The following is a 72,089-nucleotide window of genomic DNA, read 5'->3' as shown; positions in this document are numbered from 1 at the left end:
TTTGCCTGTTTAAAAGTCCTCTGTTTTACCAAAGACTATTGACCAATTTTCAACACACACGTTCGAAATGGCCTCCATAGCGCTGCAGCTTTTAGCGACCTTGAGTTCTCTTTCTGAAAACCTTGAAGTGTGAAAAGAACCCCCAACACTACAGGCACAAAAGCTACTGTATCAGTGCCCTCCCTTGCTGTGTGTCTGCAGAGCAGTGATGGTGGGTTGTGGGGATGGGCTACATGTGAGATGAAACAGTGTGCGTCATGGTCCTCACAATGGTTAGAGAGACAAATGGTCATGGTTGTCTGAAGCCGCTCTGTTTTAGTCATCCACCAGCAGCAGGTGAAAAACAGCTATTACTCACTCTGCGAAGCAGGTTGCAGATTCTTTCAATGTTGAGAATCCTTTCCCTCTGTGGAGTGGATATAAAGAAAGTCTGATCAACAGTCTGCCCATTTTTTCATCCTTTTTTCCTGCTATTTCTAACAATAAAAAAATAAATCTCAAGGCAGAAACAAAACATGCTTTTATGTTTTAGGAAATTCGGTGTTGAAGGATTTCAGCTGGATTCATTTTTCATTCAGCTAAGCATGAAAAATAAATGTTGTGTTGTTGAGAAACCCAAACAAAAATACAGCAGCCACATTTGAAGAAATGGCAGCGATGTCTGGTGCAGCCCCTTTCTCATTTTGGCTTGTAAAACTAACGGCTTTGAGTCTCCTGAAAGTCATCCATCTTCTGCATTTAACCTTCAGCCGCAAGGGGCCTCTTATGGTGGTCTTACCAGGCTGGCAACAGAGCAAGTAAACGAAAGTACCAATAGTCAGATACTTGCTTTCCTCATTTGTTTGTGCTGTATGTCTAGGTCTGTATAAACCACACTGCTTTTTGTCCCCTGTGTATTTAATGACGCCTCAGCAAAAAAGACTTTCATACCCATTTTATGACATATTGAGGCATCCGTCTCGATTACTGGATCATAGTTTCCAGTATTAAGGCCTCTGTGATGTCCATTCCCTTCAGCCAGAGCCACAGGCTGCAGCCTTTTTTAAGAATCGGTGGCCCTAAATTCAAACTCCTATGGTGACCTGATAGTGGATTTTGCCCTGAATCTACAGCCAAACTCTGGCTCTCCAGCCTAAATGTTTATTTGCAGTTCTCAATTTGGTTTATGAAGTTTTCTACTTCCTTGTTCGTTTCATCCCTCCACAACACTGAACTTTAAAATCTAAACAGCGCAGTACTGGACCTGTCAGCTAAGCTACTCTTCTGTACACTGTATGGTTTGTTATTGCACATATAAATTGTTGTCTTGCAGTAAATCTGCTTGGATTTTACAGCCTGGAGTCTCTCTGAGCTGCCAGCAAGGGAAACATAACTGAAGACATTAATCAAAGACAGAAGACACATTTCACAATATGCAGAACAAATACAAGACCAACAAATGCAGGGCAAAAAATTTCGTTAAGAATGTAGTTTGATTAGTAATCTAATCTAAAGAAATATCGCGAGCATGACTTTTGTAATGTGTTATTTCATGGTGAGAGGTATAATACTGAGTCCTCTCGACATGACACTGCTCTTAATGGGGTGAGTCACCTTTTAAGGCATTTCAAGAGGAAATTATTCTGCATATCAGTCACTTTTTGTCAACCAGCCAAACACAGTGTTTCATACAATGACGATATGTCAACCTTTGAGACTGTAACTAATTCATGGCTGCACACATTAACCTGATTTGGAAACACATGTTTAGTCTCTTTCATTATGTCCCTCTGTAATATTTACTGCTTTGGTCCTTTTTTTTTGTGGACAATAGCAGTTGAGTGAGAGTGTGTCTCTCTCCGCTAACATCAGAAATAATTGCTGTTTATTTTCCAGGGCTGTTGCCATGCAAGTCTCCCTTCCACGTATGCAGCCTATTGATTTGGGGAGAGACTGGTAGAATCACATCCTGGCAGGTCATGTTATCTCTAAGCCCGTCTGAGATGTTGACATGAGTTAGGAGGACAAGTTTCGGTTGTCTGTTATAGATTGAAAACACCTGCACAATTTAAAGCAAGCCTACACATTAGCCTCAATACAAAAAGTGCTGTCACGAAGCTTGTCATTTTCAATACCTGACGATGCTTTGTGAGGGACACCACCTCTCCATCTTCATCTGAGGAGGGGGGAAAATGACCCATCCACTTTGAATTGAACATTGACAGCAGTATTCACACCAGACCTTCTGTATTTGACTGCATTATATTTTAAAGGTGTTGCAGTTATTGTGTCCACCCCCCGTAGCTAGTGTGCCTCCACACTCCTCCAGCCTGTTCTCGCAGTTTCCTCTCCCACTCCTCATCACTCTCGATTTGCAGTTCAGATTCGGGTTCACATGATTGCTAGAACATTAGCTAACTTGTGAAAAAGACACTCACAGCTACTGTTCAGTTGCTAAATGAATTATGGCAATCCTTACTGACTCGTGGTAGTGTTATTTTATGTTTTTAAAAGACTAAGAGAAAAGTATACGTACTAAACATAAGCAGCACTGCAGGTCAGGATATCTTTTCACTTTGGAGCATGAGTTAAATGTTCCACTGTGACTCAAGTGAATATGTCTGTTCTTGTTACGGGGTTAAACCTTGTACCTTTTATTGTGGTGACAGTGCAGTATCTCATTGAATAAACAGAGGCTTCATTTGCATCAGTCTCTTTAATTGATTAAGCCAATGAGCTGAGGTCTTTGTAGAAGGCTGATTGCTTCAATCAGCGTGCAAATGAGTGTTCAAGGCAAACGCTGCCTGGGTGCTACTGTTGCAAATACCTGGAAGCCTGAACTAGTAGGTATTGTTTTCAAAGTACTACAAATATTTGATGTTGAAAAAATGAATGGATAGGCTAAATGTAGGTGAATAAATCATTTTGAAAGGTCTCAACTCAAGTTCAATCTGGTCCTTTTATGAGGAGTTTATGAACTGTGGTTTGAAAATGCCTGTCTGCTAAATTTGAGGCCATATGCAACATTGTTGAAGTGACACCCTCAACTTGGTCTCTCTGTATAAATCACTGAAATGTTCCTCTTGAAATTGAAAAAAAAAAAGGGATTTCTCTGTGTGTGCACAAGGGTTTGATCGCTCTTGAAAGAAGTTGAAACAGCAGGGTTCTTACCGCTCTGGTGGGATTGCTCTGATCAATGGGGTTTTTGAAGTCTGTGCGAAGCTCATCAAACGCGATGATCTGAAAATGACAGATGTGTGTGAGTTTGTTTTCATGTAGGTACCTTTAGCACACCAAAGAATGCACATACTGTATATGTAATGTATATACAATATAATTAAAAGGGGATAGCTGGATTCTCTTCAACACTGTACTCCTGCAGAATTTGTCTTGTGCTAACTCTCAGCCTGTTTGTGCAATTGTGTTGTATTGGCTTAGGAACAGTTTATTCTACTGTACACTCACTACATCCTGTACAGCTGCAGCCACATTGTTCACTTTGCCTGAACACACATGGTGATTAAATGGTTAATGTGTGCATGTATAATTACTTACAGCCTTGTTCTTCCCCCTTTGCACTGTACATGAGCTCCTATTGTTTTTAGACCAAATTCTGATTTAAATTCTCCCCCTGGTTCGGCACAGTATTCTCTTCAATGTGAGCCTCATTTCTGGATTTTCATCTCCTCTAAACTTGTGACACCAGTCTCTATTTAATGAGCCTGATAATAAAGTTCACACTAGAAACTGAAGATCCACGGAGACACGGATGGCTGTCAAAGGAGCTCTTTTTTAATAATTAGCATTTTCCTGGCAGGATAAAACAATCAGTGCACATCAAAAGTTATGTTTGGGGAAATCTATTAAATTTAATAACATGCATGACTTAAAATGTATGCTTTTTCGAGTTTATAAGAGGATTATGATGTACTTGAAGTCTCTATAAAATCTTGCATAATTTAATTCCTTTTGCCATTTTAGAAAACAATGTCACTGTTCAGATACGCTACACTGATGGCACTCTAACTGCTCCCTGTGAGGTGAGAATGAATGATCATTTTTCTCTCCAGCACCCTGCTTAATAGCGCTATAAAAATACTTGGCGTAAAGGACACCTGCTGTGAACAGTAAGCTTCACTTTAATGGCTCATTGAAAAGCAATAAAAAAAAAACAAAAAAAAAACAGGTATTACTGGCAGGTAAGTGAGCATCAGCATCTGACTTGCCTCAACAATGACTGGTAATCTGAAAAGAGAACGCTTTCATCTGTTTGAAATAGAAACAGCCCTAGTGGTAATTCCCCCCATATAAGTCTCTACGGCTCTCCCTCGTCTTCCTTCACACTTAGCTCTGTTGTAAACAGATGCAGTTTCCATGGCGACATGGTGAGCCCCTTCATGGGCACCATGGTTACTACAGCAGTGCACAACCGCTCTGATTGGTGGAGAGCCGCATAGAACTGGGGTGCTGTACCCTCCTGGTGGAGGCAGACTGGGGGAAGGGGTGAACAAAATCATAGTTTGATAAGCGTTTCAATCACACGCTTGAGTGCTGAGCCAGACAAATGCTTCTCCCGTCTCTTTCACACACAGACACACTGACTGACTCATAGTCTCACCCACTTAGTCAATTGGTACGTTAGTCATTTCAAGTCGTATATTCATAATGATGTGTTTTGTATTCCACTTTATTCCTGCTTCCATGGATCGCAAGTTAAGGGTGACAGATCAAATCTTTAGTGTTTGTGGAGTCTGTGTTTGTGTAACCAGCAAGCCGAGTGCACTGGTCTCCAGCGATATCTGTGCAAATTCCACTCAAAATGCCGCAGGCATACACATTCACAACAGTGTGGTGGCGAGATTTATGATCTTTGTGTTTCGTCGCCTCCCTGTACTCATTACGTGTAGTTTGCTGGAGCCTGAACACCTTGTTTGAGGAACTGTTTATTGTCAGGACTCTGGGATCATACGTGTCTTCAATGTGGAGGGATGGAGCTGGCTGGAATCTGTCTTTTTGTTGAGTATACAAGGGTCAGACGGGCTCCCTTTAGTTATACTAGTGATGAACCACCAAAAAAACGGGTCACTTAAAGCCACTGTGTGGAAAGAGATGAAGAATGCAAAATTTAAGAATTAGCATCCTGTGTTTTTCAGACGCATCTCCTTCAATTCTGTGGTGTTTCATCCACCTCAAAAATGATCATTATCCAACTAATTATGTCGTCAAAGCTTGGTGTTTGAAATTAAAGGGGCATTTGATGGCTTTCAAGAGGCCAGGTAGTCATATATCAGCTGCCACATTTAAGCGTGTCATTAACTCTAGAGGACCTGAGCGAGGTATGTGTATGCTGTGTTCCTGTCATTGTTGTACAAATGTGTGTAGGTGGATGTGTTTGTCTGCCTGTGTGGGATGGAGCGTGGACGTTTGCAGGCTCTACATGTGCCCATACTAGTTGCAGTGTGTGCCGTGGTTCCAGTGTGCGCAGCGCTACTCACCTGCCATATGACAAAGAAGATGAGAGCAGCGCACAACACCAAGGTGAGCATGTAGCAGAAGGCCGCAAAGGTGAACGCCATGGCTGTGCCAGCCAGCCTGACGACGAGACGGGTCGAGAGAGAGAAAGGGAAACCCCCCCCCTCCTCTCTGCCTCTCTCTGGCTATTGCTCGCTCTCCCTCTTTATTTTAGTGGAGGTTATTGTCTGTTTTCCCCTCTGACGCAAGCTGAGTCTGTATTGTCCGGGTAGGTAAAGCACTCAGTTTTAGTAACAATCAATAATCAGCTTGAGCTGAGGCTTCACTTCCCCTCATGCTGTGTCTTTGCCTCTTTTTCTATATCTGACAGCAGGATGACCCCTTTCTCGCTTTGATTTAGGAAGCACTTATATGTCTGTTCACAGACACAGTTGTCTGTTGTTGGCCTGATGCTGCTCTTTTCAGTCTCTGACAGGCAAAATGTCTGTCTCCTCTTCCTCCCTGTAGTTCCTCTTTAGACAAAATCTACACATTTTTTTTCCCTCACAGTAACGCAAACCACAAACTGACACGCCGAACACAGAAGCACAGGATTCTTGTCGATAGTAAGCACAGCACTGCGTTTCAAAAGGTTTATTGTCTAAGACGGTTATGGCTTGTCATAGCTCAGTAGTTTATCATATGGCTTTCAGTTCATCTGTTGCTCTAAATCTAGAACAGTGTTAATGACGCATATTTTTATATCATATTTAACACGTGTGTAAACAACCCTAGTTTGCAGATTAGCTGTGAGTTATTACTTACAGAGACAGTCTCTTATTTTATTACTAAATTTTTTAGAGTTTATTTACCTCCACATGAATCTGATAATGTGCTGAAGATACAAGATATTGCTCTGCACATTAGACAATTTTCCTGACAAAGCAAATTACTGGTTGCCAATGTTGATTTTGCAATAAAATAAGAAGTCCAAATCCGTGAGGCAGCAAATATCAGAATTAGGTTACAAATCAAATGACTATTTAACATTACAATGCCAATATCACACATCCAAGAGGACATAGAAATACAAGATCAGACTACTATATTGATGATAGTTTCAGTTAGCATGGATCGATATCTGGACTGATCTTAATATCAAGTAGAGAATACCTGTGTCTGGTTGGAGACGTGTCTGCCACTGAACAGTCCACTCTTTCCTCGTCTCTGTCAATTTGGGTCGGCACCATGTCAGAATTCTCTGCTCTGCATCTTTCTCTCAGACGCATCCCTCAGATTTCTGCAAGAACATTTAGATTTGTCTTTGCTGACGTGCAGCGTGAACAATGAAATTCTGGGCATAAAAAAAAAAAGGGGGAAAATTTAACCAGAAACCTGCAGAACATCTACATTTTGAGAAGCGTTAATTCTGATTTTGAAATCTCTCCTGTTTTCAAGCAAAAATCTCCGCAGCACTCATGAGTCATAAGTTAATTAGTCCACCTTTCTATTGTCTCCCCTCCTTATTTGCCCTTCTCGCTCTTTCTAATGTCTTCTTCCTTTTTTCTCTTCCAGAGTTTTCGAAAACAGACCTGAATGTGTTACCTGAGTCTACTGTCTCTCTTCCTCTATTTCTTAGACTGCGAGAGAAATATTTCTATCACGCTTGATGTTATAACGGTCAACCAATAGCATTGCTCCATCTCCCTCCCTCTCTTATTTGCTCTCTCCTTCCTCTCTCTCTTCGTCTCTCCCCCCTCTCTGTCTGTCAGTCCACCCCATTCTCTCGCATTTATACATTTCCATAATCCCTTGTTCCCCAGAGACTGATGAGGGGGCAGGGCAGGCTTCAGATGTTTTCCCTTTTGTCTGTAGCTCTCTCTTTCTCCATCTCCATCGCTCTCCCTCCCTCCATCAGTGCCTCTCACCAAAGCCTTTAGTCATCCGTCAAATCATGAAATTCATGCCTGTTTCTTAGAGGGTGTTGCTCTCAGTCACCTGTCATTTCTTTCATTCCTCTGCTCTATTAGCTTACTCAAAATCCACCCAATTCACTTTATGTTCATTCCCTTATTTTTTTTTTCTAACCTCGGCTGATTTTAGAAAAATGCATGCATGAGCATGAGAAAAATGCCAAATAGACAAACAGTATTTGTGAAAGTAATTCGCCACAATTCATGATCGTTGTAGTTCTCTGCTGTTAGATGGCACAGCATTTTTGTGTCAGGATAGGCTTGGTGTGATGATGTAATGCAGTTCCCAACCTTTTTTGTCTGACATACTCAGAGTCTTATGAGACCAGCTTGAATACCCCTTCATCAACACCATCCATTGTTCCAAACTTGTTCCAAATATGTTCATATGAATGGATATAAACAGGTTATTTTACACTAATAGTGTAGGAGTGGCAGAAGCTGGACATTTCAACTGTTTATCCATTACTTTTAAACTAACTATTTCAACTACCTGTCCCTTGACTTACTTAAACTATTTATCTACAAGCTATTTCAACTCATCTGCTCACTTGCAAACTGGTTTTCACACACTCACACCCATTTGGCTGTTTATGTGCCACACACGCCCCTGGCAAGTTCAGAAGTAACACCTGGGCAAAGTGCACCTGTTTGGGAATCGCTATGGATCCAGATGGGGAGAAGCACTGATCAGTCACTGGATCAGAGAGACAGAAGTCCGACCGTCTCTCGAGTCTATCAGCTCCTGCAGAAGGCTGGCTAGGTTACAGCAGATCTTCAATCACTGATAGTGACCCCATTGAGTAACAACATCTGCTTTAAACCGGCAATAACTGATTTCTTTTGGGGTTTTTTGGCCACTTGGGGGCATTGGAAACAAAGCTGCAAACATAAGGCTGTTATCAACTTTTTTTTTTTTTTTTTTTTTTTGACATGGCACGTGTAAGCAGACAGTGGTGTGTCTTCATCCATCCAGTAGATATAGAGCGATACGATTCGGTTGAAGTCGTGTTTGTGTGGATCTGATGGATCTAAGTCCATTATTCACTCTGCTCTAAGCTCTGTTTTACTGTCTACTAATTCCTGAGGGAAATATCTGACTCTTCAGCTGCAAAATGCTCCACTATGTTCAGTTACTCGTCGCTAACTGCCATTTGCTGCTGGGCAGGTAGAGTGTTGGGTTTATCGGAGCTTTTTCAGTGAAAACAGCTGCCTACTGCAGTCAAAACAATACTGATGAGAGCAGCAGTAAAGTTGCAGGCCGTAAAACCAAAACAATGGCCTGAGAGACACTTAGCACAGTATATGGGAACTGCAGAGTCTGGTGAAAATTCTCTGGGATCATCACTATGAGTGACCCTTTTCACATTCAAGCATTAATGGGATCTGTTAATAATAGATATATTGCATATAGCCACTTTAGGAATAATTTCCTTCCTTCTTTTCCTGACTGAAACAAACTCATGAGTGCTTTTTTTTTTTTCTTTTGTCTTCTGGGGATTGACAGAGTGGCAGCAGTTCCCTCAAAGTTGGGGAATACAACCACCGAGCACTTCATTAGGAACACCATACTAATACTGGCTAGTTCCCCCCTTTGCTCTGAAAACAGCCTCAGTTCTTTGCGGCATGGATTCCACAAGATGTTGGAAACATTCCTTTGAGATTCTGCTCCATGTTGACATGATTGCATCACATAAATCTGCAGAATTGTCAGCTGCACATTTATGCTGCCAATCAAGGTATTTGTTTGTTAGGCTGTCCATTTGACCACGAACAAAAAAGTATGATTATACAGTATAAACTTCACTTTTAAATATTTAGGAATCTGCTGCTTGCCACTTAAACATTTGTCCTGGCTGTTAAAAATTCACAAACTCATCATGTCAGATTTGATAAGGCCTATTAGATAGCTCCTGTAAGAACAATGTATTAGTGTACACTACTTATCAGTAATTATTTTTGGTCTTTCAGGATTTTGGGGCATTGACCAATAGAACAGGCTGGTTCCAGGCCTCTGAATTACAGACCACATCTTAAAGTTATCATGCTAGTATATCCAGTACGTAGCATTTGGCTGATGGCTGATTGCTTGTCATGAAAATATGGTGTGAAAAATCCAATCTGGGTTGCAGCACATATGAATGGGTGGCTTTCAGCAATCTGGGTTACTGTTGTATGTTTTGGTTTACTGTGTTGTCAGTGGTTGGGGATTCCCTGCAGTCTGGTCAAACAGATGTTACTTTTAATGTAAATTACTGTCAGCACTACTGTCTCCAGTGGTTTGGTGTCTGACAACTGAGGGAGGGACCTCATTCTTTATATAAGCTGCAGTTAGATGCCATAGTTGCTGAAGGCTGCCAGACAGCCCTGGGCTGAGAGGTTTTGGCTCCATCTTGAGCCAGTTGCTCAGAAATCAAAAAGGCTGCAGGAGTGTATCCGGACCAAAACCATCAGAACAAGTCCAGGAAGATTAGTCCTCTGGCCTACAGAGTGGACACTTTAATTTTCTGAGTTTGCTCTCATTAAAAGCAAACTCAATATTTCTATACTCACGCAGCTCCTGTTTAACTACACTAAATCATCTTAAATGTATTCTGCTGTGTGCTGCTTTCTAAGAGGAGAAATTATTGCCAATTTTGACCCTGGCTTTGATTTGCCTGAGCCACCTATCAAAGGCTGCTATTATCACCATGAAACAAATTGTGGTGTGTAGAAAAGCTGGGCCTTTTCAAATCCACATTATTTACAGTGTCTTTAAAAAGTTTTCAGCCCCACCTGGACTTTTACATGTTTTATCATTAGAAACTTTGTTAAAAGATCGATGTGTCGAGGTCAAACTCAGACCGACTTTTAAATTTTATCCATAACTATTTACGGATTAAAGAAATGTGAGGATACTACGTTTTGAAACATGAGATTGAAAGAATAAAGAATCAGCTGCTTTAGGTTGAAAAATTGAAATTCAACATTCTTACTCACTGAAGGTTTAAGATGAAAGATTGTATTTTTGTTTTCTTGGTGATCTTCTGGTCACATAATTGATCAATGGACTGTGTATGAGGGAGAGTGTAAACTACCTCAGACACCACCCTGGTGAAGGAAAGATAGCTGGAAGATGTACATTGACCAACATCAGATATTATTTGATCGTATGGATGGAAAACCCTGAGCGCGGTGCATCATTTGCTACATGCAATAACTGCTGCACAAGACTTCCCACCAGTGGTGACAATAAGTAACTGCAAGTCCTGCTGTAATTTCACGTTCCTGTCTGTCACACTGCAGAGGCATGAGGCCTTGTGTGGAAGCCAGAAATACTTCAGCTAAAGGCCAGTACAACGTACAACACAGCTAAAAACACATGTTGCAATGTGGGCTGATGATAATTCTAGCTTGTTTATTTATAGTTCAATTAACATTTCAAAGTATTTGTACACTTTCATAATAAGGCTTTAATTTTTCATATTTCAGTAACAGAACATACTCTTTACAATGCTACTAATTCTATGAATGTTACCCTTGTTTAAATTTTATTCTAAGCAGCTGATGACTCCAGGTGATGGATACATGAAGAGAAATTAAAATCTTTTGAAATATACAGCATGCCTACCAAATACTGTGTACTAACTACTAAATAAAATGTTCTTGTCCTTCTCTATGATAATGTAAATGTGATGACCGTCACTGACCACAGCCTCTCAGCCTTTAAGCCAGTTGTGCAGACCTCAAAATCATGATAATGAGTAGTCCATTGTTCTAATGATAGAGAGATCATTTATGTTAATGTCATTAGTCTCACATTAGTCTGGGGTTTTTTGTCTGTGTCACTAAAAAACTAGTTTAACAAAGTTAGAAATAAAAAAAAAAAGCTCTAATGTATATCTATATATGTATCACTGCAGAGTAAAATTATCATTATTAAAACAACCTACGTCCAGCTGGTGTCTCGTCATATCTTCAAGGATCAGTTGTGTGAACTGTGAAAGCTGCTACAGCGATGAAGACCGACACTGTCATCTATTTACCTCATCTGGTTCAAATCGGTATGTGTGATTCCAAGAACATTTTAATTGGTCTACTACTGCAAATGAAGACCGATTTTAAATTGTCCACAAGATGGCAACATATGAGAGGCAGAGGCAGCAACAGATGGTCCCATTAGGTGTCCAACAGCGGTATTTATATACAAATGGCTCACTCTCAAAACAGAATTCTTAGACTGGATCCACGCTAACTCATTGGATGGAGAGAAAGCATCCTCACTGCGAGAAAATAACTGTTATGTGTGGGGAAAAAAGTAAAGGTCAAGTCGTTTGATCCTGCGGCTAGATTTGTAGATCTATAACAGGGGCATTATTTCTGCAAGCTGGACTGATAAGTCATTAACCCCGGTCACATTACCTCCGTGGGAATTAAGGCGCAGCCTGGTCACAGCTGAAGCAGTGCAGTGAACATCTGAGGGAAGTGTTTAGTGGGATATTGCAACAATTACTAAATATTAAGACCATCCGAGAGGCACAGAAGGGTGTGGAAGTCATCAACAATGCCAGCAACACACTAAAAAACAAGGTGGGATCAATTTAATGTCTCCTGACCTGCTGCACCTTTGCACCTTAATGAAATGTTTTCTTCTAACAGCTTTATTGATCACTTTAACAAAAAAAAAAAAAAAAAAATCAAAGTCAATTAACAGAGCACCCAAAGGGCACAATGCGGCATGGAGGCATTAACACCTAATGCATAAATTTTGGCTTACAGCACCTCACTGACAAGTTTACACTACCAAGCAGCTTTGTGTTTTGTTTAGGAAGCTGTTGGGTTAATAGTGCACAGTCTCTGCCAGTCAGGAACCTCCTGGAGTTTCTAAGAGCTTACAGTACATTCTGACATGCTCCCTTGACAATAAAGTATATTATCACAATGTGTGTGATTTAATTAATACATTCTAGCATCTGCCTCTCTCTAAAAATAAATACCACCACAGTGAACCTCATGGACTGCATTCGGCAATGGGAAGCACAACCTGTTTGTAGGTAATTTACTTGTCATTTCCAACACCCCCCGAGGCTGCTGGTACCAACGTAAAAGAAATTTAAAAAAAGAAAACTTCTGTAAACTGAAACAGTTTGCGATGTCTTCATAGAGGAAAAAGTGATACCTTGATGTACTTTTTTCTTAAGTTGCCTGAGGAATGTACGCATTTTCAGTCTTTGTAAGTGCTAATAAAGATACATGTCTTTTTTTGATAGGTTTTTTTTTTTCAAAGGAAAACCAGTACAGCAGCTGTTTTGTCAGCCACCTGTTGCCATCCTCACTTGCTGAGTTATATTTCTGCCTTCATTCTCTAGAATTCTGCAATTCAAGTTTTAATTCTCATGAATCCTCTTTCCATTGACTTTTTACACAGAAGGTCAAAGGTCAGGATCAACATAACTCCAACTAAGCTAGAAGGAATTCAGTCAGTTTGCCGAGAGCACTTAAAGGCAGGAAAACTACATGCTGTAAGAAGAAGTTTTAGGGATGCATTTTTGGGGTAACTTTTGCATTTTTATCACATGTAAAAGTTCTGCAAAAGACCAGACTTGTATGTCACGGTGAGAGACAACAAAATGAGTTTCTTGTAACAATAATTGTTTATATTTTGATGCAACGAGCAGCCCAACAAAATGCATCAAAGAGCTGGAGTCCTAGGCCAGAGGGCACAGATGGAGTAGAAATCACAGAGGACTGAGAAGCTGCTTTACATGAACTGAATCACAAAAGCTTTAGCTTCTGGCTGCAACAACACAAATTTCTCTTATATTACATCAGAAAACTGGGGTCCGCAATTTCCAGCAGTTACTGGACTCTCCTGCTGTCCCTCCCATACGCAAGAAACCTTTTTCTCACCAATAATGGCATGGGAGAGATTATTACGAGTGATAAGTCAACTGAACCCCTCCAATTTACCCCCGTATAGATTTTACACGTGGTTTCAAACCATTTTTAGTTTTGTTGTTATTTCCAACCAATGTCCCATATTTTGTTTACCATCATTCTGTGTTGGAGAAGGTCCGAGGTGCTGTCCATGGTGCTGAATTACAGGGCCTGAAATATGAGGGCTAGATAGAGACTGACCTGTAATTGACATACATCAGCTCATTTGAACACATGGAGAATGCGATAATGTGTGTGTGTGTGTGTGTGTGTGTGTGTGTGTGTGTGTGTGTGTGTGTGTGTGTGTGTGTGCGTGTGTGTGTGTGTGTGTGTGTGTGTGTGTGTGGTGCTGTTCCGTATTTCAAAAGGATGATCTTGCAAAGATGAACAGAGAAGTGGTGAGTAGTTCTAAGAGTTGTTCAGTGGTAGTTTTCAATTAAAAGTTAAATCACATTTATGTATTCACACTCAGTCACGTACTGAATCCAATTGAATGTGTTTGAATGTGCCTCTCTATGTTAATTCAAATGTATGGAATTTCTGTTGTCATTTAACCTCTCTCACACATTTACAACACAAAGGGGTCAGTCACTTGAAATGAATGAGGGTGAATGATGTTTAGAATTTCTCTCTTGCGTTAAAGAAACACAGTGTGTCAGTGGGAGGTTTCAGGTGAGCGTACTGGACAGTCATCTGTTTTATATACAGAGTACAGGATGTGTTGGAATGAACATAGTGGTTCCACAGGTAGCAATGTGAACCTTCCACTGGTTTCAGCATTTCAGCAAGTCCTCTCCGCAGCAGCAGAAGATTCCAGTGTGCTGCTCCTCCTCATGGTGTGTAGGGTGCTTTCCCCTCCTCCGGTGCTTTCTGTCCTCCAGATCTCGGTGTAAGCTCCTTTATTCCTCTCCGAGGCTTGCCATAATCATCCCGTCAGGTGGGTAATCTGCAGCCTCCCTTCCACCATCATTACAGGCAATCATCCGCCAATAAAAGCTAAATGAATTTTATCCAAATGAAAGCGATACTATTAGCTTTGCTAGCAGTGTGGCTCTAGGGATGGCGATGTTGTTTTGTCACATTGCGGTCCAACACTTCCAGAGTCAACGATTGGTAGATGTTACACATTCATGGCACCCGGAGGATGAATCTTGATGATGCTGGGGATCACCTGATGGGCCAAAATTCCCACTAGCTGAATATTTCAGTTGCTGCCTGAAAGCCGAATCCCCGTCACCCTCACATGCACTTTGAAATGACTAAGCTTGTGAGCATGCTAATTCTATTATTCCGAATGTCAGCATGTTTACACTGAATAACTGTAAACATAAATCCACGCTTACATACTACCTGTGGGCTTGTTAGCATTCTCAGGGGTCTTTACAGTTCCCTTGATGCAACTCAGTGGCATCTTTCATTAGACCATCTCTGGCTCTTGAGTGCTTTCGTCTTTCAAATCCCCTGCCTATTGTTTATAACGCAGGTTTTCTGTTAACTAGTCTCAGGCCCAACTTATTTTCTCAGACTTTAGATCCACAGGTGACGTCAGTCGACTCCTGACAAGGAGACTGACCTTCATGTTTAGTTTTTCACCCGACTGGTGGCAGACATCGAAGTGGCCAAGCTGTCTATCTATTTTTCACCAGTGGAAGAATCTCGTTTGGCAGTGTGTTATGAGCAATATGGATAGGGCTGCTAAAACTAGCCCATAGACTTCTATATTCCTCCTCCTTTTTTTCTTTTTTTCTTAGTTTAGTTTTTTTTTTTTTCCCCCCAAATAACGCATCTGGTTCCTAACTTCTACAAGTTTTATTATAAAGTGTATCATAAAGTTTCACAGCAAAAAAAATCATTTCATATGTGTGTGTTTTTTTCCGTTGTACATCTCTGTCTGTAAGCATCCAGGCTATAACAACAATCAAACCACCAACCCACAACAGACTCACAGGCAACAACATCTGGGATTTCTGAGTCTCAAAACCAGGATCAGATCTCTCGCTTGTAGCTTCCAGCGCGTTATCTGTGCTGGTGATAACGACAATGGGCATAATATGAGGATTTTGGAGTGAAATGGTCATTCATCCTAGACTCCTGATGCGCAGTCAGGAGGACCAGGCGTGCGTGTAGCGCTGCTTCTGAACGTCTCCTCCCCTGTTTCTGCGGTGTTACTGCTTTTTCATCTCGCCCATCGTTTCTTGTGCCAATGCTGCCCATCGCAAGAGTAAGACAAGACCTCCATTTGCATAACACCACACTCCTCTCTCTTGTCTGCCACCATCCCTCTGCTTGATATCCATCTTGTCCTGATCCGTTTATTGTGCGGTTTGCGTCCTCTCAATCCTTCACCATTCATTCACGCCTACTCTCATGTGCAGTCCAGTTTGGTTCTTTGCGTTTCCAGCTCAGACAGAAAAGCAAGAGAATTTTTTCACTCAGTTTATTTTTCGGATTTAAAAACAAAAAACAAAAAACCAAAACACCCCTGAAAGCCTTTTATAAATTGTCAATTTTGAAGAATTTCCGACTGATACAAGCGGGACGAATGAGGACAGATCCAGTAATTTAATTTATTATTTTACGCATCAACACAATCGCACGTAGCCTGGAGAGGATAAAGCTGAGAATGCATTGTGGTTTTTGAAAAAATTACTTAGCTCCGCGGAAGGTGTCGCCGCGCTGGAACGAGGAGAATTTGATAAGAGGAACTCATCCGACAGTGTTAAGTTTGCTGAGCAGGGGCTCCTGTAAGGAAAAAAAAACACAGCGAGGAGGCACCGTGGAAAGCTACGCGTCAAGACACCAGCGCAACAAGCCAACACCATTACACCAGCCGCCGTGTGAATGGCACACGGGGTGTCTTCCTCTGCTGAACTGGTGCAGGGTGGCCACGCTGTGACCGGGGTCCAGCTGCGATTCGGGGCTTTCTGTAAGTATCTATGGGACTGTTGTGCGCACCGAACGGACCGGTCTGTTTGTCTCTCATGCACAGCCTACCTAATGGGATAATCGGCTTTTTCCCCCTTGCATCTGTAATGTCCAGTAATCTAGCTGTCTGGCTAAAATCGTTCGTAACTCAACATTTTGAAATGTCTCTAGTCTGGAGAGTGACATTTTATGTGTATTTTCACTCCAGTTGCTAAATCTACAGTCCGACATATCCAGCTTTTAATGAGCTTCTTAAAACTGTCCGATGTGGAATCCTCTCCGGCGGATTTTAAAACTCTCTTAACAATCGGTTAATTTAAGAGAACCTGTCTTTCCACAGAGCGATATGAAAGATAAGTTCATCTCCTGAGGCCACAACTTCCACACTGAGCTGACTCACTGGCAACTGCACCCAGGTGAGTAACGGTCTCTTAGAATATTGGAAATAGGAAATATAAACTAACACATGGAGCATATTCTTGCAGGGGCATCTTGATTTTTCCCCATTCTGCTGGGCTCTGGAGCTCATACCCGCATGCGAACCAACTGTACTTGTCATCCTTCCTTAGATTTCTGCTTACCGATTGTGTTTTTTTTTTTTTTGCTCAACACAAGGGATGTTTTTCTGCTAACAGTCGTTTTCCTCTTTTGTTTACACATTGCTTCTGTTTCATTTTCATCCTGTTTGTTATTTTTATGACTTTTCATTCCCAAGATAGTGGAAACGACATTTATAAGGAGTCATCTTACTAATTGAGACTGCCACCATTAAAAAAAACCCAAAAAAAATCCTTCACTCACAAGTCCAGTGCTGGCATCAAAGTATCAGAGTGTGACTCATTATGTGTTTACTTCCCAGCCTGAGACCCCTGCTTACCAAACAGGAAAATGTCTGAGAATAAGGTCGTCAACATTTTATTTGGGTCAGGGTTGTTTTGTTTTGTTTTTTGTTTAAATATTTTGGTAATTTTGGAATGATTGAAAATAACAAAAACTGTATGAAATTGAAAAGTGACATCTTAGTGGGCTTGTCAGCAGCTGAAGTGAGAATGCTCTTTTAAAAAAAGAATAAATATTAGATATCAGAAGTGCAGTGCAGAGAATTGTGCTTTTGGACTGGTGGAGTTCCACTGGGGGGAGGTTGCACCCTCAGAATCTAGGAAATGTCTTTGGTAAGACTCAAGATTTGCATATTATCAAAGTAAAGTGAAAAACCTTCAGCCTGAGTTGTTGTGTGGAGTAGTAGACATTCCTGTATTCTTCAGGTAAGCACGACAGAGTAACTCTAAAAGTAAGTTCCCTTGTTAGCGTGTTGCTACCTGGTGATCTCAGCAAGGAGTGTTTTTCAATGAACAGTGGATGACACCACTAGAAAGGACACCTTTCGTCTCTTTAGTATCGTCCAAAAAAAAAGCTTTATCCTTGCATTCCCACCAGTTGGAGAGAGTTTGCTTTTACCATAGAAACATCACCCACTCAAAATTTGTGCAGGGCTGTTTGCCAGAGGAAAGCTATATTATATTATATCATTGTTGAAAAATGATGGGGGTCAACATGACATTGCTGTGGAATATTTAATTCTCTCTAAACTACATGACGTACACATCTTGTAATCTTGGCTTTAATATTACTTACGATTCATCTCAAAGCTTTTAAAGCTTCCAACTCTCTGTATCAGGAATGTCTGAAATGTCTTTGTTGAATATGGATGGTCACACTTCATCTATCACTGGTTCCTCCTGCTTGTTGCAAGAGTTGCTGTCCATGGTGCTGATCTTTTCACTTAGCAGACAGGTGTTGAGTTGTCGCATAAAGCTGTTGTTGCACAAGTACAGTCAAGGTAACAAACAAACAAAAAATTGGCAACTTAATTCCTACAGCTGTGCAGCACAGCTTCACCCTGAAGGAAACCGAGGGAAACTGGTGGAAAACGTGCACTTGTGTTATGCAGGTCAGAGTGAAGATTGCAGCTTTTTCTGCTGCATGTCAGTGAGAGCATGAGCTGTACATAAAGCATTGTCAGATCTCTTCTGCTTCAGGTAGGCAACCTATTTTTGAGCTAGAGATGCTCTTAAAATTTTAATTAGGAAGCACTCAATTACATTCCTTGGTGTTTCTTTCCTCTTTTTCTCTCTGTTCACACTGATGCAGATGTTAATCCTCTGGAGAACACTGATGCTACACTCCCTCAGTGGTTCACCCAAACTATTAAGACGCTCATAATGATGCCAAGAAAACCACTGCGAAATTATTTTAAGTTGTCCCATACTTTAAATTGCTTATATGAAATGGGGAAAAGTGTTTAGTACATTTTTTTAGCACTAAACAGTAAATGACAGTCTAGAGCTGAGAGGTATGCCGCACTTCTGTGAGAGACCAGGGTTGTTTCTCCTTTAAATAATCTTATAATATCTATATCCGGAGGTCTGGGCTTCCTCTGAACACCTGCTCTTTTCTTGTCATTGTCAGTGAAGATTATTTTTGGAATCCCATCTAACTTGACAGAACATGGTGGACTGAGTCAGTGTTTCCCTCAATACTACAGGTGCAGAGGGTAACATTTTTACTGCTGCGTAGCACACAGTGACCACATTAAATACGTGGGAGTTTGACAAGGTAGTTCAATACCAGTGACTCAATGATTAGTAGGAGCCAATATTTTTGCTTTTCCAATCTCGCACCAACCAAACTGTTGGATCCCACTTCATTTGCATACAAAAGAGCATGACTGTGAGGACTTGTGATGTTAACCCTTTCCTCCTAGAGTTTACTTCAAGAACAGAACTCTATATGATGAATATTTTCCATGCAATTTCTTTTTCTGCTGTCTTTTAGAGGTTTGTATAGACCTTCACATGTGACGTGGGTTGAACATCAGAAGACTCCAAGCATCATCACCTCACCATGTTACTGCACAAGCGTATCCTGAACTGCTCTCCACCTGTCACCCCATGTATGTTCATCTCTCTTCTGCTTGTTCTGCTCCCTGGAGTCACACATTTTTCCCAGGGCAGTGCCAGCCATGAAGATACTGGCAGCAGAACAGGCAATTGCTCCAGTGAAGATAACTGCTCTGAGGGTGTGGTGCTGCCCATGTGGAACCCCCAAAACCCTGCGGTGGGTGACAAGGTGGCACGCGCCATTGTTTACTTTGCAGCTCTTATATACATGTTCCTGGGTATGTCCATCATCGCAGACCGCTTTATGTCATCTATCGAGGTCATCACCTCTCAGGAAAAGGAGATCACCATCAAGAAGCCCAACGGTGAGACAACGACAACTACTGTGCGAATCTGGAATGAGACGGTATCCAACCTGACCCTGATGGCGCTAGGCTCATCAGCACCAGAGATCTTGCTGTCTGTCATCGAAGTGATCGGCCATAATTTTGAGGCTGGAGCTCTGGGTCCCAGTACCATCGTGGGTAGCGCTGCATTCAACATGTTCATTATCATCGCTATCTGTGTCTATGTGGTGCCAGAAAATGAAACCCGCAAGATAAAGCACCTGCGGGTGTTTTTTGTCACTGCTGCCTGGAGTGTGTTCGCCTACATCTGGCTGTATCTCATCCTGTCTGTGTTCACCCCCGGAGAGGTGGAGGTTTGGGAGGCAGTCCTCACCTTCCTCTTCTTCCCTCTCTGTGTGCTGCAAGCCTGGGTCGCAGACCGGCGCCTGCTCTTCTACAAATACGTCCACAAGCGTTATCGTGCTGACAAGACCCGTGGCATTATCATTGAGTCAGAAGGAGATGCCATGTTCACTAAAATGGACTTGGAGATGGACGGCCAAGGCATGAACTCCCACACTCATCCCAAAGAGGCTTTGGATGGGATGCTGGAGGGGGTGGAGGAAGGCAGAGGAATGAGCGTGGAGCAAGATCAAGAGGAAGAGGCCCGACGGGAGATGGCTCGCACTCTGAAAGAGTTAAAGCAGAGGCATCCGGAGAAGGACATGGAGCAGCTGATTGAGATGGCCAACTACCAAGTACTAGTCCAGCAACAGAAGAGTCGGGCCTTCTATCGTATTCAAGCCACACGCATGATGATCGGAGCTGGGAACATCTTGAAAAAGCACGCCGCTGACCAGGCCAGGAAGGTGGTGAGCTGTCATGAGGCCAGTGGGCAGGAGGAAGATCCCAACACCATCTACCTGCAGTTTGATCCCTGTCACTACCAATGCTTTGAGAATTGCGGCTCACTAAAGCTGTCAGTGAGCCGGCATGGAGGAGAAAGTGGCTGCACGGTGAAAGTAAGGAACAAAGTAATGATAGGAATATTTTAAAGGCTCAGTGACATTTTAGAATCAACTTTAACTGTTTGAGGCATAAAAAATATTAATAGTTCAGCATTTTATTATAACTACATTAACCAAATATTTAATAAAGTTGCTTTCTTTTCCCGTACCACACAGGTGGACTACCGCACAGAGGATGGGACTGCCAACGCAGGCTCAGACTATGAGTTTGCTGAGGGCACTTTGGTATTCAAGCCTGGTGAGACGACGAAAGAATTCACTGTTGGTGTTATTGATGATGACATTTTTGAAGAGGATGAGCACTTCTACGTGCGCCTTAGTAACCCACGTATCGTACATAGAGCTGAGGTCTCCATCCTGGAGCCAAACTCTATCACCTCCAGCAACAGCACAGTGGGCGTCTCCTCCCACATTCCTCCAAAGGCAGCCCTGGGCAATGCTCACACCGCCACGGTTACCATCTATGATGACGACCACGCTGGCATTTTTACGTTTGAGAGTAACTCCACGAGGGTCAGCGAGAGCATCGGCAACATGCAGGTGAAGGTTCACCGGACGTCCGGGGCGAGGGGGAAGGTAGCGGTGCCTTACCACACCATCGAGGGCACTGCCAAGGCTGGGGAGGACTACGAGGAGGTGTCTGGGAAGCTGGAGTTTCAGAACGATGAGACCATGTGAGTGGCAATTCTTTTTGTAGTTGTTGTTGTTGTTGTTTCTAATGACTTGATCAAACATCACAGCCCACACATTTGTATGTTAAACAGTCGTGCTAGATTACTGTAGATTGTCTATTCACCCCAAAAAGAGAAAAAGACTACTTTTATGAGTCATGGATACTTTCACACTGAGAAGTTTAGATCTTTCAGAGGAACGATGTGGGAGGATAAGAGGGTATAATTGTGAGGCAGATAATGAAACATTGTGGCTGATGAGAAAGAAGGAGAAGTAGAAAAAGCACAGTAGCAGCTCTCGATGAATGAATGCAGAATTAACAGGCAGAGGTTTGGTATTTCTGTGCAGGTTATATGGGAGTTCATTGTATTGCAGAGCAATGAAAACTACTGCAGAAAACAATGTGTGTGTGAGTGACAGGGCAGAGGAAAGAAAATCAGACTGGTGACTCACACAGAAACAAGGACAGGATGAGGGTTGAGCAGCTACTGAAACAGGTGCATGTAATGAAGCCTGTGGGATAATTTAGACAAAAGGATTCATGGACGCAGCGGCAGAGCGGCTAATAAAGAGAGCAGGGAGGAAGGGCGAAAGTATGATGTTCTACCAGCTTTTCTCTTAAACGCTGTGTGGTAAGGTTGGCTGAATGATGAGTACACTCGTTGTAGTGTTTTTGTTTAATGAGCAAAGAGTCTGGATATTATCCACAGCTGTGATTTGTTTTCTTACTTAAAAAATAAAATGATTTACAGTACACCAAAGAATAAAACAAAGGAATAAAATGTGTCAGATGAATCCGTCTGTGTGAAGACGATTTTAGGGCTCGTGTGTGGGTGTGTTGTGTAGGTCGGCTGAGTGGGAGGAAAGCCAGGTGAATATATGGTGTCACAGAGGATGCAGAGCCTCCTATTTGTCTTTTTTTTTTCTCGCAGTGCAGGTGAAATTTGAATATATTTGTCTGTGTTTTTGTCAGTTTGCTCATGCACATTTGTCTGTGTGTTTGCTTGCTTTTAGCACGTTTGCCTGGGTGTATCATTAAGGGTGTATGTGTGTGTGTGTCTGTGTGCTGATTCCACTTAATACCCACATCAAACAAAATGTCGCTCCGAAGGGGTACTAAAAAAGAGCTTCTTGAGCCTCAAAAGCAATTAAAGAGAGTGAAGAGGGGTTAAATGAGTCCCAAAAGTTCCCAGCATAGTGCAAAGGGCTACAGAAGATGCAGTTAATGAGACAACAGGGTGTAACAATATGAGATGAGAGGTGGGCAGCTTGTATCTGCACTCGAATAGAGACTGAGCATTAGATAAAATCCTCACCTATTGAGCCAAGACTGTTCTTCAGACTGTAGCAAGCTGACAGTGACGCAAGCATCTGCACACTCTATATTATCTGGACTCATGCTTTCCGCCACAGTTGCCATGCTGCAGGAGAGGAAGGACTGTGGAAAGCAGGATCCCCAGGAGCAGGGCAGTTTGCCACCAGAAAGCCAGTGAAAAGAAACACAATGGGAAAGGTAGAAAGCTTTGACCAAGACCTTGAGTCAGAATTGCCAGGTCCAGTTGGGATAAGTCGCAGCAGCTTACTTGCGACACAAAGGCATTTATTACATCTGGTGTAGAGCCATCGAGCCAAAGTTCTCCAGTTGAACAGATTTTCAAGTGCTCAGTTCTTCCAAAAAGATCACATTTTCTTCCTGCTTTATGCTACTTTAGATGCTCGAGTCAGATTGAATTTTTTATGAGGCTGTTTAATTTGGAGCGCTCAGTCTATCCTTTTAAAAGATGCAGGTGAAACCCCATCGCTGTGTGTCTTTGCTTCATCATCTCAAAGCCTTTCAGCTTTTTTAGGTGCACATCTACAGCATGTGTGTGTTTTTGTCTCTGAGCAGACGAGCTTGCACATGCTCTGTGTTAACGGCATACCTGTGCTCCTTCCTGCTCAGGAGGCTGCCAAACTTCATACTTCAAACCGAGCCGGCTTTTCTTACCCAAGTGTTTCCCCAGGCTATCAGGACAAAGAGCTGACACTCAGCAGCAGGCCTGCAGGCAGCTATGTGTCTTTGTTACAGTGTCTCTGGCTTTGTGTGCCCTTGTGACTGTGTACATCTGCCTGTGCCCGTCGATATTTGAGCATGCAGAGGAGCAAAAGAGGAAGAAGCCACGTTTTTAAGCTTTTGACACAGAGCCAGGAAGGATGGTTTAAAGTGTAGGCGTTCAGTTAAATAATAATTTGCCATCTAAATTCTGCACTGCAGTAAATAGCTTATGATGTTCAGATACAAACCTCTCAGCCAAAATAAACAGGCTGACATAAAGAACCATTTTACAGTCTGTGTTTATGGATTAGAGAAGATCTGCACAGACCCTTTGATGCTTGTATGTAGCTTCCTCTGGTATCTGTTTATGTTAGCGCCTCAAAATGTGTGGCACTATACACTAGTTGAGGCTGAAGTGAATAACGGGGGCAGTTACATAAGCTAAGACGAAAGAGATGTGAGGAGATCACTTCTGAAAAGGGAAATCAATACGCTGATATTCTGTATTTCTCATGCCTAATTCAGTCAGGATCGATAACATCCTGAACTTCCTGACAAACATGGATGGAAGAGGAGCATCAGAGTCACACGCGTCAACACATTCGGAGCGGTTAAAACCTCACCTGTGGTATTCTGTACAGCTGTTGAACAGAAAACGAGTGAACCAAGACTACCGGAGTAATACTGCAAACTAGTTCAGTGTTACAATGGTAAATATCATACCTGCTAAACATTAGCATGATAGCATTGTCACTCTGCACATGTTAGCATGCTGACATTAGCATTCAGCTCAAAGCACCTCACAGAGGCTTGTTGTGTTACATATTGAGTTTCTTCTCGTCACACTCTTCTCTTCCTGTGTTCATTCATTCTGATGTCATAAAGCAGCCAGCCCTTCACTGTTGTACTGCCACACAATTTTTCTTAAGTACAAGTTATCATAGGTAGGGTCATATATCATTATCAATGTCAAAATCCCTTTGTTTCCATATAAATATGTACATAATATCCTAATAACACATCATAGTGGAGACAAAATAATTGTATTTTATCTGCTGCAGACATGAAAAACATTTCTTCATATACAGCTTAGCTGCAGTCTCTCTGGAGGTGGCTGAGACCCAGTGTCTTGCTCAAGGGGCACTTCAGCATGGCAGATAGGAGCTGACACACACGTTTGATTCACGGTTCTTTTACTGAATGGTAGTGCCCCTTTCAGTCGTGTCATGCACACTCTTTATGCATTCACTCATTCTCCCTGGGTGGCTTCATTTTTGCCAGGGTCTCAGGATGGTTGGAGCCTGTCCCAGCATGCAGAGGGTAGAAGGCAGAGGTAATCTCCCAGGGTGAACTTACTGTAGAGGCATAAAATCACTCACACTCTGCCTGTAGGCAGTTTGGAGTCTCCAGTCCTCATGACTTACTGTATATGTCTTTTGACCGTGGGTGGAAACTGGAGCATCCTTACCAAACCAAAGCAGAATGTGGAGGAGAGGGAAACTCCAAATAACACAGGTCTGGAGCTACTTTAAGAATCACAGCGGCCCGGTCCTCCTTTCTAGAGGTGACAGTCTCAAACACAGAGCCATACAATCCTAGAACCCTAGCTCATGTTCTCTTTTCTCGGGTTATCCAGGTTAGTCCAGCTAATTAATTTGCAAATGAAGCATATAAAAACTCGAAACTCTCAGAAAATGTGAGATGCCCTCTACAGGTTTATCTCAAGTAGAATAGAGATTAGTCTTCAAAGCTCAGACAGTACAGTCCTCTCCCTTACGTGTGTGTGTGACAGATACAATAGCAGGATATGTTACCCACTTTGACTTCTCCGAAACTATCGCAGGAATGAAGAGATGGCTGATACACAGAGAAATGTGATATGTCGTGAGTGAGAGCTATTCAGAGTCCAACTGTGCCCGTTGCAATGAGCTGCAGAAATTAGGAGCTCAGGAAGCAGAGCTGGGTGGTGCTATTCAGGTTCATGAGGGTGGTGCTAACAGTGACCATTTCCAGCTCTTCATATGTGGAGACACTTGGACAAAAATTACAAACTCTTATATTTATCTCCAATTTTTAAAGGATAGTTTGATATTGTGGGAAATATGCTTTTTTCATTCTTGCTTACAGTTAGATGACAAGATCAATGCCAAATTGTGGTTTCACAGGGTGTTACCTGCTGGAACTCCGAATCATGTTATGCAGATATCTTAACAACAGTACTGCTACTAGTTTGGTATGTTGATTTGTGCTTATACTACAGTACCCATGAGCCTTCCTGACTTCCACGGGACATTGTCGTAAGGTCATAGTTCTTGTATATTCACTGAATTATTTATTGAATCTAAAATGCAGTTATCTTCACCCTGCCATAGCTGAACATAAAAGCTCCTTGGGATTATTTATGTTTACTTATTATTAGTTATGATTATTTCATTGAACCTGATATTTTTAAAATTTTCCTTGGAGTTGCTCATTTGTTGTTCTTCTGGTTCAACAAGGTGAACTTAATTCTCATTCAGGTCTCCGAAATACTTGAAATAATATAAAATAATAAAATAATAGATAATATTATTATCACCCACCTTTTTTGAAATTAGTGCAAATGAGCATTAGACTCCGGCAGAGGTTTAGATTTAAATTGCCAACTAATCAGCCTAATGCAGTATGTGCAACTGCTTCCCTGCTTCTTTTTGACAGACCTTCATTTCCAGTCGTATTTTAGTCTGAGGTGTCCGAAATGAAAATGTTTGTCTGATCCCTGGCAGTTATATTCTGTTCCTCTTGATACACTGCAGCAGGCCAAACAACATCTGCCCCAAGTGTGATGTAATATCAAAATGGCTGCTGTGTGACTACAGTCCATAGCAACTGAACCATCATTTTTTATTTTAAGGCCTCTCCGTGATGCTTCTGGGTAAACTCACCTTGTAACTGTACACGTAGCACTTGAATAAACAGCATGTTTAACAGATAAACTCTTTTGTTTCCATCGTAAGGACTCTAGGCTATGCTGCAATTCCCTTTGCTCCCACTGGCATGACTTTCCCTGACATTAGACAGCTGATGACGTATCATTCATGTTTAAAATAAACTTCTTCTCTTCTGCAAGCAAAAGCTCTTCCTGCTTGTTGTCAAATCCTGAGTGTATATGTGTAGACAGAAATAGACAGCCACCCACATATCATTAGGGAGATGGAAGGAGAGGGAGAGAAAGACTCACTGTGACAGTGGAGGAGAATGAAGCGGACTGAGGAAAATATATCAATCATGGATTGCCACCCCAGTCTTATGTGATTTTGTCGAGTTAGGAGTTTGTGTCAACCTGTATGCATCCGTAGATAGGCAGTGCTTCATTTCCACGGACAATAAGATAATAAAAAATTCAATTTCCCGTGACTTATAACTTGACATGTGTGGGAGGGGTGTGGGCTATTTCACTTTACTTATACTCCAATGGAACTAATGCTGTAGAAGGAGTCCGCCCTCTTGTGGGGTGCTCGGGAAGAAGATGCATTTAATTTTTTAATATAGTACATAGTGTTCTGCACTACAGGATATTTTTTAACTTGTTAAAATCTTGAGCTGCCACCTTCTTAACTAACAGCCCTTATTCATGATTCATTGTACAGGCACTCTACCTTGTGGCTACACTGGTTTTATTCAAATGTGTACAAAAGCATGGGCTTAGCGTCAGAAGCTGCTTTTACTGGTTGCCTGGGGTCTGTTTTTGATAGGAATTAGGTAAAAAAAAAAAAAAAAAAAAAGGCTTACTACAGGTTAACTCATGTTGACAGCTGCTGTTATTTCTTGAATAAGTGTAATTAATGCATTCACCCATCTCTCTTTGGCTCCATCCTTTTCCTGTTCCTTGACCCTTCTGTTTTTAGGAAGCTGTTGAATGTGAAGATCATCGATGACGAGGAGTACGAGAAGAACAAGACCTTTACGATCGTGTTGGAGGAACCCATCCTGCTGGAGGTGGGACAGAGACACGGTGAGTTGAGGACACAGCTGCACGCTACAGCAGCAGGGATTTTCCTCATTATTTTATGGCTCAAAATACATTCTAGATAGCATCCACTCTCCTTTACATTTTATTTAAATTCTTGGGCTTGTGCGGTTTATATCCATTGATACAAAATTTAAAGTCTATAGTGCGATCTCTTTAGTCCCTTTGGTGCATTTCATGGTCTGGCTTTATGCTGGTGGACTCAGGGTTTAAAATAATATGCTTAATTCCCAAGCCAGCAGTATATCAAAGAATATATGGGTCCTACTGTATTTATATTAATAAAATAGACTAATTAATTAATTAATCAATTAAGTGCTGGAATATGTTAAAAAGACAATAAATAAATAAATAACTATCTAGTAAAAAAGAAAAATATCTCTCCCTAAATTAAATTAATAAGTAGGCAAGGAAATAAATAATTAAGCACATAAATCCAAAAAAATCAGTAACCAATGAAATAAATCAATATCTGTGTATTAAAAAACTCTATTCCATGTTTTCGGGTTCCCCGCACTAACCCTCCCATGCTCGTGAACGCAATATATCAGGAATTCTTCAAATCTGGCACAAACGTCCGCTTGGAATCAAGGATGAACTGATTAGATTTTGGAGGTCAAAGGTCAAGGACACTGTGACCTCCCGTTTGCCCCATTCTTGTGAATGCATTTTATCAGGAACATCTGGAGGGAATTTCATTACATCTGGTACATCTGGCTTTTTATTGATTTCACCACGTTTTCTCCTCCTGTGAACGCTTCTTTTTATTTCATGGCCTATGTATTTCAGGATGACACTTGCTTGTCAATCAATCTGAGGACAGGAATATAAATTATGATTGTCTACTCTGTTGCTCAGCAGAGATTCAGACAAAAGCTGTTGAGTCACACCCATAGACTGGAATTCATCACAATTAGATACTGCATCTTATTTTTTAACAGATCTCTTCCTAAGCCCATTTAGGAACCACTGGCTGATTGTTTGCACACCTTTTCCTCTGTCCCTCTTGCTTAGGAGACACCAATGATAACAAGACAGTGGTGGGACCCGAGGATGTGTCAAAGATGGGCTGCCCCTGTCTGGGAGAGCACACAAAGCTGGAGGTGGTCATTGAGGAGTCTTATGAATTTAAGGTAACTCAAATAAGGTAACTCAAGCTAACGAGGGCTGATGAATGCCAGAATTTAATTTGTTCTAAAAAGATTTACCTCTTCTATTCCTACTCAGCAGTTCTTTGGACTTTCACTTGCACAGCCTTCTAATGCTTGAGCTGTTTTATAGACACTCTGAGAGCACATAAACAAACCGAACAACATGACATTTACAATGTATTCTCTCTTAATTATTTCTCAGCAAAGTGTTCATCCTGCCCTCCTAATTTGCTTTCACCTAATTCAATTTGTTCACAGTTGAAAGTGACAAAACTGATGTTTTTCACAAAATACATCAGTATCTGTTTTTTCATATGATGTTGGTTATGACTGTTTGGGATTAATTTTTAATCTAACAAGGCATGGGTGATAAATTATTAGTTTGGTGCACATAACTAATGGCTCTACATTTTCCAACTCCAATTCTCTGAACGACTAAACTGATCTTCTTGTGTAAAATTGGTGGTGTGCCCCTTTAAGACCAAATTTAGGCTGTAACATGATATTACTATTACTTAGGGCTCCAGTATCATGTGCTGATACTCGTGGCTCTATTTTTTGCACTGCTGTAAAGCAGCTTTAAGCTGGCAAAGTGCCTTTTTCCTGAGGGATGGTGGGGTTTTTTGCTCCCCTGCATCTGTGCACCACAGTGGGAGAAGAGACACAGTTAATTCCACCTTAATTCAACACATTGGTACGTCTAGTCTCATATGACAGTGTAAAGATGTACAGATAGGGGACAATTTAAAGGAAAAGAAACCAAAGTGTGTTAGTGATGTTCCACCACAAGCCTCCAGAACACCCACAGTGCCCCTTGTCATAAATTCTTCAAGTGTTTTGAACTCTGCTGGAGGGATGGACAGAGTTCCTCAAAAGGACCTTCCCTCATTTGGGGTTTTGCTGATGGTGGTGGGGAACCACAGTGTCATTTTAGGTGTTTAACTACGTAGAAGATCCTTAAAATCCCCTACAGGCCCAATAGAAACCTCCAAAGGACTTTTAAGGTCTCTAAGTATCCTTAAATCTTCTAAATGACCTCTACAACCTTCTCATTGAACTCTAAAACTTCCAAAATTACATGTAGGATGTTCTAAATGACCATTAGAACCTCCAAAAGGCACAGTAACCTTCTTAGTGGCTACTAAAAAGACCCAAACTACTCATAGAACCTTCTCATTGACTATTAGAGCATTCTCAATCCCTAAAGGTTCCTAGTGGACCTATAGAACATCCTCATTCACTGGTAGAACTCAGAAAGACCCCTAGAAACTCATAGAAGACCTGTAGAACCTCCTCAGTGGCCACTACAACCTCCTAAGTTCCCCCTGAACTTTCTAAAGTACCTCTAGAACCTTGTCACTGACTACTAAAACTTCCAAAACTACATGTAGAACCTTCTCAATGACCATTGGAATCTCTAAAAACCCCTAGAAACTCCTACAGGACCTCTAGAACCTCCTCACTGACCACTAAAACCTCTTAAAGGTTTTAGTGGTCAGTGAGTTCTCAGGAACTTTCTTAATGACTACTAAAATGTCCTAAAACCATCCATAAAACGTCTTCAATGACCATTTAAACCTTCTAAACAACGCCTAGAACAACCTGAAGGACCTCTAGAACCTTCTTATCAACCACTAAAACACCCTTCAACAATCCTGAGAACCTCCTCAATAACCAATAAAACCTTCTTTAGATTCTGTAAATAATGTGCTGACTTGGTGAATGAAATGAAAGTAAAACCCAGCATAAACTGTATTTGTGAGCCTCTAGCCAGGGTTTTCCTTTAATTTGTCACCTATCTTAACATCTCATACCTGTAAGCAGAAATATGGCTACCAACTCTTCCTGTTCTTTTGCTTTCTTTGGTTTTGTGGCCATCTACAGAGCACAGTGGACAAGCTGATCAAGAAGACGAACCTGGCTCTGGTGGTGGGGAGCAGCAGCTGGAGAGAGCAATTTGTTAGCGCTGTCACTGTCAGCGCAGGTGAGGCTCTGTGTCCTGAAATGTCTCATCTGTTCATCCTTCTGAGACCGTGCCTGTAGAAGATTAAGCCTGCAGGCTGGATCTGGCACACCTGCTGCCTCTCACCAGCCTTGTTTTGTTTTGGTTTTTTTTGTTTGCTTTTTTTCTGCATGTGTGTGTGTGTGTGTGTGTGTGTGTGTGTGTGTGTGTGTGTGTGTGTGTGTGTGTGTGTGTGTGTGTGTGTGTGTGTTGATTTTTTTAAGGTACTTCTTTAATAAAAATCCCAAATGCTCCAGTTTGACATTGGCTAAAGTAAGCCTAATTTAGCATAATAAATGAAAGAGCTTAAAAAACAAAGCCTTTTTATACATTTTGGCAATTCTGTGCTTACCCGCTGCCTCCTCTTAAAACCAGTTTATTAAAAATACATGACGTGGTGAATTCCTCATGTGGCCCACCACAAAAACTAAACTGGCCAGATCTGCCTGAACAGTTAATGGCTCTGAAGAAAGTAATTCAATGTACGTGATATGATGAACCATTTTTATTTTGTCTTTTAAAAAGCCACTCATTTGGCTTTGTAAACCTTTTAGATCTGCACTAATGCACAAAGCATTTGGGCTAAAAGCTGGTTTACCAGAGATGTATCAGATGTATTTTGTTAATACTCTCTTTTCTCTCATTTTCTCTCATTCTCCATCTTTCTCTCTCTTTCACTCAGATTTGCATGCAGAGGGTGTATATATAAATAGAAACTACACAGCCTGTCTATACATATAGTATGTCTGAATCACTGAGTCATAGCTATATTTACAGATTTAATGCAATGATTTGAGAAGGTTAGCTCCCATACATTCGTTAAATGGCTTAAATGTGGCAGGGGTTTGTATATTCTTAGCTGGATTCTGCTGTCGGAAATGTTATTTAAGTTTTATTACAGCATGACGCTGGATCTATTTACTGTTTCACCAACTTTTTAATGATTTAATATCGTTCGAATAAGCATTTCTGAACTGACGTGTGATGTCACAGCTTGATCAAACTTGAATCAGGTTTGTATGCCGCAGGATATGGTCTTCAGATAATCTGTCAACAGAAAAGCGGGAGCAGCAATTCTGTGCATGTGTTTTGCAGGCCATGCATCTCTTTTCTGTCTCTGCCAGGTGACGATGATGAAGAGGAAAGTGGGGAAGAACGCTTGCCATCCTGCTTTGATTACATTATGCACTTCCTGACGGTTTTCTGGAAGGTCCTCTTCGCTTTTGTCCCACCCACTGAGTACTGGAATGGCTGGGCCTGCTTCTTTGTGTCCATTTCCCTCATTGGCATTCTGACAGCCGTGACCGGGGACTTGGCCTCTCATTTCGGCTGCACCGTCGGCCTCAAAGACTCAGTCACTGCTGTGGTGTTCGTGGCCCTCGGCACCTCTGTTCCAGGTGGGCGTGTGTGCTGTCTATCACTACTCGCATCGAACTTGTTTCCTCTGGGGTTTGCCCGTGCAGTCGAAACAGCTGCTTGGGGAGACTTGTGTCACCTCAGCCACCCTGTGCTGTCAGAGGAATTCTTTCCAGAGCTCTTGAACATTAATAAGCTGTAAACAAAGACAAACACTGTGTCAGTTGTTATTCTCTCCATGCATGCGTAATTGTATTCCCATTTCGCTGTGTCCTAAACACTGCCACAGAGAGGTACAAAAGAGAGTATGAAAATTAGGTTTTGACAGGTTTTAGCTCAGTTAGCCCCACACACTCTCCTTCAAACTGGCAGATTAGTTTTGCTGGGAGCTGCCCTAGATTTGTAAGAAGGCAATAATAACAACATTAGGATAACCTCAGAAAGACCTAAAAAATAAGTTTGATTTATTGGAAAGAGAGTTTCAGAGCCATTATCGTCTTTCTACATTTGTTGTGACTTACTTTCATCTACTAAGGCAGACATCTATGCTTTGGAAAGTCACAGTGTGGTGCTGGGATTGCGTCTTAATATGTAAAAGTTGCTCAAAGATAAATATTGTATGGTACATGGTGAGGTGTGTTTCTCAAACACACCTCACCATCAAGTTAACAAATCCTTTACCAATTCTTTTTAGATTAGTCACAGGCCATTTTTAAGTGCAACTTTCCGATTGCCACGTCGCAAAAAATCTTTTATTAAGGATTACTACTCCAATGAACTGTTACCTTCTGGGAAAACTTGACAAAACCTGTTTATCAGCAACTTAAAGAAATAGTTTGGGAAATGCATTTATTTGCTGTCTGGCAGAGAGTTAGATGAGAAGATCGATACCACTCACACATCAGGGGGGAAACAGCTAGCTTGGCTCTGTCCATAGGAAATAAAGTCTGCCTACAAGCATCTCTAAAGCTCACTAATTAACACAGGATTAACAAAGGGATTTTTCACTATATGGCAACTGTAAACTTGTTGTTATTAATGGCTAACAGAGCTCTAACAGATCTATAAAGCATTAGTAAATTATTTATGACTCATAAATAAAGCCATTAGTTTTGAGCCGCCATGGCTGAGGGGTTCAGACACCAACCATGAATCACAATGTCCCTGGTTTGAATCCAGCCGGACCTTTGCTACCCTTGCTACTCTCTCTACTTTCGCTGTCTAATAAAGGCATACATTTCCCCCTAAGATGATAAAATTATATAAAATTAAAAAAAAAAAATCCATTAGTTACTACTTATAAATATTTATAAAGGGTGCTTTGCTATGAAGTTGTACTAGTTTTTTTTACCACCACCAACTTTTAAGCTCCATATGACTCAGTTTATATTAAATTGTCTGACACCCTTTGTGCCCCAGAGTGACATTTTATAGTTGTTTAATTTCATGTTGCACATGACTAAATACCTGTCATTTTTGTTCTGAAGTCCCTGGGAGAGGTGGGGATGAAATAGGGCCTTTAGTGAACCCTGACCCTGTAAGAGTCTGTGAACACCACCAATTTCCATCAGCGGCAGATTTGTGCAAATGCTTAACTCATGTTCGTCTTTTTTTTTACAGATACCTTTGCGAGTAAAGTGGCTGCCATTCAGGACCAATATGCTGACGCCTCCATCGGGAACGTGACTGGCAGCAATGCAGTGAATGTGTTCCTGGGCATTGGGGTGGCGTGGACCATCGCGGCCGTTTACTGGCAGACCAAAGGCAAGGTGTTCAAGGTGCACCCAGGCTCCCTGGCCTTCTCCGTCACCCTCTTCACCATCATGGCGCTGCTGGTTGTGCTGGTGCTGCTCTACCGCCGGCGCCCCAGTGTGTCGGCCGGAGAGCTCGGGGGCCCACGGACAGCCAAGCTCCTCACCTTCTTCCTCTTCCTCTCCCTCTGGTTCATCTACATCCTGTTGTCCTCCTTGGAAGCGTACTGCCATGTTCCTGGCTTCTGAGAGAGAGAGAAACACACAGACACGACTCCTCTCCTTGTTTTTACAGTCTCCTGAACCTGTTTTCTCTCAGTTTTTGTCAATTTTCACAAAAGTTTATAACTATTTGTATCATTAGTTGTTATTGATACCGCACAATATCTGATTGACTTTGAATCTTTGGACTTTGGAACTTTGCTACCATCGACTATGCTGTGAATGATAGTTTTAGACACTGAAATTGAGCCTCTTCTCAACTTTTCTTCCTTTTTCGAAACATTATGTTCCACACAACATTTATCTACCCATTACTATCAGCATAAATCACATCAAACCTTGATATGTAAAAACATGTCAACGTGTAAAACTTCTGGCATCATGTCCTCTCTCTGTTGACAGTTATTTGAGTTTTCAAGTGTTAAGAAAGCAAAGGATTGAAGCAAGATTTGAAGGATCTTTAGGAAAAATTAAAGATGGTGCATGGGATGACATTATACTTGACATTTACATAAGAGGAAGGACATTACTGAATATGAAATGACCTGTAAAACATAGTTGTGTGTTGATATTTATTACTCAAGCTATACATTAAATATTCATTGTATATCATGTAAAAGATGAACATTGTGGGTGGGCGTTTTGTGAAAGAGTACGTGTGTTTATTTTTGCACGTTATCAGAGTTTCCTGGTAATCTATTTAAAAGTACCGTATGTAATATTTTGACATGGCTGTTGGTGTGTTGATGTATTCTTGTACACGTGAATCACAGCTGTATCATAATCTTTTCACTGCTTGGTGCCCTTTCCCACATAGCTTTCTCAATCAGTGTCATTTTTGGCATAGCTAGGGTTTACAAATGCTTTTTTTTAAGAACATAAGTCAACCTGGAGCAGAGAACCTGCTATAAATTGTATTATGAAGTATAAATTCTCTAAGCACATTTATAATTTTTGCGTGTCTGTGTATGTGTGTGCTCCTCTGCTCTCCAGCACATATTGTCAAAAAGGCATGGCCCTATCTTGTCATTGACTTCCCTAATGGGAAGGTGCAGTCTGAGTATGGATATGGAAAGGACACCAGTTATCTTATCTGTCATGCTTGACACTGTGAACATTTATAACACCACTTTTAGAAGAAGCACAGCAGAGAGCACAGGGCCACTTTTCAAACTGTAGGAGGAGTGAGGTCCTTATCACAGCACAATCACCAAACAGGTCCATTTGAGATGAAAAATGTGCTAAAAGAGACAACATGTACAGTATTTCCTGAGAGTGTCTCCTTGTGTTGCATAGCAGTTGATATTGAATTTTGTTTTTTTATTTAACCTAGAATCTGTAGAGCCATATTTATTGTAACAGTATTACAGTAGAGGTATTTATATGATGAATTATAGTTTTATTGATTGCACGTTTAATGTATAAAAAGTGGAAATAAATGTTGCTGATTTATGATGCTGTAAGATGCCACATTGTCCTAATTTCACGTCAAGAGAGAAACACAGTGAATACTCTCACATTAAACTGTTTTTTACAAGCACCAAAGCATATATTTAAAATATGCTAAAACTGCTTCCTTATTTAGATTTGGGATCTATCAGAAGAAACCTCTGTTACTCAAGTGAGATGTTATACAACCAGCTAGATGGTTGTCTGGAAAAGCAAAAAAAAAAAACTCTACAAACTACGGCACTGTGACCGTGATGGCAGAACTACTCCGATCCTTTACCTAAGTACAAGTACCAGTACAACAAGTTAAAGTCTTGCATCCATAATCATACTCTAGTAAAGCACAGAAGTATTATTAGTAAAATGTATACTGGCAGTGTAATTCTGCAGAAAATTGGCCACTCTCAGTGTTATTACATGATCATGCATCAATTCGTACAAAGGCAGAATTTCACTGTTGTAGTTGGCTGAGGTGGAGCCAGTTTTATTTACTTTATACAGTTCGGTAGTTTTGTCAGGTGGTGTCCAACTAAGGGGGCGGGCCACTCGAAGGGGTCTCGAGACAAGTCTCAGGGCTGTGAGATGATAAATGACAAAGAAGATACATTTTTATTGGTTTCTTTTTGTGAAAAAGTTTTAGGATTTTACCACTTTGGGCCTTGAACAGTTATTTAAATGAAACCATCTATGCCGTCATCATTGTACTACAGTACAGTATTTAGTTACTTTCCACTACAGTTTTCATAGAAATTTCAAAATAATCCTCAGTGGTATTTGTTTTTACCACATAGAGTAAATTGGACTATTATACAAGTCACACACCATAAAAAACAAACAGACTCATGGAGAAGTGTGTGTGGGAGTGGGTCTGCTGGACACCACATCTCAATCACGATTATGTAATTACATAATATATAATAATTTTGTATCACTGTAGTACGTTTCACTTTCCTTGGACGCTGTAAGACATGACGCACAGGACACAGAGTGAGAATGTGATTTTCTCAGCTAATAATCACATCATGTAAAATTGCTATCATCAAAGACCACAGTCAAAAGGAACTGAACCTCCCCTGATGAGCCGTGTGTCGTTGATGAAGAAGACCTCTGAGCTCTAGTTGGGTGATTTTAAAGGTGTTAGGTTCAGGTTTCGTCATGTTGCCGACTGTTTAGACTGATGCTCAGCAGCAGCAACAAAGACACAGAAAATAAAGAGAAAGAAAAAGGAGTTTTGATATGTATAAACTGTTTCATCACTTTCCCTACTGGCGTTGACACCGCATCTTGATAATTTTGCCTGCCCTTTTAATTAAAAAAATAATTATGCACTAATTCCAAACGTGTCGAAATTAGGCCCCACTATGTCAAAGGGCTCATACTTTTTCTTCTAGGCACACAGTCACTTTTATGAATTTTTGGACTCTGAGATTATCTTCTGCTCTCCTCATTAATTTATCTAATATCATATGGATTCTTTGACAACTGAGAAGGGACTTCTGCACACTGTCAACTCTCTGGCAAGGTTTGTATTAAAAGTCCCCCCCCTGCTGTATAGGATGAAGGTCTGAGGAATGAACGCAGTTTTGAATAAAAATGCTTGGAACAAGTGATGCTGCAGAGCCTCTTGTTCTGTTTTTTTTTCTTTCCTTTCGCACCAGTCAATAGCATGGCTGGATTAACGTCCTAGGGGGGCCTGGAGCAAACATTTTTTGTTGGGCCCCTATTGACATGTACTCCAATAATTGGGCAATTTTATTACTTCCTCAGGCACCCAGAAACCACCCAGTGCTCTAGAGCTGAAATGACCAGTTCATTAAACAATTTCTTGATTGACAGAAAATGAATTGGCGATAATTGTAAAAACTGATTGATCGTTTGAGTAATTTGTTAAACAAGAATGGCAAAAAAAAGCAAAACTTAATTGCAGCTTTTCAAACATGAATAGTCTGTTTTCACAGTTTTTTATGATAGTAAACTCAACATCTTTTTGTTGTCGACTGTTGCTCAGGGAAAAAAAGGATGCAATTTAAATATGTTAATATGTTGTTTTTCCATTATTTTCTGACATTTTAAACACTGCACAATCGAAAAGAAAACAATATTTAGATGTACTAATAATCAAATAATTCTTGGTTGCAATTTCACAGTACTTCTATGATGGAATAATACGCTTAATAATAATATGCCTAAGGTTTTCATACAAGAAGAATGGAAGCAAATTGATTAAAAAAAAACCTTACAAAAAAATTAGCTCACTAAAAAAACATTAAATTCATCGAGGCTTACAAATATCGGATTGTTATTTATCAACCATATTTCCTTGCTCTACCATTTTGCTGTATTGAGTGGGCAATGAGCCATGGTCTTAATGTGCACACACATGCTGGGGCTGGGTAGGCACTGTACACTTACTGCCTTGAGCATGCTGAGATATGCTGCGGCCCCGTTGCGAAAGAAGAAGCAGGCAAAGAGAATGGCTGAAAAAGAACTGGTGAAAAAATGATGTAATACTTCACTGATCCTAAGAACTTTTTGATCTCTTTATGTTCTTTTAGCTTCAGCTACAGAGCAGCGGCCTCGGAGACTTTTACACAATAGATGCATATGACAGTTCCTCTGGTCTGCCACGTCTATGGTTCATTTGGTTGAAGCTGCACTGATAAATGTTATGATATAAACAAATGACTATGTTTAATGTGAAGGTTCCACTCAACGCTACAGAGCTTTTTAAGCGCTGTTTGGCTTCAGTGTTTTGAATCACTCTCAAGGCTCTCGTCTGCGTTTTTTTCGAGCAGGATTAAGCGGCCATTTGTTGGATGTGTAAATAGGCAGCTGGTTGCTGAACAAGTTCGCCGCAACCACGAGGGGATAATGTCAGAGTTGTAGCTTGTTGCACTGCCCCCAAGTGGCCAAAAAAAAATCTGTTAATCTAGGTTTAAGTTTAGGCAACTAAAACTACTTGGTTAAGGGAATAGTTTGACGTAGTAAATATTTTTACAGAGATCATACATCCAGAGTCCTCAATACAGGGACAGTTTTGCTCCTTCAACAGGCTTACAGGAGATGTAACTGACACCTCTGGGGACCGGATGAATCAACAGATCATGAGGTCAGAGAAGCTTATTGAAATTCAACACTGTCCTTCCATTCCTGTTCTGAAACGAAGGAGAACTGTGCGAGTACGAACCACTCACAATTAAAACCTCAGCTGTACAAAACATGCCAGGACGAGATGAAATTCTTGAGGGAATGTTAGATCATTTCAGCGATAGAGAATGGATTATAAATGACAGATTCATACTGTACATTATGGACACAAGCTCTTTGTGTAATCATAAGTCAACTTTATAGCTTAAAATCATTACTGCAATGTTTCATTGTGACACACGAGATTTAAAGAGGCTTTCATTTAGCACATTTAAAATATGCGGACCCGCATTAACTAATTTTCAGTGCAGGTGTCAAATCTGAGATTTAAACATCATTACGCTACCAAGTGCAGCAGATCCAAGCGTATCCCTAACTTACGCACAGGGCTGTGAACTGCTGTCAGAGAGACTTTTCTTTACACATTACACAGTCACAGCTGGGAGTGGGTCGGACTTGAGACTGGCAGGTCAAGTGTCTCCTTTGTTGGCACGCGGAGACAGGTGGACCAATGTGACAAGAAGTAGTGGTATTTGTAGGGAAAGGACATGGTGTGATTCTTCTCATTTCACACATTTCACACATTTCAGAAGTTGTGTTTGAAAACGCACAGCTCACATGTAGTTATAAAAGGGGAGACGGGCTATTGTTTTTGATTGCTCTAATCGTGAGCAAGCTTTGGTGATCAGAGGTGTGGACGTAGAGGTTAGCTTGGGCTGGGCCAGCTTGAGAGACCCCCAACCAGGGCTTTTTCCAAAGCTGCAAGTGGGCACAGGCGGTCGTAATTGGTCAGTATTTAGTTTGTGCCAAATTGCTGTCTGGCAACAGTTTTGGATGTCTTTGTCAAACCCATTACATATGGGTATGTATGTACATATGTAATGTGTTACGCCCGGCATGGCTACATGTCTGTGCTTGCTGCAGTTCTCAGCATCAGTGACAGCGAAGATTGCTCTAACTGCTGAAATTAGACTGGAACTAGAGGCTCCATTTTACATCATGATGAGAATGAGAAGATGATTTCCTGGTCAGCATGACATCCATGTAAATCACCTCCTCTCCTTATGAAGAGAGAAATGGGTTCAAGCTAAGACAGCTTTGCAGAAATAACATACTGACACAGCTAATGGTGAGAGTGTGTGCGTGTGCATACTTTGCAATTCTTTTAAAGGAAATCAAACGGAAATCAATCAAAAAGGAATCAAATCAATCAAAAGGAAATTTTTTTGTTTACCCTACAAATATTATCACTACTTCTTCCTCCACAGGTGAGTTATCAGTCCGCCAACCCTGTAAGCAGATTAATAGGAAATAATGGTTAATTGCAGCGCTACTGTTCACAGTGTTGCACAGTTTGTCAGATAATTATACCCATGTAATAAATGGGTATATTAGTCATTACGTTCCAGAATTAACATAAGAAACCAGATTTTCAAAGATTTAACATCTTTATGAAAATATGTTTTATGTTTGGATACATACTATCATTATATACATTACTAAAGCATTAACAGTGATGGAGAAAGTACTCAGATCCTTTATTTAAGATAAAACAACATAAAGTGTATTAAAAGTATAAAGTAGCATTAAACGGAAGAAATTTTTATTTAAGTACACAATAGGCTCTAGTGGTGGAAGGTTACTACTACAGTACTTTCTCAAGTACTGTACTTGAGTATAATTTTGAGGTACTTGTCCTTTACTTGAATATTTCCATTTTTTCACCACTACTTTTCAAAGGGAAATATTGTACGTTTCACTCCACTATATTTATTTTTACTTTAGTGCTCGCTACTTTGCAGATTAACATTTTACATAATAAACATAAAGTCATAAAACATAACACATTGTTAACACCAGTGCTTCCCAACCTTTTTGGCTTGTGAACCCCTTACAAAAAAAAAAGTGTCTTCCTTTGTCACGTTTCTAAAGTTGTTACTAAAGCACTTCAACCCAAGGGTGTTTCCTCTCTGAACTTTTTTAGACGGTTCTGTTTACACAACCTAAGAGGTGAAATTAGCCAATGTTTCACAACAGAGCTAAAACTTGTAAAAAAAGAAAAACAAACATCAAATCCACATTTGTGCAGATGTTTTTTTTTATTCCTTTCTACCACGTTACAGTAATGATCTCATGACCCCTCAGGTTCACCTCGTGAGCCATGGGAGGGGGCTTGATCCTCAGGTTGGGAACCTCTAATACTAAACTACCTGCCTGTACATAAAAAAGTTAACACTAGCTCCACCTTGAACCGTGACCATAATCTCATATATGATCGTTTATTGGGGACCATTTGTGCTAATAATACTTACTTAATACCGTACTTCGATATGACTTGGATTGCGGGGCTCTCTCGTCATGGAGTATTCTCCCATTGATATATTGGTACTTTTACGTAAGTAACGGATCTGGCCTCCACCCCTGGTTCGGCCCCGGGAGTGAGCAGAGCGCACCTCGTTACATCCCACCACCAACGGTGAGCCGATCTTTCCCCCCACTTTAAGGTGTTTGGATTCAATGATATCTCGTGCAAACTACGTGCGTTGGTTCATCTTCGCCCCCTTCCTCCTCCCTCCTCCCTCCTCCTCCTCCCCCACCAGCCCGCACGTGCTGTGTGCTCACCCCTGAGCCCTTCATCCCGTGTGTTTCGCCATTGGTCTGGGATGATGTCATCCACAGTGGAGACAATAGAGCCCACCTCCCCCGTCAGTGTCTCCTCACACACGCATCGCGGCTCAGAGTGACACACGCTCAGACGTGACGCCAGCTGAGTTAGCCAAGCACTTCTGGTGACATTTATTTACTGCTCTGCTCATCTGAAGTCCGCCGCAGCTGCGCACTTTTTACTCACACCAGATGTTTTTTTTTTCTTTCTACCACGTTACAGTAATGATCTCATGACCCCTCAGGTTCACCTCGTGAGCCATGGGAGGGGGCTTGATCCTCAGGTTGGGAACCTCTAATACTAAACTACCTGCCTGTACATAAAAAAGTTAACACTAGCTCCACCTTGAACCGTGACCATAATCTCATATATGATCGTTTATTGGGGACCATTTGTGCTAATAATACTTACTTAATACCGTACTTCGATATGACTTGGATTGCGGGGCTCTCTTGTCATGGAGTATTCTCCCATTGATATATTGGTACTTTTACGTAAGTAACGGATCTGGCCTCCACCCCTGGTTCGGCCCCGGGAGTGAGCAGAGCGCACCTCGTTACATCCCACCACCAACGGTGAGCCGATCTTTCCCCCCACTTTAAGGTGTTTGGATTCAATGATATCTCGTGCAAACTACGTGCGTTGGTTCATCTTCGCCCCCTTCCTCCTCCCTCCTCCTCCTCCCCCCACCAGCCCGCACGTGCTGTGTGCTCACCCCTGAGCCCTTCATCCCGTGTGTTTCGCCATTGGTCTGGGATGATGTCATCCACAGTGGAGACAATAGAGCCCACCTCCCCCGTCAGTGTCTCCTCACACACGCATCGCGGCTCAGAGTGACACACGCTCAGACGTGACGCCAGCTGAGTTAGCCAAGCACTTCTGGTGACATTTATTTACTGCTCTGCTCATCTGAAGTCCGCCGCAGCTGCGCACTTTTTACTCACACCAGATGTTTTTTTTTTCTTTTCGTCTTTTTTTTTAAAATATCTCCTCGTGTTTTTAAATGAACGATAGAGCAGGCAGGGAGGGTGTTACACATCTGGATCGTACCAACGCGTCGGGTCGTGCTGCTCGGGCCACTACAGACATGAGGATTTCTCATTCCGCTGCGCACCAACGATGAACACACCACGGGACTGCCACTCTTGATGTAAGTGATCTTTCTTTCTGGTAACGCTACTTGCCGCGGTCGGCTCGGTCCGGTCGGCCTGCAGCCTGACAGTCCCCCCCATCATCATCAGCGGTTGTCACAGCACTACGCGCTGGCCAGGTTCACCTCGCAGCAGCGGAAAAAAAAAAAATCGCCTCGATGTTTCCCGTGTATTTTGATTTGCTGTCAGGTTGAAGCCACATGTCCAAGCCAGGCACTGCATCCCCGTGTTATTCACCGCTGCCCGAAGGGTGTCAGCAATTAGGATTGTTTGCCACGACGAGCAGGCGTGCAGTCCCGTATTTACCGAGAAAAAATAACTGCGGACATATGAAGGTGCCAAGTAGAGATTACGACATGAACCTGAATTCTCCCCGACCACACTTGAGCAGAGAGAGAAAGTGAAGGTGCGGGCCTGGTGGCTCGGGCCCTGTCGCCCACATCAGCTTTATTTCTCGTCATGGTAAAGATTCAAAGACTGTGCTGCGAAGATGAAATCAAAAATAGAGAGAAATTAAGCAGTGCGCCATCTAGCGACGGCATGAACAGGAACCAAAAGATTTTCCACTAATGGCCTGCAGAGTAGCCCAGTAAACAACAGTGCGGAGGAAGAATGTAAGTATTAACATCTGGTTTATTTCTGTTGCCGGTGGTGCTGATGAGATGCAACAAAGAGCCGGTGAGAGGCGGAGCAGGAGAGGTGTGCAGCACGTGAGCACGGTGTGCATATCTGAAATAGCAACAGCCAGTCATGCTTTGACATGCATGTCATAGTCAAGCGTCTCGCCTCTGTCCGCACGGTCAGCCGCGCACAAACCCCGGCAGAGACAAAGGGTAGTGTGAGCGCAGGGATGCGCCCGCCACAGATGCCGGGAGCAGACACACACGTGTAACCGGCTGATGGGGGGCGATTTATTCCCTCAAAAAGTAGTGGTGGTGTGGGGCAGGCCGGTTGTTCATGTGGGGCCAGTGAGCTCACAAGCAGGACACATACACCGAAGGATCACTGCAGTGCATTTGCAGGACGACTTTAAGCAATGTATGGACATTTTCCAACCCACACGTAGAGATATGTCGATATGGCTCTGAAATGTGACAGGGCCAATCGCAGTGATCATCCTGCTGAGACTAATCATCCAACTCTGCAGCTCACAGTTTGAAGCTGCTTGGAGTTCATATTTTGGTTTCTCATCACATTTTCAAGGCCAAGGTGACATCATCCAATAGCTGTTTTTTTCTTTTTGTCCTAGCAGAAGTACAAAACCCAAAGATTTTTTTGTTTACGATGGTGTAAGACAAGGAAAAGCAGCAAATCTTCACATTTGAGAACCATCAACATGGTTTGCATTTTGCTCGAAAATTGACTTAATTAATGAATCAATTATCATAATATTTACCAATGAGTTTTCTGTCAACTAATCTGTAGTTTCAGTCCTAGTTTGCATATTCTACACTTTTCTCTCAATGCTCCAATTTACTCTCTCAGTCTACAGACACAAAGGTTGGGAAAGAAGAAAGTCCAAATTGCCTGCAGATTCAACTGTTTGTTTATGTGTGCCATGCAGTGGACTGGTGACCTGTCCTGATTCCCTGCCCATTGCCCAGTGCATGCTGGGATAGTTTCCTGGCCCATGTGCCTCCAGCTATGTCCAAAATCACTCCCTATTTACCTCACATATAGTACACCGTATTTAGGTGCCACATATTGGCCTCAAAAATTTGCACCTGGCATGTACAGTACACGTTCTGCTAGCAATCCCACAGTGGAACGCACTGCCTTTTACATCATTTGTGCAACTCTGCACCTGTCAGAGATGGTGCAAAATGGCAATGATACATACAAGTGTTTGAAATCTCAATTTACTGCTCACTGAAGAGCAAACCACTTAGTGTTCACAATACAGAGCTGAAACGATTAGTTGATTAATCGATCAGTCGATCGAAATTTAACCTGCAACTTTTTATACTGTTGGTCACACATCACTTTGGGCCCTAGGAAGCTTTGATGGGCATTCTTTTTTCTTCTTTGCCATTTCCTGACATTTTATAAACCACACAGTTAAGCTCAATTGATAAAGAAAAGAAGTAATTAGTTGCAACCCCACTACATGGAGAAGTGACTGAGTGAATGAGGGAGTGATTTTGGGTTTGAACGAGCAGGCCAACAGTGGAGGAGTTAAGTTCTGTGGTGCTTAGGAGCTGAAATTAAAATAATTCCTTTAGCATTATTTAGGGGCAGAAGGCTGTTTGTCATCCATATTTAAAAATGTACGATACGAGATTTAATGTGTGTAAATGTGTGTCATCTGCAAGTGAATGAATGCAAATTAATCTCAGTGAGTATTGGAGATCAGTGCCACTTAAACATATTTTATGAATACTTTATAACAAGCTTCATTACAGCTCATCATTTTACCAGCTGGAAGACTTTAAATGAAAAAGTGAAAGTAGTTGGCTCTAAAATTGGTAGTGCAAAGCAACACAGCTACAACATAAACGAGCTTCACACAGGTGAAGACTTTGCCATAATTTAGTAGTAATGTACAGGCCACCAGAGATGAAAAACTGCCATCGGCAGGCTCTCTAACGTTAAAGTATAAAATTAAACATTAAAATGTGTAATTAGACGTTCTTACATAGCAGCGCTTTGTAAAAGAATGCAAAACTCCAAACGTAACTTTAGAATCTCTACCCCCATTGATAATAATAATTTCCTTAAGCTTCTCCTCTTCTAAACGTTGATGCGGCAGGCTGGCTGTGACGCTGAGGGAGGTGCTGCGACAGCGTGATAGTGTCTTGTGTTGCTGCTTTCATGCAAACTCATACTTTCTTCGGGTTTTCTTCGGGGATACGAAAATGGTGCGACATCAATTCCAGAGGGGAAACAGAAACAGAAGGCTGTTACCACGCTGCAACTAACAGATGTTGCTGTTGATTTTTTGGGTTCAAGTTGAGCAACCTCCTGTCAAATAGAATAGTGTCAGATAGTTTTTGGTGTTATTTTTTCTCAGATCTGCTGGAGAAAACTATTGTTTGGAGACCCATTTAATCTGTAAGACGCACCAAGGAACCCTGGACCTGTTCCTGGGTTCCTGTGTGGCTGAGGTCTTAAGCGGTTCCACCTTGCCCTTCCCTGGTTCAGATCAAAATACGCTCTGAAACAAACACTGATCAATTACTGCCACAGAACACACTCAGGCAAAAGCTCTCAGTGCGCAATACAAGACCATGTTTCTTCAGTTGTTGCCTTTACCAGTTCATCTGAACGATCATATTTTTCACGCCTGTCTGGCTCTTTTGACCCTTTGTTTGCAAGGTCCAGTATGTGCGACAGTTACAGTCTGGGATGACAGAAATTCTTTGGCACAAGCAGCAGAATCCATTTTGGTAGTGTTCAGATCTGGGATTTCCACTGTCAGCTGATTAGAATTTCATAGCAATCTTCAACCATGATAGTCTGTTTTTGAAAGACATCGTTATTTGAAGATTTTTAAATATATTCAAAGCACATTACTGCTCTTCTTATCTTTACATGGCAGAAGGCTCAAATCCCAACCAACCACAAAAACTTTTTCCAAGCTGCTTTTCTCTGTTTCTATTCTTAGTGTTCTATTTTAGGATTTAAGTCATTTCTTATTAGATAGCGCAGAGGTTAACTCCTGTCTCATTATTTTAACACTACAATGGGCCGTGACAGTGGCTGGCATAGCTCTCTTTATGAGCACTAATAGAAATCAGTTATATATGCTACTTGTACCAGGTTAGCGATAGTTTGCTTCACGAATTAAATGTTTCATTTTTTTCGATATGTCTAAAGAGGGGTATATCCAGGAATTCTGTGCCACTCTTAATGCTCTGCGCCTGAAGTGCCACAATCCCATTTTTCTCCACGTATAACATAATAAAATAAAAACATGAATGTCTTAATCTTGTATATGTGAGGACTACGCTAGTGTGTCGGAAAAAAGCCAGGTATTTCTCTCAGTGTTAAATCAGTTTGACTGAACAGTGGAGGGACATTAGGAGTTGCTGAATGTTTCCTTTCACGCTGCTCACCGATTGGCCAATTTGTGCTGCTGCGTCCATCACTTTCTGTCCGCTGACTGTGGAGATTAGGTGATGTAATTATTTTGACTTCCCCTCAGTAGCCTGTAGTGGTGTGAGCTCTGATGAGACGGTGAAACTAGGCAGATTAAAGTGAAAAATACATTTAGCTAAAGGCCAACGCAGGGTAGCTATAAACATGAAGATTTATTGGCATTCTCAAGTGATGCAGGATTAATGCAGTGTGATGTCGACTCTGAATCAGTCTGAATCATTCAAACAATACGGCCAGTATTTCAGATGTGCAGAAAAGTCACAATTAATGCTTAGTAACAAACACAAGACTCATCCTTCTGCGTCATTATCGTGCCATTATTATGCCATTGTTGACAAAACACAGATTCATTTGGGCATCTGAGTCACAACCAAGCCATCGCATACAGCAGAGTTGCAAGTCATTTCCTTTGTCCCAAGTAAATCTTACATCATTAGGTGTGTAACTTAAGCCTGTTCAGCGTGGGAGTATTCATGACTTACGCCCAAATCTCTGTTCTTTTTTCTGGTGGGCGATTCTCTTTTACATTCAGGTTTATCCTTGTTTTTCCTTTAACTTCATTTGTTCCTTTGTTTTCCGCTGTCCTACTCCACAACACTCTGGCTGATCTGATTTATTTTGTGAGGGATCAATTCTTAATGGGATTTAGTTTTTTCCTGTGATAAGAATGCAAGGGTTTCTTGTGACTTGATTATCATCATACTGTAGGAAGCAGTAAGCGCTGCTACTTAATAATGTACTTTCATACAATCCTAAGAATTCAGTGGCTATATTCTTAGTCTTGGTAGAGCAATTTAATTATAATTTCACTTAATTTGTTTGACACCATGTTGAAATCATGTCAAATCTGTTTTGACATGTTCAGTTTGAGTCAATTTATGAGGTGTAAATGTGTAAACATCAAATACGTGCTTCAGATCCTAATATTACAGCACCATTTGTACTATTTTTAAAGTACTCGAGGGCTTAAATGGTCTTACAAAGCTTTGCGACCACGTTAATTTGAGAGCTGCAGTGAGCATGTAACCGATTAACTGTTTAATCTTTATGTATATAAAACTCATACTCAGTTCTGTCAGAAACAGTTGACATTCTCCCACTGACACACATCAGCATGAGGGCCCTGATTATTACATCCTCAAATTAAAGACATTTGGGGTTAAATGTCTCATTGAAATGTGATTTTCACCCAGGTTGGCCAGCAGCCATCTGTACAGGGTGATTTAGTAGTCATTAGCATTCATATCGTATTTGTGATTGGCAATGTTACAATTAACATTTCCACCCCGGTAGATTAAATCGGGGGAGACTCTACATGCTGCTGTGACACCAGGGTCAAGGCACACTGCAATGCTGGTACTAAATTGAAAGCCACCCACAAAGCTTTGGTGGTCAGACAAATGTGTTCTCTGGGTTAAGCAAAGCATCATAGAGTCTGTTTAGCTTGTTAAAGTTTGATGCGCAAGTGTTTTAATCCTGATAATCTCAATTATTTTCTGCCCCTCTGCTGATTTGCGAATTAGCTTGCTCTCTTATATCAACATCTTTGCCAAGGAAAGCCTTTCTTTTAATTCATGAGGCCAACATTTACTTATGGCTGAAGTCACAGCACGTAATAATTTGTCTAATTCTCCCTTATGCCTATGCATTAAATTAGGAAGTCCAGTGGTGGACTTTATGAGCCCTGCACCTTCCTGAACATTAATAAAACTATACCACCATATGAAAATACCAATATTATATTTTTCTAATTAATATTTTCCTTTAAGATCCTCATTGCCAATCAAGTGGTCAGGTTAAACTAATGAGTGGAAAACTCAAGACAGTTCACACATGTTATTTTCTATCAAAATTGCTGGTTCGCGGGCAAGTAGCACTTTCACACAATGAACACAGACATAGCAGAATCCATCTTAAATAGTATTCTACCATTGGCTTACCAAATTACACTCAGGTCTGAAAGTGAAATGAAACAATCAGTAAGGCTGTGTTAGATTCTAAGATAGTGATTCTCAGCTTTTGGCCTCACAGTGATGGACCAAAGACAGCTGAACTGTTTTTGATTAAAAAGTTGTCCATATTTTAAGTATAAAAACAATGAGTTTCATGAAATGTATTTTCTCATCTAAATTCCAAAGGAATACCTAAATAAATTTGGGGACAACGCTTATTCGCTGTCTTTCCAAGAGTTAGATGAGAAGATTGACACCACTCTCATGTCTGTCCGTAAAATATGAAGCTGGAGCTTAGCTCAGTATAAAGACTGCAAACGGGGAGACAGCTAGCCTGGCTCTGTCCAAATTTTTTTAAAAATCTCTTTACCAACACCTCTAAATCTCACTAATTAACACGTTGTAGCTCGTTAGTCTAATCTGTGCATTCTTCTTGGCCCGGATATAGTCCTGCATATAACCCCCGTTAAACCGAGATTGCTAGTGATTTTTTCATGTAACTCTCAGCAGGAGAGCGAATAAGCGTATTTCCCAAAATGTCAAACTATTCCTTTAATACCACAACTAATCCTTTTCTTGTGGGGCTTCATATTTTGGAATAAGAAGACCTGCTTTGTTAAAACACTGAGTGATTGCATTATTTAGTCCAAATAAATAAAGTAATAAAATAACAGAAATTAGTCATTTGTTATCTATTGCTGCTTAATGAAGACAAAGTTACAGTGGTAGAGGCCAGCAACAGTGACCTGAGACACAGTTAACGCCACCCAGCGCCTGTTATGTTCCTATCTTAGCTGTGTCCCAGATCCGGTCGGTAACCCTTGTCAGTTTGCTGACAGTGCAGCTCAGTCAACACCCTTTTTTACATTTGAAACACGTCGACGCCGCGGTCTTCTTGCAAGAACCTGTTCGGTGATTCTCAGTCACATCGGCAGCTCTGCAGGAAACCTTCTGAGTCTGTGTGTGGATGTAGACTCTGCCGTAGGATCTGTGGCAACAACTGCTTGACCCTCAGTGCTGTTAGATATATTATTGTGTACATCCTACTGGCTTTCTCCTTTGTAACCAGTGCCCAGAGCTCTTGCTGTCCATCTGTCAGTTTGGTTATGTGTGTGAACGACTATATGAAGAGAGAAGTGGACCGGCTCCTGTCATTTTGCGGCAACTCAGAGCCCGACACGAGCAAAAATGTGGAGATGTGGATTGTCCTCTGACAGAGACGGCCTGCTCATCGGCCTCTGGAAACAAGTGACTCAGATGACTAATTTTCCTTCCATCCACTATCTCGAGAAGCCTTCCTCTTCTGTGATAAAAAAAAAATCTTTTTCGTGCAGCAGAGGAAGAGACTCTCTAACTCAAGCAATTTTACAAGCCAGTAACTGAGCAGCACATCCTCGCATTGATGCCTGGTTTTTGCTCTGGTGCTTGTCCGTTCTGCTGCGTGGGTGTTTGGCTGTCAGGTGCTTTTTGATGAAGGAGCTGCATACAGCTGAAGCGGAGAGAGGGAGCGAAGAGATCGCCATCAATCTCGCACAGCCAGACAACCATCTGCTCCCAAAAAACACCAGCCCTCTCAACAGCTTGTCCCCAAAAACACTCACAGCACCACCCCTGTAGCTGGAGATGGACCGTACAACATGCTGCCTAAATCTACACTCTCACTGATTACTCTAGGGTGCACTGACATTCTTCATAGTAGTATAGTCTTACACTGTCCTCCTGTCCGGCATCTGAGACACTGTGTTATGTTTTTTTTTCTCTGAAATGAATTACCCTTTATTGTACTCACCACATAAAGTTATTCTGATCAATTTTTTTTTTTTAATGAAATATGACACAGGTGCTAAGCAGAAGGAACGAAATGGTTGAAAGTATCTTAAAAAAATAATGATGCAGGTTTTACTCAGGAGTTTGGGAAAGTGTTAAGTCATCTGGAAAAACATTGCAACGTGTACCATTCTCCTCTCTCTAGCTCCTACATGTGACTATAAAGCTGCTATCTTTATTCTGCTGGCGGGGTTGCAGTGAGCTGAGGGACGGACCCGTAGGCTCGTGCAACTCTCACTAACTGGAACTGAGTGGCACTCTTCTTTTTTTTTTTCTTTTAATATTTCTTTTCATCATTACACTTTCATGTGCTCAAATTCAGCAGCAGCTAATGCAATTGCAATGCTTAGCATAAGTTAGCCTTTTCCTTAAATATTAATGCATCCTTCATCCAATCATGTGCTTACATTTGGTTTGCCTTCCCTCTCCTCGATCCATCCTGCGACATTTGTGTATTCAGCCTCAAATAAGTAGCTAAGTCTGTCAGAATTTTTATATTGGATCCTCAGTAGCTGTTCCTCTGAAAGGTGCTCATAACTTATTCACAGTTTACTGTCGACCTCTGAACTCATATATGCCTAGTAGATATATTATGTAATCTCACATATGATATGAGTGGTCTGATATGTATATAATATGCTGCAGTTATACACTTGGTACTTAGCTGTGTTTCTTAGAAAGAGATGAGCTATCTCTGAAGTATCAGCACACATAGGTTTAAGAGCTAGTTATTGAGCTCAGTAGTAGCCTGGCTGGAGTTTACAATGTTACACATATACACAGTCAACTATTACAGATAGTCTGATGGTCCTGGATCAGTAACACATTGTTTTGGGACATCCAGTTAATCAAAGAGTTCCTCTTGTAAAGTACGTCTCCAATCAGAGAAGTGTTTGGACAATTGTTCCTTCACTGGGATGTTTCGGTGTGCAGAATGACTTAAGTATGTGCAGAGTTTGACACCGGGTTGTTTTCACGTCTCATCAGCTAAAGGGGGAAAGTCTCTCTGTGCTCACCTTAAACCTCAGTTTAAGGCATAAACGTAAGGCCTGGTTTGAGACCTACATTACACGTAAACTGAGAATGGACTGGAGAAGTAGGAGACGTCTTGTGCCTAGTAGTTGAACTTTTGAAATGAACTATATTCAGAGTGAATTTTTCAATGAGAGAGGGAGTAGAAGAAATTTAAACAATTCTTAATGAAGCTATTGAACTTTTTCTTGGAAAGCCATGTCAGATACAAATTGCCTTCAAAGCAGAGTGTTTTTAAATGTGCTTAAACGTGTCTAATAGGGGACCATTAACAATTTCTTAGTCAGCAATGAACTAGTGTTTTGGTCTCTATGTTGTGCCACTGTTCAGTAACACTGCTCTCTGTTATGTTTTTTTCTGAGCTGTCAGATTGGCTGCCACCTCCGATGCAATCAGGATCTGGCAATTAAAGCTTTAACAAGGGGGCAATAATAAAAAACTGTCAAATCACAAACTGAAAGGAACAAGTGTATTACTTTGGTCATGCAAGCCACAGTTTCCTCATTTGACAAGCATCGAACAAGCCAGTATGCTTTGCACACTCTCTACTGCTACATATACTCTTGTACTGCCTTTGGCTGTAACTTCCAAGTGAAGCAGATTGAGGCAGCTCTTTTTCAATTACAGCAAACACACACAACAGCACTCAGCGTGTACTGTATATTGGCAGAGCAGGTAGCTTACAGGCTTTTATCAGATTCCATTAATGTGTTAGAAAGACAGATTAATTAGGACCAACCGACTGGAGTGATTTCACATAAACAAAGTTAATTGAATGTAATTTCAATTAACCTCCTAATCAACAGTGCTCACACCATTTTACAGCTTTATTCTCATGGGTAAATCCTACGAGAATGACAAGGCAAACTGCCTTTGTCTTGTTCTGTCATTTTTTGTTTAATTGTCTTGAACCAGGAGTCCTGCTGACACCACAGAGGTGGAAGAAGTACTCGGATCCTTTACCTGAATAAAAGTACTGATTCAACAGTGTAAACATACTCCATTGCAAGTAAAAGTCTTATATCCAAAATCCTACTCAAGTAAAAGGACAGAAGTATTATCCACAAAATGTATGTAAATGTTGTGCAGAAAAATGTCCCCCTGTGTTTGATATTATTATATATTACGTAAGTAGATTGTTAGTACTAATGTGCCAACATGTAACCAACACCACTTAACTGCTGAAGATGATCCAGATGGATGTCATGCTAATTACTTTATATACAGCACAAACAAAGTTCTTCTACATATATCTGTATTTCCTTTTTGTATTTTTCTCTATGTCTTTGTCCTTCTGTGACATATTGGATGATTTGAACAGTTATTTGAATGGGAATATCTAAGAAATTGGGATTTTGCTTTTGAAGCATCATTACTAAATTAAGCGCATGAGATTAATAATGAAAATTCGGCTTAAACTTCTTTGAACAGTACCATATAATTTGACAAAAGAGATAATTGTAATGGTCATCTTTTTGTTTTCTCATATAAATTCTGTTGCAGATTTGACTGTATGTAATAATGTGAAATTTCAATATATGTTGCCGACAAAGACACCACTCTCATGTCTTATTGTCAATGTAACTAATCCATTAGATGGTATAATGTTTCACTATAGAGTATAATCTGTTATTTCTTGCCGTGAAATATCATTTACCAGTGAAATTTCAAGAGGCATTACTGCTCTCTCTGTGGCCCCTACTGTCTGCTGAAGCTATGACAATGAGTGAGTGAAAAGGCCACTAGCCAGCCTGCAGTTTACAGTGTGTGAGAGGAAAGTGATCAGAGTGATAGTGACTTCCACCATGATGAAACTGGGTCAATGTAACCCCCACCCCCTCCACCACAGGCAAGGCTGAAAAAAGGGGGGGGAAAAAAGAAGAAGAAGAAGAGGACATCACAAGACTGTGCATGGATATAAGCATGGGGACACAGGAGCGTGGTTTGCTTTCTCTTTGGGTCGGTAACTGTGTTATACTAGGACTGAAGACATCTCCAGATTATTTTGACATGTTCCTTCCTCTCCTGTAGTCTGGTTTATAGTGTAACGCTATAATCTGTCCCCCTGTATTTTATCTCTACCCACTTTGTTTCTGTCAGCCAGCATTGTCCTCAGTATCCTTTCCACCCAGTCCCCCTTTTAACTTTTTGGTCTTCCACTCCCTGAGAGATTCTCGATAAATGTGGCTTAAAGTTCTTAAGCCTAAAATGAAAATTCACCCTAAAAAGCACTTTGTAAAAAAAAGTAATGTGTGATGTACCAGTTTGTTGTTTGGTGGTGTTTTGTTCTTCTGGATAACTGAAATCTGAACAATGTTATGTGAGGTTGATGACTCTCCACTTTAGCTATTGTGGAACTTGTGGAGGGTTTGCTTCATCTAAATGGCAAAAAAACAAAAAAATTTGAATTGACTGTTTAATTTTGGAATAATTAAGATCACAGCCATGCTAGCGGCTCTAAAAAGGCTGATGGGAATGTCTTTCGTTTTTAAGGTATTTGGTCATAAAACCAAAGTATACGGTATTAACATTTTTAGCTGATGGCATTGGATGAAAAGATAAGGGGTCACCAAAGTATTACAGTTAATCATGGGGGGAACGTGAATGTCTGTACCAAATTTCATGGCAATCCATCCAATAGTTTCTGAGACAATTCACTCGAAACCACATGTCAACATCATGGTGGCACTAGATGAAAAGTCAGGAGATCAACAGCGTCAGTATGGTGCATCCTCTGGGGACAATGAATGTCTATTAAAAAAACATGTCATGGTAGTCTATCTATTGAGGTATTTCAGACTGGACCAAAATGGTGGACCAACTGACTGACAGATGACATTGCCATCTCTATAGCCATGCTGCTAGCATGGCTAAAAATATGTCTCACTGAAATGTGAAGTGACCTTTTAATAACATTTTCAGTGATCTATAAATATCAAAGGTACACATCAGGTTGTGGTGTCAGCCCAATTCTATCAATGAAGAAATACTTTTTTCTGAGACTCACCAGTTTATAATCACAAGGCGAGCAATCCATCGAACACGAGACAGGGATACCAATATCTTCAACAGACTGCAAAGCAGAACAGACTGTATACTTGTAATGTCTGCATTAAAATAGATCACCTTTTTTTTTCAATTGGGAAATCTCTTACTCTCCTTCAAGCTTAATGCTAACATTAGCATCCTTACATCCTCCCAACTGACCTGTATAGCCACCCCTAAAGCCATGGTGCTAATGTGGCAAAAAATAAATTAGAGTACTTCATCAACCAAATAACTCCTGGGTGCACTGGACATCACAGATTGATTTTATTTTACAGTGTGTGTATCAGAGGGTGGATTTTCACTTTAACAACAATATTTCATCTAAACATCTGAGAGCAGCCTTATAATAAATGTACTAAATGAATATAAAAATCGTCTAAAGTCCTTTAGTAACTGTACCAAACTGATATTAATAACATTAATCATAAAGGCAATTTAATGATACAAACAGAATCTTCCATATGTATTTTATCATAGCATGCATATTTATAAGCTATACACAGTTAATCTCTTTTTGCTGTGTCATGGTGAGAAAGCTTTCTCTCCAGCTGAGTTGTATTGTTGTGTACGTGGTGACCTTCTGTTTATACCATGGCCTGGACAAATGTTCATTTCAAATTGACCTAAAGGATTTGGTTAATTTCGTTTATACCAGAGGCAGGATGAACAGCCCGGATAGCTGGGGGCAGAAAGGGTTTCATTTCAGATAATCTCATGGCTCTCCAGCATTAAACAGTCTTTAAAGTGAAGAGTCCCACTGAGCCATTAGCCAACTGTGAGTGTCACTATGTTGTTTTTCTCTCACAAAGCAGTAAAAACTCTGTAACACAAAATATTTTTTTCACATTACGATAGTTGAAAGAAAGTACAGATCACACAACAAATCATACACATGGGCATGTAGTTTAACATGTAGAAAAGCAATCATGGCTAAGCATCCACTGCAAATTTTTTATTTTTTACCATCTTTATACAGTGCACATCTTTATCAAGAGCGGTTAATATGCACAGTCCAGCTATGTTTTACAGTATATTTAGCCATGGCTTGGCTTGGCTTATTTTTTCATGTGACTGAAAGTGTCTTATTAAGAATGAGGACTCGTTTAAGAAGCCTCGCTGCCATCAGGATTAGTCTGGATTATTTGCTGCTAACAGCAAACAGGTAAACACTTGCACCTTCAGATTTTGAATTTTATAGACTATTGGCAGTGATATTGCTGGGAAACAGTTTCAATTTATAATAAAAGTCAAACTCCTTTAAATTCAGATGAGCATTAAATGTCTTGCAGTTTGCCCTGGTATAAGCAAGTAACAGACTGTGAGGTGCACGTCTAAATGGATTCGGCAAATGTAATCACAACAGTGTTATCCATTCAAATCAGACATGCACCTCAGTGGGTATTCTCTTTATATACTTCCTCCTTTCATTTGGTGCAAATGTCAAAGGAAATACAGAATGTGTGACATGTTAATGGTCAAAGCAGAGATGTAACATTATTTGTTGTTTTTGTATTTATTCTTATATTTGTATGTTTTGGTATGCAAAAGACACCTTAGAGGTGACTTACAAAAATATGCAAAACATAAATATCTATTGTGGTTGTCAACGTGTTGTCATTATTGTGGTGGATCTGGGGCTTTACTTTATATTTCACAAATATCTGAATTCATTCTTTTTAAATTTAATTACAAAATATTGTAACATACTGTATCGGAAGAAAAAACACAACTATGCTCACAATTATGTGTATGCACTGCATCACATAAATATTTCATAGCTGCAAGGCAGTATTCATAATTTTGCATCAACATGTGCTGTTTGTGTCTAAACTGATGGAATGTAAAGTGTGCCCCACATATTTTGTGTTTGCAAAATTACAGTCATTTTCTGACTACTCTCTTTCTGTCTCTCTGTCCCTCTTCAATGAACAGCTTTGCATAAACCCAGATGCCTCCCCTCCCTCTTGACGAGCGCATAGTGGTCATTCAGCGCCCTAAAAACTTAGCCCTCTGCGAGGCTTCCCCACAAACCATCCCGCAGCATTCGTCTCAAATATCAGCCTCCTCTAATGGACAAGTCGCCCACCCTCCTCATCTCCACCCTTCTCAGTCCCATTTCTATTCACCCTCCTGTAAATTTCTGACTCTGGAATGCAAGCGCAGATCTTCCCGTGCACAGAAATTCAAGGGCGACCAGCCTGTCATCCCAGCGGGTGTCAGACACGTCCCTAGCCACTGCCATAGCAATGGCACCGTAACTCTCGGCCCACGGCTGCCCTCCCACACACATACTATTGATATCAGGGTGACTGTGGACAAAGGGGGAAGGGGAGGAGGATTCTGCAACTCCTTAGGGCGCAGCGGAAGTGTAAAAGGTGGCAGAGGGAAATGTGCCTCTTCACAGTTGGATCAAGGACAATGTGAGAGAAAAACTGGAACCGCAGGGCGGCCAGGTGGAGCTGAACACAAGTCACAGCGAAATCGCCATAGTCAGCTGTCAACTTCCCCTGGAGGGGTTATACAATTCGTTCCTGCTCAGGCACACCAGCATAAGTTGAGGAGCGAAAAGGAGAAGGAAAACACTAGTTTTCTTGACAGAGGTGACCAAGAATTTCCTTCTCTAGGTCACAAGAAGACTTCCAAACTGGGAACTGTCCATCAAAGTCATAATAGTCACAGTCTGCCCTACCACCACAACTCCGTCCCTGTGCCCCATGCTGCCATCCTAAACTCTAACTATCCTTCATCCCCTCCCTCCCAACCCACCCATGTCCCAATCTCATTTCAGCAACTCAGCCAGCCACACCCATCCCGCACCAGGGATCACCGCCCCCACATTCTTCATGGTCTGCCCCTCTCCCCCTGCTCCTCCCACGCCGGAGGGTTCCCCAGCCCTGACCATACCTGCACCATCGACTGCACCCACCCATTCAGTTGTGGCTGCTGGAGGCTGGTAAGATGCAGAGGGTTTAAGGCACACTCGTCTAGCTGCCAAGGAGGTAGAGGAAACTCTTCATTTTCCTGTGTTCACAATGACGGAGCAGTGAAGAGAGGAGGCAAAGAAATGGGCCTGAGAAATCTGGGTGGGTGTCTCTCCACCGCCTCCACCTCCAACACCTCCTCTTCAAACAGCACTGTGTCTGACTGCCGAGCAAGCCTGTTCAAACCTCTCCGCTGTGCTTCCTGCTCTGGTGAGGCCAGAAACTTTGAGAGTCCTGCTATCCTTCGCAAAAAACTGGTAGGGGGATGCCTGCCCTGTACCCCTCTGTCCTCCTCAGCCCCTCTCCGGGCAATACAGAGCTGCGTCACAGGCTGCAACCCCAAAGCCTCTCAGACAGGTAGTTCCACCTGCAGCTACTGCAGCAGCGACCCCATAGTGGTCACATTCAACCCTCGCCGAGGCAAACCCCCAGGAAGAGGCATTGGAGCACCTCATTCGATGGGTATGTTTCAAGCGGATGATGATGACTACAGTGTGCGTACTATCTGGCCTGAAGAACTGAGCAAGAAGATGACACATTCTAAAGCCCAAAAGAATCACTGTGCCGGGATGGGAGCAGGAGTCGGGAAGACTTTTGCAAGCCAGGCCCAGAACGGCAATAACGAAACAGGTCTTGTCCTCTTGGATTGTCAAAACCTCCAAGAATACGCACAGTCTCATTTCACGGACCATGCTGGCCGACGGAGGCTTCAGCAGGGCAAAATGGCTGCCCTTGATTTTATGGGCTGCAGGTCAGGATCTGGGTACAACGAAGGCCATAACTCACTGAAGCGGCTTTTGAAAAAAGCAGAAGATGGAGGAATGGACGATGGTCTGGAGCAAGATGGAGATGCAGCATATCCCTGTTCTCCCTCTCCCCGCTCTGCCTCCCCACCATCACCCGTGTCATTTTCACCTCCTCCGTCCGCCCCTAGCACACTCATCAAACCCAAACCCTGGCAGAGAGACAGGGAGGGAGGACACTCTCTGCCATCAGCTCAGTCCCTTCACCTGGCCCTAAACTCCCTGAACAGAGAGCAAGACGAGGAAAACAGCAGAAGTAAGAATCTCTTTCAATTCACATGTGCAAGATGTAAAAAATACAGGCACAAAATGAGTGCAGACTATTAAAGGATATTATCAATGAATAAACTATAACTCCATTACAATCACTGACATAAAGCTGGGTCACATTGGGTTGAATGCCATTTTGCAGTATTTTTCAACCTCTTATGTACCACAGATGTCCATCAAAAAACTCTGTTGGTTAATTTCAACTTGCGACCGTTGCACCTTTTTGTGAGTGCAACCTGTCTGTGTTTGGCATATGCTGTCATGAGCCCATTCCCTTTGACATATTGAATAATTTTGCAGTGTTTTTGACAGATGCACACACATTTGGGAACATTTAGCTACTTTGGATCTCAGCAAGTTTTTTCATTTCGATTATAAAGTAAACAAAGTGCTCATTGACAGACTTGTGTTATCGCCAACCAAATACTGCTAATTAGCTTTCAGACTAACACGACCCACTTTTAATTTAGTGATTGCATTGATGATTCAGTTACATCAAGTTTTGCTTGTTATTTTGTCCCCCCATACATTCATGTTCTGTGGTAGCAGTTTAAACTGTAACATAGCTGTCTTCACACAATGCAGAAAACATCTCTACACACTTTCCTTATGTCTTCTCTTCTTCCAGTGCACCTTTCTCTGCCACTCTCCTCGTCATTGCCGGCATCTCTGTCCGATGAGAGTGTGATGACTCCTGACGCAGAGAATGCCGTGGTCAGTCCCATCCTGCCCTTCCTGTTTCTGGGGAACGAGAGGGACGCCCAAGACCTGGACCTGCTGCTGCGCCTCAACATCGGCTACGTGGTCAACGTGACCACACACCTTCCTCTCTACCATGTTAACTCTGGACTGCGCTACAAAAGGCTGCCAGCCACTGATAACAGCAAGCAAAACCTTAGACAGTACTTTGAAGAGGTTTTTGAGTTCATTGGTGAGAGTGCCATCTCTGATATAATGGTGTATTGAGTGAATGACTGTGTAAATAATGGGTTATAAAGTGTCCGTCAGCAAAAAGAAGTGAATCATTAGCAGAGTTGGACAGTAATGCATGATTTATCATGCGTTCACACATGTAGTTCTTGGCTGTGTTGTGTTGAGCACGTAATTTACATAGTCTACACATCAACAACACTGGCGATTTGGTGCCATACAGGTCGTTCTTTTTTTGATGTCCCAGTAATTCACTTAAGAAACATCGTAGGGAACTGGGAAATTTTTTTGGGTAGTGGAGCGGACTAGTAAACAGCTCTGCGCTTCCGTTGGAGTCAAGATGATTGTAACTAGCTCTCGCCTGGCTGCCACTCACACTGTGTCAGAGTATATTTACATAAAATTGGGCATTTCTCAACTTTGCCCCCGTAGTGTGGCTTGGCGCTTTTTGAGTCTGTCAAGTTCAGCGAGGGTGCAGGGCTGCAAAGCCAGGTCTCATTCACAATGAATAGCAGCTCTTGCTGTCCCAGTTTTTTTAATCCATATATGTGAACACACCGTTAGTAACGCATTACAATAATTTGAATACTTTTTTCAGTAATGAGAAGGGATTACAAATTGAAATTCAGTATTTAGATTACAGTTACTAATCCCAGTAACACTGTGTTACTTTGACATTTTTGGGTTCATCTTGTTTGCTGTCTTACCGGGATTTTGATGGAGGTTTGATATAAATTTTCTGTGCGCTCAGAGAGAGAGAGTAGTCTAGGACATGTAGCTGCTAGCTAGCCACTAGTAGCTTTGAGAAGCCTATATTCAGGAATCACCTTGTTTTGCTCAGGGGTGGAATTAAAGTATATGTGTTCTCACCAGGGCTAAGATAGCTTATGATGATCAGTAAATACTGTACCTCCATACTGAAGGCTGGTATTTTTATAAAAATACAAAGATTTGAGATAATAGTGTGGAGGCATTGTGTACTTAGCTGGCCAGAGTAACAAGAGTAAATTACTTCTGCTGTTGAGAACTTACTAAAGTAATGTAACTTCTTTTTCAACAAGTAATATGTAATGAGTAATGACTGAGTATATTGTCCAACAGTACCAAGTAGTGGAAAGATGTGATTATTATGGCCAATACAACAGGCATCTACATACTGAAGTCAGTGGTCTGTGTTCAACTGTAACTGTTACCTGATAGCCGGATTTTTTAAATTTATTTATTTTTTTGGATGACTTCTACTCAAAAGAAGAGTACCGACTTTCAATCATCAGTTGGTTTATTTCCTTTCAAAGCCGTGGCACTGATTAAAAACCTGACTGTCCCTTAAGTGAGTTCCTGACCCTGGTCATGCCACCCGCACTGTGGCAGAATAGAGTCCCCTTTAGACAGTTTCCTTTAGTGGCTGTTGTTGTGTTGTGTTGTGTCAAAAAAAATGCATATGGAATGAAATCCTGAGAGGGACTATTGGTGACTGTCAATTAATAGTTTATATACAATCATTGATGTTTTATGGAGCCTTGAAAGAAAACAAACGTGTTGACATCCTACATTTTGGTTGTAAATGGGCTTTATTCTTTATTTAGGACGTAGTGATACCTTTCATAGGACTTGCTAAATGTACGTTAGTCGTAAGTTGTAAAGACAGTGTGAGTTCTAATGACAGCAATGATATGTTTTGTATTCAAAGATGCTCACAGCTGGCAAACATGCAGCATTTAGTCATTTCTTACTTGTTGAATTCCGCAAAACTGAGCTCATGTCTTCTGTTGTTCTCATCCACAGAGGAGGCATATCAGAGTGGACAGGGAGTGTTGGTACACTGCCAGGCAGGCGTGTCTCGTTCTGCAACCATTGTCATCGCCTACCTTATGAAGCACACCCTCATGACAATGACAGATGCCTACAAATATGTGCGGAGCCGGCGACCCGTGGTGTCCCCAAATCTAAACTTCATGGGCCAGCTTTTGGAGTTTGAGAGGGACCTCAACTCTGGGGTGACTCCTCGTATCCTGATGCCTAAACTGAACGGTGTGGAGACACAGGTGTGAGAAAGGTCAGGGGTTAAGAACACGTAGGGTTACCACGGGCGCAAAATTAAAGTGGCATTAATGAGCATGAGAGAAAGAGTACAGCACATTTTAGAAGAGATAAGAAACATTACAGCTGGAAAATGTTGGCGTGTTTGGCAATTAGTGCACTTTTAACGCTGTGAAACACAAGACAAAAGACTGGATGGTTCATTTGTTTAAGTAGTAACTCTTAGACAACTTGATCATCATCCAGTATACTGTTTATAAGAAAATGTGCCAATATTTTGTATAGACCTAACATCACTCTCAAATATCTCTTTTCTTTCTTTCTGACGCCTCTTCCTTTTTGTTCCCATCAATGACATTCACAGCCACACACAGAAACACAGTTTCCATTAATCACAAACGCATGCAGAACAAGAACGCAAACATGGAAAGGGTTCCCTGGTAATGTCTTACTTCTGCCACAAAACCACTCTGATGTCTCCACCACATGTAGCAACACACAGGTTATTACAATGCACTTTACTTCCCATGCATTTCTTCAATTTTTTTTATTATCACCAACTGAATTGTCAAAAGGATGAGAAGAAGTTGTTAAAACCGACCTCAGTCACTGTTTTTGGTCAATATTATCATGTCTGTGGGTTATTTTCCTGTTTGAAAACTGTGCAGTACAGTGTAGCATGTACCTAGCAGCGATGTGAGCAGCATTAAGTTGGGCAACTTATTGCAAAAGAGACAAACAGCGCATGGAAATGTCTTAGGATGGTTTTATTTCAGTGAAGCAGCCAGTATATTAGCAAAGAAAAAGTATCACAAGTCTAAAATAATGCTGTGCACTCTCATGAGTGAGGGGCTCACAGCTTCATACACTGGAATAAGCTCATTATAAATACATTTAGTACAGAGACGAAACCACAGGACAACGGTACTTTCGGAGATTTTTAATGCACACTATGATTTACAGTATATTTGACCAGAGACCTGCTGTTATAATGTGCTTTAAAACAACAGACCTTCTTCAACTGTGCACTATTTATTCCATGGTTAATTCATGAGAGAGATGTATTATTTTTATTCATTTTTTTATGATGTTAAAAAAAAAAAAAATTGTTTAATATTCAGCATGAAAATAGATCTGTTATGGTGAACAGACAGATATTTCTTAAAATTTAAATAGCACCTGGTAGCTTGATATATTGGAGACGACACAGTAACAGCAAAGAGGCAACATTTAACACCCTACTTAACCTATTATTTATTTTTTGTTAAGGTGGAAAAACTGTGTGAAACTGTGTGAAGCTTTAATTTTTTTAACTCTGAATTTGTGATCTTTACTGGCTTCTGTTCTGATCTTGTGGCAGTTTACAAGTGTTATTTTCCCAAACCGAATCCCAATCCTAGAAAAGGATTCCTTTGGAAAATGTATCTTTTCATTGCATTAACTATCTTACCTAAATCCTTAACAAGCCAAATCTACTTAATAACTTAGTATTTTAATGCCTTTGGGAGGGAATCAGAAAACATCACAGTTTTTTTTTTTAGAGGGGGTCATGTCTTAGCTGATTAGCTGGTGTCTGCGTTGTTACTCCCTAACTGTTCTTTTTGCCTTGTTGTCCTTACTGAACTTCCCTCATGACTATGCATTGTTATTATGGTGAAGGCTTTGGTTTGATTAGAGAAGGTTCCTTGATTCACTGTGAACTTTTCCTCTATATTATTAAGGTTCAAGCCCGTGTCCTGTTCCTTACACATTAAATAAGAGGTGTAGGTCCTGTGCCGTCAATCTGCACACTGAATCTTCTGTGTTGGGTTTCGCAAAACACATCACTTGACACGGTTAGTTACAAAACTTAACTCTCCACAAATGGCTCATAAATTAATTCTAACATACAAAGTCAGTGCGGATTGACTTCTGTTCTCTAAAATTTGGGCCGTGAAGGAGTTAAACAATGCGATACGAACTGCAGTGTGTCTAGCTCTGACTTGCAGGGTGTTGAGAGTATCATAGCTTCCATATAATATCAGTTAATTTATTTTATGGGAAGAATCAGTAATCAGTGGAAAACTGGTGTTTTCTAGTCTGTTAGCTAAGGTCGAAAATTATTTTTGCACATTTCTAAACTGATGCCATACACATTTTTTGAAAGCATGCCGTTAATACAGTATATACAGTAATGTACACATTTGCAAAAAAAAATCTATTCTATTCTTTTCTAGCACCATTTGTTAAACAGCTTCAAATATGACATACAGTCCTTGTGGAGAAAGATTCAGTTCCTTTATGCAGGGTGTAGAAAGAGGGGACACTCCCTGGACACTCTTATTATTTCATTTACTTGTGTTCTCTTCTCTGGGTCTGGTAAAAAACAGTGGAAATAATGTCTGTGCAGACTGACAGGGATACGTGTGCACTCTGAAAGTCCAGGGATTTGGCACACGCCTTTTACTGATTATACAGTAGATCATTTGACAGGTTAAAAATGGAAGATACTAGCTCGTGTCCATAAACACCCAAGCAAATCAAAATCAGAGTGTATGTGACTGAATATAAACTTTACTCCTGAGTTAAGAGTTCACAAACTTTGTCAGTATTTTTTTTTTTAATTCTTACAATATTTTAACTAAATTGCATTTGCCCCTTTTCCATATTTGAACACGCGATTAACAAAATGCCCTGCTACAATTTTCTGAAACCAAAATGCCTTCGGTTTAGCCTTGTATAATTTGGTTCTCTGGTGTTGTCAGTATAAATATGACTTTGTAAAACAATCCTGAATTTTGCTTGTTGGATTTATTTTCTGGCTACGTGACTTTGATATAGGCTATATATTTTTCTACAGTCAAACTACTTCATCATGTTTGGTATACACATATATCTGTGTATTCCGCGTTTTTTACATGAATCTTTCTTTTATATGAAAGGCCGTTTGAACAGAATGACATCTTCCAGCTCTGCAGTGACAATGGATCTTCAGCCGTGCTTTGCGTTGCCGTATTACACTCTCACTGTTATCAGACCTCAGCAAACGTGGGTCACCGTACCGTATTCCTGTTTTTACCTTTCACCTGTATTTCAGCTGGAGGGACTTCAACCAAACATGCCGCTCCGTCCTCCAATCTCTCCAGCTCAGCTCACAGTAGGTGCAGTGTGATCCTTTGAGGAGGGCCTGTTGCTATTGTCCCGAGGTTTTTATACAGACTTTATATGCAAAATGGCTGTCGAAGCAATTTCTTTAACTCCACACTGTATGGACTTGCTGTGCAGTTGAGTCAATGCTGACCTCAGACGTTTGTACTTGAGAGACACATCGAAGGAAACTGAACATTTTCTCTTCAATTCATATGAACTGAAGGGCCAGTGTCTCTGTGAGTGTCAGTGTGTGTAAAAATCTTTTGTTTGTGTTTTGCATTTGAAAAAAGGAACGTTGTTACTGTATGTATGATAACTTTTTGAGAACAGTGTATATCCACGCATTGCTTATTTGTGGGACGTTAATTATTCCTGTTTGTATTTTATTGCTCATTTTTAAACATTGTGTTATTTCCTGTACCAAATATTGAATTTAAGGATGTTGATTCGTAAGAATGATGATGATGAGACGATTCAAGAAAAAAGCAGATCACCTCCTTCCTTTTCTAACGGGGGTAAGAACTCTTCAGGTTTGACTATCATAGTAATGCTGTGCTGTTTCACCCCGCTGCTCTGCCTCCTCCAGAGACCCCAAAAACTCATGTTATGTAACCTGTGATTCTCTTCAGTCACCCCCTCCCTTTTCATAATGGATTGTTTCTCTTAAGCAAATGTAATATTTTCATATTGTAGTAACTGGTCCTGGTATTTAGACAATGTTTTTACCTTCATGTACTGACTATACTCTTCATAAGTCTTTGAGGTGCACTGTGACTAATACAATGCTGCTATATCACAAGGACTTTTATTTTGTACACCACATTTTGCATATGCAAAGTGGTGAGTATTGCTAAAGGTGAGCGATACAAAGTGGGCTTGAATACAGAAGCCCTGCTTACATTGTTCGAATTCAATCCAGGCTTCAATGTGCTGCCTCTGTGCAGTGTATTAATCTCAGAGTGACTGTGCACAACTATAGGATCTGTAGCTGCTCTTGTTGGTCTTCCTTACGACCGTGACAGAAAGAACAGAGAGAGTAAAAATGTAGCATTAAATATTGTTAAAACCCAATCTCATTGGTCCCTGTGTTTGAATAGAACTGTGATGTTGCTTTTTCTGCAACAGTGTTAGTTCTGACAGAATTTTGCCTAAGTTCAGTTGTAGTTTTATGATAGTATATGAGAAAATATCTAAACATTGGAATATTTGACATCAATCTAGATACTGTCCAGATATCAGCACTTATCAGTATAATACAATGATCAAATGACTTTGAAACTGTCGAGTCAAAACATAAATCCTGCAACTGAAATTTTAACAAGATGCACATTTTTATCCAGTTACAATGTATAACCAAGTGCGTGTGTGTATGCTTCAATGTTGACATGTTCAGTATGTTAAGATTTGTTTCAAGTGTTCAGTTACTATTTGAGTGCAATCAGACACATTAATGAAAACGACATAAACACATGATTGAACAAAGATTTCAGAATAATTCTGATGGATGGATTGCCATTAAATTTTGTACAGACATTCATGGTGCCAAGAGGATGAATCCCTTTGAGTTTGGTGACTCTTCCCCGACTTTTCCTGTAGCACCACCATGAGGTTGAAATTTTAGTTTTTTTATTGAAAAATCTCAGCAGCTATTGGATATATTGCCATGAAATTTGGTTCAGACATTCACAGTCCCCAAAGGATCATCATCTAGCACCATCAATGGATCAAAATTTCTTTTTTATACCACACTTTGGTTTTTGACCAAGAACCTGCAAAATGAATGGCATTCCTACGAGCCTCAGCTGTACTTTGTGTTTAGTGCAATGTTTTGCAAATGTTAGCATGCTAACATGGCAAACTAAGATGTTAAACATATACCAGCTAAACATGCTGGCATTATATCGTTGAGCATGCCAACATTAGCATTTAGCCCAAAGCACTGCTGTGCTTAAGCCACTAGCATGGCTGTAGTCTTTTGTTATAGACATGCACACATTTCAAAAATGTAGAAAACCTGCATTACAGATATATGTTTCTGTCAAGGCAATTTTGCTGTGAATATTAACATTAGTGTGATACAAGCTGTAAATTTTAACATGCATTCACAACTTGCATATGTTTCAATTGCAAGATTTCATTTGATTTTAGCTCCATAGCATAAAACTGCTTGTCATGATTGTATTTTGACTGGTTGAGCAAGCAACAACCTGCCAGAAGAAATTCTTTAGTGTGAATGACTACAATATTCTGTTTAAATTCAATAGCATCTATATACACTGTATGTAGTTGATCTCATGTTATAAAGTGATGTCAAGTACTTTTGAAATACAATTGGTTGACAAAATGAATACCGAACAACAATAATGCCTATTAAAATGTCAGTGATACAGAAAAAGGTAAAGACCCACATCCATTTGCTAGAGAAAGATTAATTATGGGCCTATTGCCTTTTATATGTTTGCTTTGGCTGAAATCAAGGCTTATAAAAAAACTGCACGTAAAGTATGTTTGCTTTAATTTGCCTCCTCTTACAAAAAAGTACATGGGCTTTAGGGCTTATAAACTTTGAGAATCTTGAGTAGATCTCAGACATAGAAGTCCAAATAAATGCATCTATAAATGATCCAGTAGCACAAAATAATATGCAAAAAGTCACGTGGAGTTGTACTGAGAATCTGTAGCTAGTAAGTCAGCCAGTGTCAAGACTATCACCTCAAATACACACAGGCCTTTTATGTATCCAGGACTTCCCTGAGAGGAATGAAGTTTGGACTTTTGAGATTTAGAAAGTAACCTGTACCAAAGGTTTTGACAGCAGCGGCCTCTACCCCGTGGAAGTTAGAAGGATGTAGATGAAAAAAAATAAACGGATGTGTGTAGAAAGTGATCATTGGTTTAGATGTGACCATACTTTGCTGGCATGATGTGAAACTCCCATCCAGGCAGAACAGTTGTGCAATACATAGGCACACTAGCTGCAAAAAGTTTTGAAAAACAAGGTATTTTGTACTGAGTTTTTGCATGAGTGACAAACTCAGTTCACACATGCACTTCCTTTTCCATTTCTTACATGTTTGATTAGCAGCAGCTCTGATGAATCTGGTGCCTGTGTTGGTGATATGACTGAAGATTTCCCATCAAGTGATTTAATTGCTGTCTTGTCTTCTCTTTTGTTGGTTATAGCTGAATATGATAATGTTACCCTAATAGAACCCCAAAGTGTGCAGTACAAAACCTGATGGCTCGATTGTGATGTTGTTCCCCATGTTCATTTCTAGTAAACACACTGGAACTGGCTCTTTTAATAAAAAAAGAAAAAAAAGAAAAACTGAGAAATAATCATTTGTGGGAGTATCCGTTCTTCAATTTGTTGTGATTTTTTTGTGAGAGTGCGCTGAAAGCTTTGTTAAACTCCACTCCAAAAACATCAGCTGTGATAGGCTGAATCTTACTCTGCCGACTGATCACCAGCACTCTTTGAATTAAATCTGTTTGGAAAGTATTGAGCAGTTACATTACCGTCGATACAAATGGCCAATTGCAAATGATGATTCAAATGATCACCCCACCCAGATCTGCTTTGCTCATCATTACATAAGAGCTGGTTTGGGATTCACAGCTGTGTGGCGGAGCACCCAGGGGCGGATCGATCAGAAACAGAGGTTAAAACAAACTCAGTATCTGCCTGGCAATAACTACTGCAGATAAAAAGCATAAGTGGTGTGGGGCAGCACTGTAGTTACTGACTGTAGTTAACTGTGAGGACTGTAGTTAACCTCAGTTTCCCCATTTTAACCTAAATTTATTTTCTTTTTTTTTTGCCATACTAGCTGGATGACAATGTACTGGATGGATTGCCATGGAAATTTGTACAGACATTCATGGTCCTCAGAGGATGAATCCTACTGACTTTGATGATCCCATGACTTTTTCTCTAGCGCCATCATGATCTTCATATTTGTGTTTTTGAGTGTAATATCTCAACAACTATTACATGGATTTCCATGAAATTTGGTACAGACATTCCTTTTGCCCTCAGGATGAATTGCAATAACTAACTGGTGATCCCTTCACTTTTCATATATTTTATCTGTGAAAGTAAAAAAAAAAATGTCATCCAGCAGGCATTAGTTTGGCTTCATTATATTTGATCGTCCCTGAACGTATCTGCAAACTGCAGCAATGACATTTCCTTCAAAACAAAACCATTTAGTAGTATATAGGAAACAGGCTGCAAAAGAAATCTGTCAACAACAAACTAATTATGAAATAATTAATATATATTCATATACAGAGTTTATGAAAAAAGTGCTCTTTGATTTGCATTATTAAAGATAATATAATTACTGGAGATCATCCTGAATTTTTCCATAGTAATGTTTTGTTGGCATACACCAGCATCTCAACTCTTAGCACATCTGTTGTCACTTCCAATACAGTATATGGTCCCTGGTGGAAAATACCGATTCACTGCATTGCATTTATGAATAAGAAACTACTAACTGCTATCATCAGTCCACTGGACAATCATAATGCAGGCATTTTACATAACTGCTCATCAGTCATTGCTGCATGATTGCCTGTAACATATCTCGCAGTGCTTTTTATAGTGGATGTTTCACTGTGGTTAAATAGCTTCATAGGTAATATTCGATTCTGGAGAATATTTAGTTACAGCACCTCTGTTAAGCCTCCAGTTATCAGACATTAACACTCTGAGTCAGATAATGCATCGTGCATTTTTTTGTTCGATATCAACATGACAGTTACTGCTGAGCTTGAAACACGTCCAGTGTTTCTGTGTCTGTTAACCATCGGGTCCCATCATGGAATCAATGGCCCAAATGGCTTAAAATGAAAATCTCTTACCAACATTGTTTCAATATTTATTGACATCAACCTTCAGGCAGAGAACTGAGTTATCTGCTGCATGCAAGCTTTATCTGAAACAGCAGTTTGCTTGCGAGGGCAATTATTATCTGACAGACTTGTGTTCAACGGGTAGATAACAAGACAGGTTTTAGGTCTCATTTTGACTTTCATCTATTTTATGAGACAATCAAACTTTCTAGTGACTAAAATTTACCTGAATGTGTATCTGTATTTGTGTCACAGGCTAAAACTTTTTTTTTTTTAATCAAGTCAGGAAGAAATCAGCTGAGAAGACTCGGCTGTTTCTCAGCTTTGAGGTCTCCAGACTTGAGGGCCCACTGTGCCACGGCAGTAATTAAGTTCAACTTAATTACAGATTATTAATTAAGTAAAAAGAAATTTTGTAAGACTTAATTAGCTGTAACATTTATAATATAATAGATCATTAAACATACAACTGAGGTAATAATTGAAATTCAATCTATGTTCTTTGCTCGAAGCATGCTGGATTTATGTAGCATTTAGCACTCTTATACCGGAAGGACATTTAAAGGTAACTTTTCTAGTATTTATATAATAAATATTTTTGCACACTTCACTTGTGCATTGCCCTACCTTTTATACTTTTACCTGCAACACTGTCATTATGGCAGCATATTATTAAATGACTTTCTTGAGGGTGTGCATCCACAATAATTAAAACAGAAGATTATAACCTGCGGAGATGAAAGAGGAGCTCTTGGGGACCATTTGGCACTTTAGACACGGCCGTTGCACTCGTGTGCTGTTTCGTACCTGCTGTCACTGTTTTTCAGAGTCTGTGTCAAACGAAAAAACAAAAAAAAACAAAGAAAAAAATGTTCATGAGGATTAAAACTGGTCCTTAAATTACAAGCAATGCTGCCAAGTCCTGGCTGAATTACAATGAGAGTTTACTCCTCAGATGGGTTGCCTAAAACCGGTTTTGATTTGATTACAACAGATCAGCAAGCTCAGCAGAAAAAGACATGACAAAAACTAGTCCTAAAAACAGTCCTGAAAACCAGTGACAGTAGATATTCGCTACTCAAAGTAACAGCCACTCTGAGTTATTTTTCTGGGATACATTATTGTCATTCAACTGGCTATTAATGTATTTGTCAGCAACTGTAACGATGAAGTATCCACAACTGATGTAGTAACAGGAAATGAATGCTTGATAACATAGTATAGCATATTTATAATCATCTATAATGATATCAGTAGTATTACTTCAGTCGTTTCATAAATGTGTAAATTATTAGTTATAAGAGACTTACACCTTGGTTCACCAGGTTTTTAAAGTGTGTTACGAAACATTTATTAGCTGTTTATACATGTGTGTGGATCTTTCACCGGCAGGTTCAAATCCAAAGTCCACTTACTGTCTTCTTCAAGAACTTTCAACTGTTTCAACTGTGACAACAGCGCAATCTCCATCCACCGAAGAGTACCATGTGGTGTGGCTGAAAGCACTGGAAAAAGCTACTGTACTGTAATGCTACTTTTGGTCAGACTGTACATGTGTTTACAACTCCTCAACACACATCATTATACATGAATACAGCTATTTACACTGACTTATCAAAACACTGGGTTCTTCATTTGAGGAGCTGCAGTTGTTGGTAAATGACTTGTTTCACTTGACTGTCGCAGCCAAGTGAAATAAGATATGGTCACTAAATATTGTGTGACAGGGTCAACATTAAGGCCTTAAATTAAAAATGTGACTGCCATTGTCAAAATAGCAGATCTGCATCTCAATGAAACAAACACTTGGAGGTTTACTCATCTTCGTAGTCTTACCAGGGTTAGTCTGAGGGCTGACTGAGGTGCTGAGAGCACGCGGTGGTGCCACCATGTCCTAGCAAGGAGTGCGGGGAAGTCAGATTTCAGCTGGATGGTGGTCTCCAGATCTGTACAACACAAAGAACAGCACACGTGTTAAAGCCAAGACTGCTTTGAATGTGTCCGTTTTTTTGTTTTTTTTCTGTAATCCTGCTTCATGTTCACTTGTTTTTAACAGCAAGCATTTGACACATAATAGCAGAAAAAGGCAAGGTGTAATTAATAACATTATCATTGGCTGCAAGTGGAATGCAGTCATTAATAATGTTACTAATTACACCTGTGCAGCTCCAGGCCTTGGTTTTGTACAGTATAGGCTGGGCTTATTGGGACACTTTATTTCAGACACATTGGAACGGAGCCTTTGCTAATGTTATTAGTTACAACTGTGCTTTTGCTGCTATGACAAGTCAAACTGATGTGAAAAAAGACCCAGTGATGCAGGACACCTTCTACAGTTATTGTTACATTTATTGAGTAAGTTTTAAATGCCATTTGAAATGAACTGTGTCTCTGTTTAACTAAAGGGGGACATCAATGTATATATTTAAAATATACGTTACTATTAAAGTAAATAGTGTCTTACAGCTGGAGATACATTTTGAGCTCCATGGTTATGAATCCCATCGGTTTTATACTTACATTCCTTACATTTTCTGTAGATTATACTTTCATTTAATTATCTGTACTGTCTGTGAAAACCAAGTTACTATTAGAATTTGAATAAATTTGATCAATATGTACCTCAAAAGAAGCTGAGGTTCACATATCTTCCGACTGGTCCATCGTTAGGAGGCTTGTTGTCACTAGCGTCCTCACACATCACGATGATGCAGCCAAACCTGCCGGTATCATCCAGCAGATGGAGTCCTTCAACTGCAGCCGCACTTTATAAATCCAGCTGTCCTCACAAGGTTCATCTGCAGCTCCTGACAGGGTAGTTGACACTAAAATCAGTCATTTTTCTACACTGTTAAAGGCAAAAAACTGAGTTCAAATGCAGCTCTTTGCTCTCCGATGTTTATAGCACACTGGACAAGTTCATTTTCATCACCATCTTAGACACTGGTCTAGCACAAAAAGCTGGGCCCCATACATACGCAGTCTCAGTGGATTCCCCTTCCCCTTTTAAT

At 40.8% G+C, this 72,089-nt stretch overlaps 3 protein-coding genes across 9 annotated transcripts in view; 2 read left to right on the top strand and 1 right to left on the bottom strand.

Moving 5' to 3' along the window:
• Window positions 1-5,555, bottom strand: part of cnih2 (cornichon family AMPA receptor auxiliary protein 2) — an 8,746-nt gene extending 3,191 nt beyond the window's left edge. Inside the window, exons 1-3 of the mRNA XM_040150850.1 lie at window positions 5,475-5,555; window positions 3,151-3,219; window positions 359-406 (exon numbers count right to left, since the gene is read on the bottom strand). Coding sequence (XP_040006784.1) covers window positions 359-406; window positions 3,151-3,219; window positions 5,475-5,555 — 198 coding nt within the window. The remainder of the gene's footprint in view (window positions 1-358; window positions 407-3,150; window positions 3,220-5,474) is intronic.
• A 13,737-nt stretch (window positions 5,556-19,292) lies between these two features.
• On the top strand, window positions 19,293-33,723 carry slc8a4a (solute carrier family 8 member 4a). 7 transcript variants are annotated; one of them, XM_040150646.1, is made up of 9 exons: window positions 19,317-20,492; window positions 20,655-21,172; window positions 27,093-27,183; window positions 28,073-28,097; window positions 28,232-28,347; window positions 30,250-30,349; window positions 30,957-30,959; window positions 31,492-31,764; window positions 33,344-33,723. In XM_040150646.1, exons 1-9 carry the CDS (start codon window positions 19,338-19,340, stop codon window positions 33,721-33,723), a joined length of 2,661 nt encoding a protein of 886 aa, XP_040006580.1. In that variant the 5' UTR covers window positions 19,317-19,337. The 7 variants fall into 7 exon arrangements, with proteins under 7 accessions (XP_040006575.1, XP_040006580.1, XP_040006578.1 ...); XM_040150641.1 differs by lacking the exon at window positions 28,073-28,097 and having other exon boundaries at window positions 19,293-20,492; window positions 27,093-27,199; window positions 28,229-28,347; XM_040150644.1 differs by lacking the exons at window positions 28,073-28,097; window positions 30,957-30,959 and adding an exon at window positions 27,233-27,257 and having other exon boundaries at window positions 30,250-30,361.
• Window positions 33,724-57,452: 23,729 nt separating this feature from the next.
• LOC120802178 (dual specificity protein phosphatase 10-like) lies at window positions 57,453-65,885 on the top strand. The gene is made up of 3 exons (XM_040149711.1): window positions 57,453-58,105; window positions 58,748-59,050; window positions 60,835-65,885. Exons 1-3 carry the CDS (start codon window positions 57,505-57,507, stop codon window positions 61,098-61,100), a joined length of 1,170 nt encoding a protein of 389 aa, XP_040005645.1. The 5' UTR covers window positions 57,453-57,504; the 3' UTR covers window positions 61,101-65,885.
• The last annotated feature ends 6,204 nt before the right edge of the window (window positions 65,886-72,089 follow it).

This window comes from Xiphias gladius, chromosome 17, assembly GCF_016859285.1.
Source record: "Xiphias gladius isolate SHS-SW01 ecotype Sanya breed wild chromosome 17, ASM1685928v1, whole genome shotgun sequence".
Lineage (NCBI taxonomy): Eukaryota > Metazoa > Chordata > Actinopteri > Istiophoriformes > Xiphiidae > Xiphias > Xiphias gladius.
Note: the sequence above shows the minus strand (reverse complement) of the source record. Positions and strands in the feature narration are given on the sequence as shown.

What these genes read in the sequence shown, in the direction of transcription:
- slc8a4a (XM_040150640.1), top strand. Translation starts at nt 19,338, where the DNA reads ATGTGGAACCCCCAAAACCCTGCGGTGGGTGACAAGGTGGCACGCGCC. An exon ending in GGTGAGTTGAGGACACAGCT is followed by an intron (nt 27,219 to 27,898) that starts GCACGCTACAGC and finishes ATCAGGAACATC; the next exon opens with TGGAGGGAATTTCATTACAT. An exon ending in CAGCGCAGGTGAGGCTCTGT is followed by an intron (nt 30,362 to 31,491) that starts GTCCTGAAATGT and finishes TGTCTCTGCCAG; the next exon opens with GTGACGATGATGAAGAGGAA.
- LOC120802178 (XM_040149711.1), top strand. Translation starts at nt 57,505, where the DNA reads ATGGGTATGTTTCAAGCGGATGATGATGACTACAGTGTGCGTACTATC. An exon ending in AGACGAGGAAAACAGCAGAA is followed by an intron (nt 58,106 to 58,747) that starts GTAAGAATCTCT and finishes CTCTTCTTCCAG; the next exon opens with TGCACCTTTCTCTGCCACTC. An exon ending in AGAGGTTTTTGAGTTCATTG is followed by an intron (nt 59,051 to 60,834) that starts GTGAGAGTGCCA and finishes TCTCATCCACAG; the next exon opens with AGGAGGCATATCAGAGTGGA.